The following is a 72089-nucleotide window of genomic DNA, read 5'->3' on the forward strand; positions in this document are numbered from 1 at the left end:
GGGATTTTTGGTCTTATTGTCTTTTTTAAATCTATTAATGTTTGAGGAAAAATACCATCTGATGTCGCAATGAGGGGCTTCACCTTTCAAGGTAATGTTTAACTTTAGGTGTAAATGTACGCAAACAGAATTTTTTCTGTAAGAACTCTGTAGAGTTAGTCTACTGATCTTGTCAAAGAAGTAACCACTGTGTGTTTTCATTGTTCTCTTAATTCATTTTGCTTAGCAAAGTTCTGCAGCATTTCTGAATGAAAGGAATCTGGAAAGGACTACTGAAATCCTTAGGACCAGACTCCTGACTGCTATCACATACAACTGTGTTTTCTTATGCCAGTCAGAAATGTATTAAAGTAGGCTCTAAAAATGTTTCATTTTGGCCCCTTAGATACCACCATTCCTTTGCAAAGGCTTGTAGACTGTTGCATAATTTCCAGCTTTCAGCCTTGATGTACCTTTGACTGCTTTATTTTAGGCCTGTAAAAACACCACCCTTAAGCTTCTGTGGCTCTTCTCTCTTCCTGTGGATTTACAGGGATCAGTCATAACCCTCTGACTTTTCTAGGACAGAAGTGTCAGGCTGCTTTGTCCCCTTTTGGAAAAACACTTTTTGTTTCCGCATTGATTCAAATAATCCTTCCACTCCCATCTAGTTTGGATTCATGTTTGCTGAATATGAGTAGATTAGAATGTTCTACCTGAACTCTCAGCAGTACCAGGGAAAATAATCAGTAATTACTGTTATGTTCTAATGAGTAATAAGTAGTATATCCCTATCACTAGTACAAATACTTTCACTGATAAAAGACTAAGATGGCAGCTGCTCTCCACTTATGTCACAGCACACTATTCAGTTATCCTGTCCATAAAGAATATATACAAATCCTTCCCTTCCTCTCTTTTCCCCCAATATACAAGTTTCTAGCTTAAAGCAGAAGTTCCTCCTTTCTGTTCTTAAATGAATGACCTTTCTCTTTGTACTACAAAAATTCATGCTGTTCCTAATGTTCTAGTTCTTAACATCATTTAGTTCCTTCCTGGGTGACTTTCTAATCTTTTTTGTGTTGACTATAGGCTAAATCCACAGAAAGTTCTAGTAGGATTCAATAAAATGTTTAAATTTTCTGGTTTTGTTGAGTAGCTCACCATCTCTGATGGCATTGTCATTGCTAAGTACCTCTCTGTATCACCAGAAAGTACCAGAGCAATTCTGTTCCTGCATGTGCCCCAGACTTTGATAGTGAGAACTGAGAGTGATGTTAATTTACTTTTCAGACCAAGCTTAACAGTATTTTTCTATCAACTCCTTTCTTCCTATCCTTCTTTTCCTTTCTTTTTTTACAGCACTCATACTTTCCCTCTGGAGTTTTGGCAGTTCTCCCTTAACCCTTCCAAGATGTAACGTTTTTGCTGATCTGCTCCTTTTTCTTATTCATTGTTAATGTTCTGCTTATTTTAATAGTATTTTCTGACATAGTTATTAATTCAGTTAGGCTTTGAGTTCTTCTTTTCAAGTGTTTTCATCTTGTTTAACATGGAAATTTCAAAGTGGTATTGCAGTAAAGAAGTTGCATTCTTCTTTCACATACTTAAGATCATGCTCTTCATCGGAATTTTTTCCCTGAGAACAGTTTTCTTTCCAGAAATGCTTGCTGATGGCTGAACATTTCTGTTTCTTAGGAATAATAACCAATAATCTACCTTTTTCCCTTCCCTTGTCAAATCTTTATTCTCCTCCTTTGGAAAAAAAAATCTCTGCAATTCCACTAGAAGAATCACTGGAAATAACACCATTTTCCTGAATGTTTTCCCTAAACTGTCATAATCTAGACCTGTTCCAGTATGAAACCAGCAGAATCATTGCTCTCCAGTGTACCTAAAAATGAATAGACAGTTTTTCAGGCTTCCCCAGATCCATCTCTCATATCCCTAATTTTGGCAAACGTTGCATACTTTTGTTCACTGCACACACTTTGATGACAAGATATAATGGCTTTGGTGGCTTATTCAATATTTCTTGGTAAGATGCTTCCCAGCGTTTTAGACCTGACATTTCCTGGAGTTGAGAGGAATCTCAGCATTTTTCCTTCCTGCTTTTCTTCTGTCCTCAGGTCATGGCATTCCATTTAATCATGCAGTTCTTTGTATATTATCTTCATGTCTCCTTGGACTCTATACTCCCAGACTACACTTAAACTAGTAAACTAAACGGAACTATGGCAGTTGGGCCTTACTTTTTCTCACAGCTAAATAGCACAGTCAACAGCATGTTTTTAGCCCAGTGCAACAAACACTTGCCTAAATAACACCCAGGCACAGCTTCAGACTACTCTCAAGTCAGGAGCCATTCCCAATACACATGTTGCATGTGAGCACCCTGTTTGGTGACATGAGAGAATTTAACTTGATGGACATGGACTGTGCCACAATCCTTGGACTCACACCCAGAAAGCGATCCTTGGCCCATTTCATTTTTTAGTACAAACCAACCCAATTATCCTCATTACCCTTTTCCTCAGGAACTAGTTTCATTTCTGTTCTTTGCAGACATTTTCTGTTTATGTCTCTTTCTTATTCTCCATCACAGCAAATCTGTTTGTCAAATCAGTCTTTCTGTAATAAGGGGTGTTTTAATTTCTCTTTATGAAAGTTGCTATCTACATCTCTGAGCATCTTTAGGTGTGTGGATTTTTGAGCAGCCCATTCACTCACCCAACTTCTTAGTTCCATCCCTATTTGAACACCACCTTTCCATTCACCAGACTTTTTTCCCTTTACATTCTATTTTTTAAAAAATATATAGCTTCATTCAGGTCCCTATCCAAAGATAATATATTTTCTAGCTTTCTGGACCTTCTCTCTCGTAAATATCATCATCTTCTCTCTCTGGACCCTAACTTTAAAGAAATAGGGAAAAATTCCCATCCAAAGTAGCCTATTTATGGTCTGTTTGACTGTTGACCATTTGGTGTTTCAATCTAATCCTGCTTCTGTGCTGTGGCTGAGTTACACGTCCATCAGCAGTGATTAAAGGCAGAATGCTTCCAGCACAGACTCAGCTAAGAGCTGACATGGAAATGTAAAGCCCATGTGTAATTTCATTTCAAAATAATTTTTTACCAAAGTGTAAAGTAATGGGAAAATTTTAAACACTTCCCTAACATAAACGTCAAATAACTTAAATTCAACATTAGGCTTGATACTAATCCCATGAAACTGTATAATAAAAATGCTAGCATCTGAACTTTTAAGCACAACTTCCATTTCAAAAAACTGGAGAATTTTTACATTTTCAGCTTTACCTGTTTCAAGCTTTACCATCCATTACCAAGGAACCTGATTCCCCACTCTTCATTCTTCTTTAATGTACATTCTACACTCTTACTTGGGTGCATTGGGAATTGTTTTGCTTAAGATACAGGGAAACAAATGTCTATTGATGTAAGTCTGTTGAGAGAAAATTTTATGTGAGAACATAATTGAATCCTTGAAATTTATTTTCTAGCCCTACTAGAATCATGCCTCATGAATCAGTATTCAGACTAAAAGATGGATTTTTATAGAATATAAACTAAACATACAGAAACATCTACACTCTTTTCACAGCATTGTCAGGTGATTCACAGAGAAATGCTAGAAGCTATCAGGAGTAGTTGTAGAATTACCTTCCTCTGAAGGAAACTTCCTATCTCATATGCTTAAGCATGAAAGTTTGGATCATTTCAGAACTATGTTGTTTGTGACGTAGGTGCCTGAAGGTAATCTAAATGTCTAAGTTTCCATTACAGTCAGTGGAGATCTACGTGTTTAATCAGAGGCCTCATCATGACTGTCTGATGCTATTTTGAGTTTCCTTATGTTATTGAAGTAATGGCAGCTATGACACAGTATCTATGAGAAGTACTTACCCTTTTGAAGAGGTGGCTGAAAACCAAGCAAGATAGTCTAGCATATGAAATGACTTAGGATGTCCAAGTTTTAGCAAATACATAAATTACATCCTTTCTGTATCCTTGTATTATTGTATCTGCCTGTTTCAGTCTCTTGTGTTTGTATTTAGATCACCAGCCTAGTCAAGGAAATAAGTACTCTTTTTTTTTTTTTTTTTTTTTTTTGTCTTTGTAAAACATTACTGTGATAAGGTTCCAGTCCAGCTAGAACATCCAGGACGTAAACTAAACCAAGACGTACATACACGAAGAGACTTAAAAAAGAAGTTTTCAAAGCTATATGTGGATCATGTTTAATACTTGTTTTTATTTAGTTAGTTTTGGATTTATATTCAGATTTATTGCCAACTTTCAAACTCACTGAAAGCAAGATTAAATAGACTTGGGCATCTAGTATCATTTTTTACTCAGTGGATTATCTTCTCTGACCTTCAGTTGCTAACTGAGAAGGTTGCAAAATCTCCTGAAAGATCCATCTCATCTCCAACTACCATACTTAAGTCCTTGATACCCAAAGAATTGAAACTAAAATTGGATGGCTATGTTTCAGGAACTGACTCCACACACAAGTATCTCCCATATGTCTTCTAGTACTGCAAGAAAAGGAGACTCTCAGTGCTTTTCATCTTTGTCTATATTTGTAGTTAGTTTGTTTGCCTTTATCTTATCTCTTCTTATCTCCTGTTCAAAGCAAACAACTACAGTCTCTTGGTCTCTCCCAGATAGGAATATTTCCCATGGCTCTGACCTGCCTGTTTCTGCTCCTTCTAAGTTTCCACTATATGTTCTTTGAACTGGAACCACAGGAACTGAATAATAGCTCTGTTTGCTTTTATTTGTTACTGTTGAGAAAATACTGTTGTTTGCATAACTGGAATACTGTTTTATAATATTTTGACACTATTCTGCATTCTCTTCTTTATGTTACTGCTTTGCTTTTTTGCCCACCTGTACACATTGACCACAATTCTGAATTGTTCACACCGAGGTGCACGTTCTCTACCCCCAAATCCTTACCATTACAGTGGCATACATCTCTTCTAAACTTACCATCTGAACATTGTAGGCCTGAAGTCTACACTAGACTAGGAAACAGTGCACAAGATTGCATCATGAGTGTAGGAAATGGGCAGAGGTTTATTTCAGGAAGCCACATAGTAAAACACTTTGAAGTTATACATGGTTTAAAGCAACAGAAGTGGCCATTTTAATGAGCTGAAGTTGTGTGTGATGAGAATCTGCTAGGATGCTTTTGCAGGGGAATTCTGGATAGGATAGTGCATTCCAAGCTCTTAGTGAACAGGAAGATGAAGAGAAGATTTCAGCAGCCTAACACCAAAGCAAGACAGCAAAATGCTAACTCTGAGAAGAAGAAGTAAAGGTAACATTGGAATGGTGCGAGGTACAGGTGATGTGCTGAAAGTGAGAAAATGGGAAGAAGAAATGAAAGAATAACACTGCGAAATAGAATTCTTTAAGTGAAATTATGTCAATGGAAAGTTAAACTGAGATACTGGATACAAGGGGAATGATGATGAAAGGTCAAGGAGTAGAAAGGCAAATGATGAAGCTGTCAGCAGAGAAGTAACTGCTGAGAGCATCAAATAGAAACAAGGAGGCAGCTTCAGAACTGAACCAAATCATCATATCAGATAGAGTAACATAACTCCATCATTGTCAACCAATTCATTCATGCAGGTGAAGTGGCTCATAGTGTTACTAGGGACCCTCTCCCTTCTCATTAAACTATGTTATAACTGGCATGTTGATATGTTGGGGTTTTATGCCAAAAAGTATAATACAGAAATTTTCTTTCTTACCAACTAAATTAAATATTTAGATGTTTTATTTAACTTGATTAAGCATGTTTTCAGAGAACTTTTAAAAAAATTAACTTCTGGAAGTTTTCCTTCTGTTATAAAAAACAGCTGAACTAAATAACACCTGAACAGCAGGATGTTCTTTTTTCTTTTCTGCTGCTATTGAAAGATGAACTTTAGCCTATTTTGCAATTTATACCTTCTATTAGTGTTAATTTGAGTGATCAGCATAATGAATCACTACATTGATAGCAGAGACAATTGGACAGTTATACACAAGCATAAAACAAATTATTCCATCTTCACTGAGCACTTTACACAAAGGAGTTTTAGCTTAAGTGGCAATAGTTCACAGCCCATTATTATGCAGAGAGATGCATTTTTTGAAGATGTCATGGACTGATTTTCAAACCCTCAGGCTCCAAAACAGAAGCTGTATACAGAAGGAATTCAGTGCCAAATGTGAGAATTTGACCAGGTAATTTGATGCTTAAAATTAATATCATGTTACTATGTCACTCAAGCCCCTGGGACATCATCAAATATGTAGGCAATGCCGATAAGGGTTAGCATGCTTATTTCCAACACCATTCTTTCTGACCGTATGGTGGAGTTAACAAAGATAACATGATTTTACTAATTAAAATGTACTAATACTGGAAATAAGTTTTAACCAAAACTTCAAATTTGGAAACACCTTGATTTTGGCAGAAGTTTGTACTAATCAGTGCATGGAAGTGTATATCTGTAGACAAGCGAGGAAATAACCATTCCACATCCAAGATGTTCACAGTAGAACTCCTATTTACTATGTAAAATAATAGGGACAAGTTAGTATTCTGAACAAATACACTTATCTCATGCTGATTTATATTCCATCAAGGTCATACTCCACCAAAACTGAATTTCAGTTGCAAACATATCTCTTACTAATGTGGATTTTAGGAGACACATGTCTCTTCTTATCATAAGATGACACATTTTATGAAGGAGACACGTCTCCTTCAGCAATACAATAACAAAACAAAAAAAAAGTCTCATCCTGGTTAGAAGACTGCTACTTTTTTCTTTTTAAATCCATATTGATAACTTCCACATACCCAGTGCAAGCTGTTGAACTCATTTTTCTGAGAACAATTAATTTTTTATTATGGCCACATGCATAGGTAGATTTAGGGATATACACTTCACTGACCCACCACAGACCCACAACAGAAAGTATAGATGACAAAAATAGCCTTCCCCTTTTCCTCTCTTCCTCCCTCCTTCCTCTCCTTCTCTTCCTCTTTCTTTCCTTCCTTCCTTGCTTTCTTCCTCCCTTTCTCCCTCTTTCCCTCTTTTTTCCCCCTCCTTCCCTCCCTTTTGCTTATTAATACTGTGGTTTTACCATTACCTATTAATGGCTTATCAAGTACAGAGGTGTCTTGTGTTAGAAAGTTGCATTCTTAACTGAATGAAGGGAGCGAAAGAGCACTCAGAAAGAAATAAGAGCTCATATATAAGCTTGACATGCTATAGGTATATAAAGTCCTTAAAAAGATAATACGGTAGAACTGACAGGGTGACTTCAAACAGGGGTTTCTGAAATAAAAGCAGTATATGAAGAGGATAATACTTATCACTGCAATTTTGCTGGACAGAAAAAAGTAATAAGAAATTAACAAAGAACAGGAAAGAGGATATTTACCAGTAAAATGAAAAATTCATGAGGTACAGACAAATGCTTTACTTAAAAAAATACATTTAAAATGTTTATTTGACAGCACATTTTAGATTACTTGTACCTGCAGAGAGGAAGCACATAGTATTTTCCTGCATCACAACATGGCCCCAGATAAGTAATGATATAAATATTTAGTGTAATAATGAAAAATATCTTTCTTTAAAATATGAATTTGATTCCTGTCAGTTGTACGTTAATCTAGGCTGCTATGTATTGAGTTTAGAAAGGAACCCAGAAAGAGGGTAAAAAGACCTTTCTTCTCAGAAGAATTTTCTAAAAATTAGCAATTTTGGTTATCATCAGTAGAATTGTGCTGTTTAATCAGCAAAATACTCAAGTGTATGGGTAAGCTGAAGCTATTTTAATGGTACAAAGCAAAGGCTCCTTAGGGTTAAAAGGCAGGGTTTTTTCACAAATCTTGGTGATTTGGGCTGTCCAAGAATTTAAAATCACAACCACTACAATAATGTTCCTAATTTTAAAAACATTTTTACCCTGGGAAGGAAACTGAACCCACTGCTCATTAAGCCTGTATTTACAAAGGTGACCAGAAAGTGGAAAGCCTTTGATGTCAGTACCAGTAAGATGAATGACATGTCCCCTTTCTTTGTAACTTTTCAGAGCCTCAAGCTTAACAGGTGCAGTTCATCATCCAGTAATGAAATTTATAACATGGGCCATATACAGATTAAAGTTCAGTCCCCACCTGACAGCTGTATCTACTATCACTCTTATGGCTTCATACATTTCGTTATCATTTTTGGTAATGTCATGCAAAAAGTACTGAATCATTTTATTCTTCTTCCTTGTAAAATATTGGTGCCTTAGTAAAATGGGGGTGGGGGTGGGGGGGTGTGGGGTGGGGTGGGGGTGGGATGGAAATCTTTCTCCTCCTCAGATGAGACATTAGGTAAACCTAACTATTTCCTTAACTACCATGTGCGAGCTCAGTCCACAGAGCTTTCTTGTGACCTTCAAGCAGCTAGGATCTCACACGGGGCATTTTCTGAATTATTAATTATCTAACATTAGGAGAAAGCTAGTTGTGACAGCTTCCTATGCTCTGTAAGGCAAATTAGTCTTCTTCTGGTTCTATTCCCTATTGCTAATGTAAGACAGAATTTTTTTCCCTATCTAAGGAAAACAGTGCCTTAAAAAGGCTTGGGAACGATCTAGTAAATTTCCATGTAATATTGTGTAGAAATTTGTGTTGCAAAATACCAGTCAGTTAAAACTATCACACTGGTGGATCAGCTCGGACACTGAGTGAAGGTGGCCTGTCAGACTCTTTTGACTTTGAGTTATTATTGAACAGCTCTCAAATGCAGAAAGAAAAAATAACTGCTCAGAGTGGTGGAAAAATGAGCTCCCAAAACACAGGGAAAAGATCTAAACATTACTCCTCAGTGTATTTGTGAGCAGCAGAAGCCAGCAAAAAGAAAAACGGCAAGGCAATAGTTCTATAAATAATAATTCTTACATTCAAAGCTTCCATTTAATTGAAGTGCAGAAAGCTAAGTATTTAACTGTAGTGTGCCTATTTGAGGAACATGGTATTCTTTAGAAAATTAACATGTGACAGATAAATATTTGGTAAAAAAAAAGAATTAAAAAATGAAAGAAACTGTTTCTATGTTGATGAACTTAACTTGTAAGTCTGGAAAACAAATTGAGTCTCTGAGAAGTAGCCAGATGTGGAGATGAGGAAAAGCATCATAGAAAGCACAGTGGTGGTGTGAATTAATATTGGGAAAGCAGCTGGAATTTTGCAGGCAGAGATGGCATCCTGTGTACATGAAAGCCTGTGGAGACAGCATGAGCTCTGGCAGTATGAAGATGATGGAGGGTTGAAACCATGGGAGAGATAAAGCAAAAAGGTGCACAGATTTTCAAGTTGGAGTTCTCAAAATCCACTGTTCACTGAACCACTTATGTCATGACACTCCACTGGAATATGATATTTTGGCAGGGCTGGCAGTACTGGAACATTACAACCTGGACAAAAATGATGAGAAAAATGCCACTGGTTCAATGGAAGTTACTAGAACAGCAGCATGTAATTTTGCCACAGGAAATCCCTGGACTGTCATTGTGAAAGTAAATGGTTTATTTCTTAGCCTTACCTTTTTCGCAGATGCGCTGAACATTTGTACCAGAAACAGTGTTATTAGTATTAAAAGAGACAGTAGAAGAACAATCTTCCAGAGGTGACCTTAGAAAGGAGTATTTGAATGGACAGTATGGATAAATAAGAAATTGGTAGAAATGAAATAAAAAATGAAAATAATACTGGTTTAGAAATACATCGATCACTTCACCATGTCACCTTGTTGTTGAGAGAGAATAAAGTAGATTGCAACATCTTTGTAGGAACCTTTTGGCAGAATTCAAAACTGAATTTAGAGATCCCAACCTACCATAGTTCAAAAGTACATTTCTTTGCCCAGAGACAAAACAAAATGAAGGAACTGGGAAGGTTTAATACTTTGAAAGGAGAGTGTAAATAAAAGGTTCAGTAGAATAAGTACATTTTCTTGTTAGTGCAAAAAGAAGACAGACCCTTTGCCCAGGAATATACTCAAAATAAGTAAATAAATATGTAAAAAGGAAACATTTTCCACTACCTACAAGGAGAAAAATTCTGGAGGAGATGGCTTATGCCAAATATTTTTCTACTCTTGATGCCTCAGCAGGCTTCTGGCAGCAGTTCTTAGACAAACAGAGTGTATGTTTTTGCACCTCCAACACCTCCTTTGGGAGACACAGTTTCCTCCAATTGCCATTGGGTTATAGTTAGCACCATAGGTGTTTTGCCAGAAAATACAACTATTTTTCTCTGTTGGGGGACATGCTAAGACCTAAACAGATGACACTGTGATCTGGGAAACACAGGAGAAGACTAAGACCAATGCTTCTGAGGAGCTCCCAAAGAACCAGAAATGCTGGGCCTTGACCTGAATGAGTAATTAAAAAAAAACAAACAAACAGTGAACACCATGTAGAGGGTATACTTCTTAGAAAAGAAAAGAAGAAAGAGGGAAGAAAAAGGGGAGAAAGGAAGGAAGGGAAGAAGAAAGAGAATGAGAAGGGAAAGAGGGATGGAAGGCAAGCTACCCAAGTATTCTTTGAAATACAAGCAACTTAGTACCAAACACAACTTAAACTGTCTGTATTGTTGTCTTGCAAAAGTCATTGAGTGAAAATGAGACGCAAAACTTAATAAAGAGTCTAAATCAGTTAACTGAGGAGGACTTAATCCTAAAACAACGCAACAAACACATGATAAAATTTCTGGTAGATGTGTCCACTGAAGGTGCTACCACGTCCATCTCTTAACAGTACTGTGAAAACATTTGACCTGTCTCCAGTGATAGAAAAAGGAAATCAAGCAGAATAAAATACCATGGTCTATAATATATAATATAATGTACATAATATAATAAAATATATACATAATACAATATATACATAATGGTATCTATAGTAATTATAGAATATATAATTAAAGGTTAATGTTTTTTCTGTTTTTATATCAGTATTAGCAAAGCCATTGTTGGCATTGCCAAAACAAGCATAGAAAAACCAGTTCCTCATGGAAAATACAAGGTAGAAAGGAGGAGGTTCAGTTTCCGATGAGTGATTTGATGCAGCTTCCTCTGTGCAGCTGTGGAAAAAAGCATAGTGAAGTCTGGAGACAAAATTTGATTAAATAAGTTGTTCTTTCTAGAATCGAATCTAGACTTTGAATGTCAGGAGAACTTCTGCATCTAAAACTTTGCAAAAAATAAAGTGTTAATGCACAGTATGGCTAAGAAACAAATTTGAAGCCCATCAGTTTAAAAGGGTCAGTTAAAGTTTAAGTCTTAGATGCGTTTTCTGTTTAATGGTATTCATATGACCATCCTAAATAAAATAGAATAAATGTTACAAAGATACACACATTTATACTGAAAAGAAAGGATCAGTAAATGTACCTCTACAGTACTGTGGAGACCATCAAGACATGCCATAAGTACCTTAAGTACAGGACACCATTGTGCAATTACAGAATAGGAGGTATAAAAAATGCTTCCCCCTGCTGGCTCCCAGCTATATGCTGACATTAATTTACTGTGATCAGTTTCTTTAGCTTTTCTAAATTCTACAGGTGACTGGTACCATCAAATCCATTTTCATTATACGTGATATACTAATAGGTATTATGTGCCATCGCTTATGAGTGAGACTTTAAGCAGTCTGAAAGTAAGCAATACCTGTTCTCAGTCCTTCGCCCTCATCCATGCTGCATGTGTTATGCTTGTATTTATTCCACATGTGGAATACATACGTAGCTGAAGCTAGGACTTTGTACTACCAGATACATGTCCCAACATGCACAGGAGTTGTTTCATCATTTAGTTGTTCAATTTTCTGGCTCTACAGACTTCAAATCATGGCTACATAGTAGTCCAGGTTCATGAGAAAGGCTGCTCCTGACCAGAACTACATGTAGCCTTATACATAGGACACTAATCCATAGGATCAAACAATTTCTCATGATGCCAAAGCAGGAACCTTGGTTATCTACTTCTCAAGCAAGTGCTGTAGTTCCAATGGAAATGCAGTGGTTCCAGTCATTTGGAGTACATAATGCATCCAAATACATAACTTCTTCGTATATGTGTGAGGAGGCAGTAGTCTGTTAATATTGCAGATAGACGGAAGGCCATGAATGACAGAACATCAAATGATCATGCCTTCATCATTTGGTTGGACTCCCCTGTACAAGACTCAGAGCATCCTGATCTAGTAAGGTCTGGTTTGAGTGTGTTGTTGGACTAGATAACTTTTAGACATCCCTTCCAAACCAAGTTTATTCTACAATTCTGTAATTGCTAAGGCTTCCACATCATGTCAGAGATTTTCCATATCCATAACACTCATGTACAAGTTATCTCTCCATACAAAATTAATTCAGCATATTGGAAGTATTGTCATACTTCCTACATTTCATAAGACCAGTGACTCAGGCAATACACAGTATGTCTGACAAATGCATAATGACAAAAGTGGTGGATTTTGTGAACATCCAGTCCATGCATGTGTATGTGATGCTTTCAGTTTATCAGTTGTTTTTTACATATATGAACTGCACTTACTCCATGTTCTACAAAGAATCTGTGCATGTTCTATGTTTTTCATTTTTAGGTAGTACCGACATAAGAACACGCAGACCATCCTAAACCAATGGCAAAATTTTTAGGAAAGAAAGAAGACATAATTGGCAAAATTCATTAAATGTATGACAGCTCCAGCTAGCTTATTTCATTAGCATTAATAAATGCCCTGCATTTTCCTCAATAAGCCATGAAACTTCATTTCACTAATGATTAGTTACCAGATGCTGATGTAATTTTTATCTCCTTTAGGGAATTTTCCCCTTACTAGTTTCTTCTAAGAAAAAATATCTGAAATTTCCAGAAATAGTTCCTATCTAAATATAATTTGACCATTGTTTTTTTAATAATTTTTAATATTGATATTTAAGTTTTTTGAAGGGAATGGTGAACAAACTGAAGTGTCTCTGGCAGTACCTATTACTTCAACAATGCTGCCTTACCGTGGTGAGCACCAAGGCCCAAACTGTCCCTGTTTCTTAGTAATGTGGACTAAAGGAAAAAACATTCTTAAGGGAGGAGAAACATGGAACACAGCATTCACCTCAATTGGCTTGATCCAAGGACATCTGGAAAACTTCCATGCAGGTGTTTGGATTTTAGATCAGGACCAAATCTGTGCAGATTAGAGATATGCAGCATATACCAAAGATTGGACTTGCTTCCAGTGTAGAACATCAGGGAGTAAAGTTTGATGTTTCTGTCATCCTTTCTTTTTTCAAATCTGCACCAATACCCTCTGCCTGTCTTTGTCACACAGAGTGCAAAAGCTACAAAAATGTAAGACCTATGTTACAGTCATGGGGGTTCAGAATGGTTCCATCTCCAAAGTCTTCATTTCACTTCAAGAGATGCACTCAGAGGAGAGTAGGACTTAGCCAGAGTCATTGAGAAACAAAAAATTAAATGAGGTAATACGATTTAAAACAGATTCATGTGAAAGATAAATTGTGTTCTCAGCTCAAAGCCCACAGGTCACAAAAATAGTTGAAATGGGAACTTTATGTTGTCTAAATCTGTGTGAATATTGACTTCTTCCGATGAGCTGAAAGCATGGGGATTCCTTGATGATTGAATAGATAAAAGTAGTGTGTGGCATTTTGTGGCACCTGTTGTGAAAAAAAATGCTGTCCCTGACTAGGTAATACAGCAATATAAACCTGTCACAGTAGAGTTGTGCACCCATATTACCTGCATATTTATGGGCTGAGACATAATTTCTCTAATCCCTTTTATGTTTTTGCAACATCATGTTAATACAGTCAGCCTCAGCTTGAGCCAAAATAACCACCCAAAAGCAGTGAGGAGACACAGGCAAAATAGGGAAATAGCTAAGAAATCTCGGAATGCTGGGCACTCCAGAGCCCTATTTATCTGAAGTGCTAAAGTGGACAAAATAATAGATTTTAAGTAATGTCAAAACCTCTTGAAGTTTGAATGCAGAAATGCTATGGGCAGTTATGATATTTTTGTACATTCTCTTTGGTAGAATCATAGTACAGAGTAAAATCATTGTTACGTATCACAACAGATATTGAGGCAGCTGTGGACACAAAAGTAAACAAAAACCTAGACTGATTTTTAAAAGTAAAAATAAACATGTCCTCTTGGTAGTTTTATTGTATCTGTGGTTTGTATAAGCCAAGGACAGAAATCAAAATGCAAAAATCTAAGAAATTCTTCATGGTGCCTCTGATACTGATGAATCCATGAAATAAATTTCTTCAATAAAGCTTTCTGAAATCTCATGCTCTTATTAATGGCATTAGGCAAAAATTAATGTCATCAGACAAAATCCTAATTATAAAAGAGATGTCTTCTTTATTGGAAAGTATGCCCTACCACACATCAGTGCTTGCCATTTGGTTGAACTGACGTTAGGGGTTACATGATCATAGTGCAGCCTGGGAAACCTAACCTAGCTATTAAGTTCAAGAGAGAAAGGGTATGAAGAAATAAGAGACTTTAAAGATAGCTACTGTGATGCATGGTAACATGGTAACATTTCAAGGGAAAAGAGATTACTGCTTACCTAAGCCAAAATTTGATTTTTGATTCAACAAGCTAAGAGGATATATTTTGATTTGGCAATGTCAAAACATTTCCATTTGATCGCATATATTGAAATTAAATTTACTGAACAAAATATTCTTGATAATTTCCATAATCAATTGTTTTTTACTGCAGTTATGACAGATATCAGTAAAGAAAAAATTCAGACTGCAAGAATGTCTCATGACATAAACCCAGTCTTTTTTACCAATATATATATATTCATAAAAAGATTTTTTGTTTGTTTCTATTTTAAGCAGGTTTATCTTCTTCATAGGTTTATCTTCTTCATTCAGATAAGTTTTGTCATCTTATTTTAGTATTTTTGCTATTATTAGAAAACAAAAGAAACTGAATCCAGAACTGAAGAAACAAAAGAATTACACAGAGCTTACTTTCAACATGAACAAGACCTGATTTACCAGAATATTGCATGTAAGTGTAAAATAATTTTTAGAAAGGTATATGATGAATTTTAGTACAACAAAGGAAAAATCTTAAATGTTCATTCTCCTGCCTTTAAAGGGAAGAGGTCTAAATTGTACAATACTATCATTTTCTCAAGTACTCATACCCTTAAGCTCTCAACATCTATACTGGAAGTATGTTGCAGTGATCATTTCGTCCAGCTATAATTTATGCGTTGTAATCATTCCTATGTAGGTGTGGGAAATGTATTTCAATACGTCGTTGGAGTCTGCAGCTGAGGGATTTGGCTTTTAAAAAATCTGTTAAAGAAAAAAAACAATGAACTGGAAGAGTGACATCTCCAGTATATGCTCAAGTCTTCTGCCTTCAGGGACTCCCAGCAACCAAAGCAGAGTGTATCCTGGAGTGCAGTGAGGATCTGGGACTCTCACCTTTGGACCTTTGGCAATTTGCTCTGAGCTTTCTAAACCGTTTGCCTCAGCTGCTTGCTACAGACTATATAAATGGAGGTCCAAGTCAGAAGGCTCATTCTCCCTGTGAGGCAGTAGGGAAGAGGTGAAGAGGGAAGGGACGGAAAAAGAAAGAGCAGCAAGAGGGTTCGGGGCTCACCATGGGCCCTGTGCAGCTCTTGCTGCTCTTGCTGCTGCTCAGCAATGGTGTTCTCACACGTAAGTATTGCCTTTTATGTTAGTGCTTTTTGCTGCTTTATTTATAAACCCATTAAAACAACAATAATGCAAAAATCAGCAGGACAATGGCTTAGAGAATTAGAGAAGGTACATGTAGCAAATATACCATCTCTTCCCTGCGTATGACTGGACAATCATGAGAAGATCCCAAGTCACAAATGTCACTTGATGTCTTTTGATCAGATGTAATGTATTTTGCAACTTGTAAGGAATTCACATACTTTATTTTGGCCTAATTGTTTTTCTGTAGTGCAGTCCTTTTAAACCCCCATGGAGATAGTGGAGCCTGGAGATACCATACAGACTTATCCTAGCTGTTGCTATTTTGTGGCCCGTGTGAAGGTGGAGAGCAATAAAGCAAAATGTATTTGGCTGGCAATGCTGATGTTTGAAATACAGTTTGCTGTTAAAGGGACAGAGTCATCGGCAGTAGTAGTAAAAGAAGTAGGCCAGCAAAGGTTTTTTTTCCTAAGATCAGAAAAGATGGCCTAGATCAATATGGTGCTGTGGATTGCGAGCTATCCTTGCTTCCCAAGAAGGGGCTTTTTAGAATATGATGCTGTAGTGTTACTAAAGACTTCAGGAACCCTAAGGAGGAAGGTTAGCCTGGGGCCAGTTGTGCAGGTCTGGTTTTATATGCAGATCAAATTAATCATAAATACACCTTTATTGAACTAATATTCTGTTGTTGACTGCTGTTATACAATTTTAAAGGATGGACTTGTATCTAATGGTTATTAATAATGTTGTTATTCTTACTATTGTAACAGCAATAGTAGTATTAGTGTTGCTATTGCTGCTACTGAAACTAATGCTACATCATTTCTGTAGAGTGGTCAGCCTTCGAATTCCCAGAACAAAAACTTGGAAAATATGCAGAGAATATTGTGAAAAGTGCTGGAATTCATGTGTGATATCTGAAAGAATGTCATAGAATAAAATGAATGCAGCAAATTTAGTAGATTTTGTTTTATTTTAAATAGTTACGTGGGACATACCTAAGGCAGATTGGAGCAAATGTTTTTTCTTGACTTGAATAGGCTTCCAGTCAGTGTTCCTTTCCTCCAAAGAATGAACTCTCAACACTCAGAAAAGATTTAATAGCAGAAAAATGTAGTACTAATCATCAAAGTTGTCCTTTTATAAATGTACAAAAAGCAAAATATAGCCATTCATCCATTATGCAGTATATTTTTGTGCACTCAAATAGACTAAAAATTTTAAAGTAAACTGTATTATATGGTACATTTCATCTGTCTACCTCTACATTTTGTGCCCACCATTTATAAACTATTTCACATAACATAGGGCTTTTAAAAAACTTGTTAACATAGAAGCTGATCCTTCTCAGCTTAAATCAAAATAATTCAATTCAGTGACTTAAAGATTTTATTCTGAGGTCTTAGTTCACAATCCCAAGGCAGATACTACAGCTCCCTTTAGATTTGACTCTGTACTGTCAATGTTAAGAGTAGCTTTGTTACTTACATCAGTATGCCAAACTACATCAAGAGTTGGTATGAATTGAAAAGATCTTACAAAGAAAATGTAGTATTTCCATTTATATTTCTATAGCCTTTGTTTTATAGCTTTTCCAGCTTTTGATTCTTGGTTTTATTCTTTACAGAAGAAGAAACACCTGAAAGTGGAAATCCAGGATGTTCAAGTAAATGACTTCTTGCATCTGCTTTTGTTGTCTTATGTTCCTATATTAACTGAATGCATATCTCAAAGCCTGACTTTTCCTATTCTATAAATCTCTTCCTCTGAAATAACTGAAACAAAAGTGATGGCGATGTTTTGATATCTTTATTGCCATTTATTTTAGGTATTTAATTATCTATAAGGCTTAGCTCAAAGAATTTTAAAAGTTTCCTAAGATCAAGTTTCTAAACTTTTAAAAAGCTCTCATTAAGAAACTACTTTCCATTGTTTTGTTGATTTCTTTATCGTCAGGTGCGAATTCCTTCATCTAGAAATCCCTGTTTAGATATGAAGCTTTAGCAGTGAGGTTATGTACATTACACTTTACGTGAGCTGAATCTCACTTGTCATTTACCCTTCACAGTAGCTGCTAAACCCACAGAACTGCACTTGAATATCTAACTGAATACCTGTAGAATAAATCATCAACTCTGTCAGCAAGGACAGCAATTTCTTAAAACAAGACAAGACTCAGGAAATGCTGACTTTATGCACTATCTTTATAATGAACTCTGACTGGCCTTGGCTGCTTGGTTAGATACATAATGTTCCACCATAGGGTCAAAGTACTGAATGGGTTGTTTTGTTCTGTGTCTTTAGGATTTTTTTCCCTTGTTGGATGCTTTAGCACCATCTCCAGGCAACTGGGTTTATTTCAACTGCCTGAACCAACTCAAAGACTTCTGGGCTTCATTGCCAATTTCTTGTGTATTTTTGATACAATAAATTATTTGGTATTTGCATTTCCAATCTTATCATTTCGCTATTCCTTTTCCATTTATTTCTGTTTAAAAGCAGGAAATGAAGCAATAATTAACCTTTTGCTTTAGCGTATCAGATACTAGTGTTGCGAAAACTTCTGAGAATTTACAGTTAAGCAATGTTATGATCCAGGACAGCCAAAACTGACAGGCAAGGCACAGTGTTGAATTCTTTATAGGAGTAATATTTAAAGGTTAATTAGATAATTTAATTCAGTTTTCAAATGTTTGTAAGATGCTGATTACTGCATGGTAGCTAGTATTAATTATATTGATTCTGTTTAGCAATTACATGAAATTAATCTCAGTTAAAACACTATTAAAGTTTGTAACACTTGTAAAAGTGATAATCCAAGCAGGAAATACAAGATTTATAGTACTGTTCTGTTCTCCTCTCTAAGTATGTAATTCTGTGACATAATGGGCAAGATAGCATTGCCATTGGCCTCTGACATGACAAATATTTTATAAAAGAGAAAGAGCAAGCTACATTCATGGCAGGTTAAGCCAGGCATAATATCACAAACTTGGCTGTGGGCATATGGGTTTATACCAAGAGGACTTTACCCTTTTTCTTCTATAAAAGTAGATGAGGACTCCAATATGTTCAGACAGTCACCAATAACCACAGAGGAGCAATTTAGCAAATGGCTTTTCACTCAGCATCACAACAGCATCACAGAGTGAGTTGCTCAGTCTAAACAGAGGGAAAAGTAACTTTTTGTTCAGATAGAATATGCCTAAACTGCTCTAACACAATCCCTTAAAGTGCCTAATCATCACATGTTTAGTTCAAAATTATATCTGCAATTATAATTGGAGTGAATTGGAATCGAGGACATCATTTGGCATATATTATGCATTCCAGACACCAAAAGAAGATCTTATATCCCTGTGTTTGACACAGAGACAAAATATTTTTTTCTTTATGTTTCTGTTACCACATTCATTCCTGCTTGTAGGGTTTAAAATTACAGATTAATTGCCTCTGAAAGCAACAGGGACAGATTAAACACAGGTGAGATTCATCCCTTTGAGGATGTTTTGGGGGCTTCCTTTGATAAAAAGAGAAACACCTCTGCAAATACTTCCTCCTCCCTTATTCTTGCTCATAACTGAGTGCTTTTGCCTTGTTCTGGGTGCTCTTCATTTAACTAAAGTTTATCCCCATTAAAAAGAGTCTACTCCAGTAAAATCTGCTGATCTACTAAGTGAGTTAGAGCAGATTGTGCTTCAGGAGAATCTGGGGTAGAAAAGTGCTCTGTAGATTCAGGTGAAATGATATTGAGAAATGCTGTTAGTTTTGCTGTTCTGTGTTTTTTTGTGCTTATTTGCTTTCAGTCTTAAGTCATGTGACTTAGATCGAACAGCTCCTTGCATTTGAATTATGATGGAAGAATCTGAGCTGAAACAAATAATTTTATTACCAATTTCAAAGCTACCATTTGATTGGTTTAATTTAGAAGAAATAAGGTCATTTTAAAAATAGTTCCACATCTTATGTTTTCTGCCATTTTTGTCGTTTACTTTAATGGGACATGATTTGAAGGCCGGATGGGTTTATATTGTCACATCTCATCAAATGCCAGTGGACCTCAAAACTTATGCTTCCCCCACAAGTTTTGTCTTATGCTTCAGAAAGTGTCCAGCTGACGTGAAGACATTAGTTCTTTATCTTAAAGCTATTCTGTTGAAGGAAATAGTGGGAGGGTCCTCATGCTTCCTTTGTATGTGGCATTCATGTCAGTTACACAACACTAAGCATGTGTTGTAAGGCTCTACATATGGATATCTTACCCAAGTCACAAAAGCACTTTTCTTTTTTTTTTCCTCCCAACTGCAGAAGATGCAACCAGATTTAAACACCTCAGAAAGTATGTTTACTTATATGAAGCAGAAACATCGAATGGAATCACAGGAACAGCAGATTCACGAAGTGGTTCAAAGATCACTTGCAAGGTAGGAAAAGAGGAGTAAATACAACTGATTGGGACTGTGTACCGAATAACGTGGGAGCTGACAGCTGAGAAGCATCCTTCACTGTTTTTCCAAACATATCACTCTTCTGAAAGGCACCTGTCAAGCCTCCTGAAAACTAAGCCCTCCCTGTCCCAGACAGAAAGCACTGAGGATGGTAGAAGTCCTTCATATCACGGTGCCAGTGCATTTCAATCCTAATCTGTCTGTACTTTAACGTGAAAGAGGGTGGAGACATGGTAGTTCAGTTTTCCTTAGCTCCCAAGCTGAGTCTACCAATGTTCATGAAACAATTCTAGAAGTTGAACTAAAATAGCTAATTGATGCCATGAAGACCACTTGATAGCCTGTGCATGGTAACAGTCAAGACAGGATCAGGGCTGTAGAAGTAAAAGGTCCTGTAGCCTATTACACTACCCAATATCCTTCTGTCTTACCCAAAATTTTCCCGTCATGGGGGGGGGGTGGAGGTGGTTCTGAAATGGAGTAACTGGGGAAAATATTTTTTTATTTAGCACACACTGTTCTGACAGAGTCTGAACATTGATCAGTGTAATGACTCAAGTTATCATACAGTTATTCTAGTATTATAAATTTTCAGAACCTAAGTTGCTTGTTTACCATGTATATAGTATAACCATGCAAATATCTGCTTTCATATCTTCTCCCTCAAGTTACCTTAAGCTATTTAGAGTACTTTAGAATCTCCCAACAGCTGTTAGAAGGGTGATTCTGACACTTTACAAAACCCAAGGAATACATTTTCAAAACTGTAACTGGATGATCCTGGAAAGATGATAATGAAAAAAGAATAAACACGTCATATTTGTGTTTTCAGGTCGAACTGGAGGTACCACAGCTGTGCCGCTTCATCCTGAGGACAATGCATTGCTCCCTGAGAGAGACATTTGGTGTTGACACTGAGGGAAGGGCCGTGCTGAAAAAGTCAAAGAACTCTGAGGACTTTGCAAATGCCATGTCCAAGTAAGCAATATCAATTATCACCAATACTTGTAGCTTAGCATGGAATGGGCTGCAATGTTGCAGTCCACCCTGACTATATTTTCCAGGCATAGAACACATATCATGATAACATGGTAGATTTATAAGCTATTCCCACAGCAAAACTCTCCCTGATACAATTTAGGGCTAACTTGGCACAGTTCTCAATTGCAAGTAGAGAAGGGGTTTTTCCATCCAGAATTTTCACCTGCAATGTTTTTGTCCTTTATATAATCTACATCAGGAAACTGTTGGGTAGTCCCCTAAAGGAGTATTGCAAGTTCCTTCTTGTAAGCAAATTCTCAAATGGCTGTGTGTAGCCATTTTAAGATCATTTCCCTTTGCTGACATGGTACAAAGACTGTGCAATAGAAAGGCATTTTAGACTGAAGTCCAGTTTTCCCGTCCCAATCTTTAATGACCTATGCAACTTATCTTTTCCATGCTTATCTGCTTTCGCAACTTATTGCTACTACTCCCTCCATCCAACTAGTCTCTAGTGCTTGTCAGTGCATATTTTACTCAAGCACCTTCATGCTTGTTTCAGTGCCTCAGTATTCACTCCATCTTGTTTCACAAGCCATAGATCTCAAAACAACTTGAGACAGTGTTAAAACATGTTTTTCAGAAAACTATCAAGGCTTTATTTAAAGACTGCAACTAAGTAGAGAATCCTTCCCATCATTTTGTAGCCCACTGCAGTAGTTAATAATTACCTCATTCTGAAAACTTACTAATCTCCTCTGAATTTGTGCACTTCCAACTTCCAGTCTTTGCTCTTGATATTTGCTTGTCCTTAGATGATGTAGTAGCTGATATCAGAATGTCCTTGGTTAGAATTTTCCTGCTTTAATAGTAAAACCCTTTAATAGTGACAAGAGTGTATAGTAAATAATGACAGAGCAAGATAAACGTGATGGTTTAACTATAGCCCAGCAATTTATTGATAGCATGTTCTTTGCTGGGTGGCTTTAACATGGTTTCATACTAATGCTGAGGGTTTTTTGGGCAGGCATGAACTAAAATTCAGCATTCAGGATGGAACAAAAGTCAAACTGTATCCAGAGAAGGATGAACCTCTGAATGTGCTGAATCTCAAGAGAGGAATCATCTCAGCTCTACTTGTGCCAACAGAAACAGTAGAAAACATAAAAACTATTTCAATGGTAGGTGTTTTGAAACCATTCACTTTATTTCCTTAACAAATGGAAGAAACCTCACCTAGCAGAGTTACTCCTGAGCATCATTTTCAAAAGACCTGGAAACTCAGTTGAGAAAGGGTGCCTTTCAGCTAGATCAGAAAATTTCTGACCGTATGAATAAAGACACTGATTTCTTTTTTCTTTCTAGGATACTGTATATGGAAAGTGTGACAGTGAAGTTGAATTCAAATCTAGAAAAGGAAATGTTGCAGAAGATATTTCAATTAACAGGGACCTGAAAGCCTGTGACAACTTTAGTCCCATCAGAGATTATGTCAGCCCTATTGCCATTGTAAAGGGACTAGTAAGTATACCATTAAAAAATACATAAAATATTCTTCGCTACATCACTTAAAATGAGAAACAGCCACTGCAACAACTAAATTCTGTATTTATCTTCTTAAAGCTTAAATAGGTTATCTACACCCTTGCATTATATCAGGCTGTAGTTTTGTTGGCAATCAGAGAAAAACAGATGCAGAGGAAGAGTTTAATTACCTACTTTCATGTTCTTCTCCTTATTTTTTTAAAGGAGAGCTTTTCATGGGTGGAGTTAGTACTGTTCACTACATAATAACCTATCAGATTCTATCCAAATTTTCAGTTTTATGAGTCACAAGTTTCAGCATTTAAATTTCATGTGAAACATGGCGTCTACCATAACACTGATGTGTATATGATACGATGGTTTGGCATGCTGTTCAGGCTACCTGTTAATCCACAACGATCAAATGCAGTTGCTTGCATGAATGTTGGCAGATTTCTTCCTGTTATCATGGTACCTGTCCTTTTGAGTATTTTGCTTCAATAAAAATGTTAGGATTTCATATCATGCTAAAAACACATTTTCCGATTTCTGCCACTTCTACAGCCTGTAGAAATCTTTAAAATTTGTATAGTAAGAGTGAAATAAAAGGAGCATTACAAGGGGCCTGATCTACTGTAAAAATTACAAACCAGTTCTATGAAGGAGTCTTTTGTTGTAGGCAGCAGGGGATCAGTCATGAAGTAACTACTAAACCAAACACCTCAATAAGGCCTAAGGGAAAATTTCAGGGGGATTTTTGCCTGTGAAGAGACTCAAGTAGTCTCTTCAAGTCAAGATTGATACCTGCACAATTTTTTCTTTATGTGAGAATGATTCCATTATACACCTTTGTTTCAAATATTCTGTAACGGTTAATATCACAGTAAAACTGCAGCAGCCTTTAAAACTGTTTCCTTTACTAGTCAGTAAAACAACTGCCAAACTGTTTTACAGAACATCCCGTTATCTACCCTTCTAAGGAGCACTCAGTTCTGTCATTACAATATTGATGCAAAGAAAAGGCATATAAGAGATGCTGTCTGCAGTGAAAAGCACCTGTTTCTGCCTTCCTCATACAAGTACGTTGCTCACTATTTATCATTAATCTTTATTTATAAATATTCATTTCAAATTGTGATGTATCACATTCTGCCCTGACTTCATCCCCAAATATGCATTTTGTTTTCAAGAAGGCAGGAAGCATGGCAACACTGCTCAAAGGTACCTGGATCAACTAAAGCATTGCATTTTTCTTTCTTTGCTAGAAATCGCTATGGTGTGATGACAGAGGTCAACCAGACACTGAAGCTTGAAGATACCCCAAAGATCAATAACAAAAATTTTGATGGAGGTATAGTTACAGTTCTCAATAAAACAAATACATGGACAAAATATAAATACAGGTTAAATACAGGGACAATTGTTTTTAAACATTGGATTAATTAAAAGATTAATAATGCTGCCGAAGGGACCAAAACAATTCATAATTTTAAATGAAGTTTGATCAATTTAGTCTGGAATAAGGTTGGGATATAAAATAGGCAAACCTAAAAAATGTTAAAACACTGTAATCTTTAATCTTTGTGTTTTCATTTTAATTTTGAAACTATTCTTTATAATTAAAATTTTATAATTTGCTTGGAAAGTAGTTTTATTGGAAATTAGTTTATTGAACCTTTTTAGCTAACCGTAATTTCTTATGCAACTTTTGGCTTCATATGCCAAATACAAACAGTCCATGATTACTATATATTTGGTTTTGAAACACACTTTTTTTGACAGGCAGTTGTCATTCCTAGTCATAACATGTTTCTCCTAAGATTTACTCATTATAAGTTGGAAAAGGAAACTATGCTAAAATAAAAGGTGTTAAGGAATCATCTTCATCATTTTTTTTTTAAATTATGCAAATATGTATTATTCAACTTTTGGGAGTATTACACTTAATTTCTACTACATTATTTTTAGAAACTGTTCAGCTGTTAAACTTCATATAAATTATCTACATATTTTATCATACAAAATAATCTACAGAGTTTGTATTTATACCAAATGTATGACAGAAGATAAAAAAGAACATAGCTCCTTGATAAAGACATAAACAATGCAATTGTTTTAATTGCTAGATGAATTGGAGGAGAAGGGACTTGCACTGGAAAGTACAGATGCCAAATTTCCCAGGCAGGGGGATGTTGTTCTGAAAATCCTTCAAGAACTGCAGAAACTTACAGCCTCCCAGCAGAACCAGCAGAGAGCAAGACTCTTTTACAAATTTGTTTCTGGGCTTAGAAGTTTACATAACTCCACTCTTGGCTCTCTTGTACCCAAGATGATGGAAACTTCAAGGTATGTTACAACAGTTCATTGTGCAAATACACGTCATGTCAATGTCACAAGAAGTCCATTCTAAAGCTGATGATTTGCTGCAAGTGGTTTTAACTTAGAGGTTAATTAGATGTAAAGAGTGTCTTTCAGAAAGAGGAGTATTGTCAGAATTATCTAGAGATAATTCTCTAGGAAGAGTAAAACCTGTGGATTTCACATTTTGCCATCAGAAAAGCTCAGTTGTTAATTGGAACTTGAATATTAAATATATGAGAACAGTATAACAATTCAAATAGATCTGAAAGTTCTAGTCTTCTATGAAGAACTAATACTGTTTTGATCATTCCCTAACAAATCTTCCAAACTTATTGGAGAAACTGAGCTTAAGTGGGAGTATTATACAGCCGGTACAGACTTTTTCTCCTCACCACCATCCCAAGTGTGTATGTCAGACACCATCCTGTGGATATGTTGTTATAGCCAAATATCTTTCATGCAGTTCTGCTCAAGGACAATGATTAATTCTAAACTCCCAAGTCTGACTTACAGTAAAGAACATGGTTTTGAAAGTGAAATTTTTGGAGACACGTAAGGGCATGATTCTTTGGTCTGACCCTCCCCTCCACTCTGAACCCTTATTCTTCTGTCCTAGCTGGTCTTGAGTCAATGTACACATACTTTATGTTGAGGGACTAGAGCCTCCATCTGCTTCAATGTATTGTATTAGAATACTTAAAATTGTGGGAAAGTCTGTTGTTGAGAAAAAAAGATATGTCTGTGTAATGATAGTATCGTTAATACTTTCTTGTTCATAGCTAAACATGTTGTTAGTATAATTTGTAAAACGAAGAAGCTTCTTTTTCATAAACAATTGTGTGATTTGCTTCCAGTCACACATAAATGTATGTAATTTATATTAAAACACCTTAACAAACCTATCAAATGTTTATTTCAATTGTGCAACATGCAGTGATAACTGCAAACAGGGATTTAGTTAATCAAAGTCATCTTTTTTCCTTTCAGTTCCATCACAGTTCAGGCCCTGGCTCAGTGTGGGACTCCAGAGTGCTATGGTGCAGTCCTTCAAATACTGAGAACTGGAAACGTGAATCCGCTTGTGGTAGACCTGGTCACGTATACCCTGGGACTATTGCCTTCTCCAACTTCAGAAATAATACAGGAAATTCTTAACATGGCCCAGTATCAACCAAGTAGAGCTTCTTTTTATGGCTTGAGTAATTCTGTTACTAAGTAAGTAATGACAGCATGTAATTGTACAAAATTACCTTCAGAAAACATTACAACGCTTAGAGTAAACCATAAGAGCAGTCAGTTTTTGAGGATTTTTTGTTATTCTCATGAATTCGCTCTTTGGGAATAAAACATAAATAGACATTTCTCATTTTCTCCTTTTGTTTCTAATGTGTTTCTCTATTTCTTTAGGTTCTACAATGAGAAGAGGACTGTGACAGAGGAAATAACAGATGTTGCAGACTTCATGGTATCACTACTTGGTACTGATTGTTCTGGGGAAGATGAACTCACATACCTCACACTTCGGGTATTTTTATTTCCTTCTTTCCTTATGCAGGCTATTATTTTAAATCATAGTACACGTATTACTCAACTTCTTTTGGTGGAGAAAAAATTGTTTATCCTTTTTCTGTGTTTTCATCACTGACAGGCTATTGGAAACATGGGTGCAGTAATGGAGAAAGCTAAACCCAACCTGAAATCTTTTCTGAAGACATGTATAAGAAATGAAGCTGCATCACTTTCAGTTCAGAAAGCAGCCATCCAGGCATTCAGGAAAATGACTATTACCGAAGAGGTAAATTGGATCACAAGAATTAGCTTAAACTGTCCTCAGTTCACCTTGACTGTTCACAGAAGTTATTGAATATGCACAAGCGTTGCCATTATTTCATAGCTTTGCTATCTTCCTTTTAGCTGTCTCCAGCTTTTGTAGAACTCTCTTAGTTTCCACACACATATCTGAGAAGTTCTGCAGGCTTCTGACTTGGTGGGTGTTGCTCCTTTGAGATGCAGTTGTTTGTATAGGTAGTCTCTGTTTCAATAGGAAGTTTAGATCTGTTCCTATTAGAGTGTCTTAAATGGAGTTTTACTTACTTAAAGGCAGTTTTAATGAACTAAGTACTCCAGATGTAAATGGATTTAACAAAGAAAAAATCATGTCTCTATTTTATATCTGCATTTTGATGTCATTGTTATTAATAGTACTGGTTAGATTTATTAGTGACATTAAAGCACCTTCTACAGAATTGGTGTCATTAGCACTTCAGCTTAATATAGAGAAATTTTTTCAATATCAACAAGTTTCTGCTCTAAACACATGATTGTTTCCAGAGAAGACTTACTGAGTTTGGGAGTCTGGAAACACCTGGTGTTCACATCCTCAGATTCAGTTTAATTTAAAGCATTTAATTTATTTTTATTATTATTTATTTTCAAACTAAGTTTTTAATTTTTCTTCAGCAAAAGATTTTGATTGCCGCTTTTTCCTAAATTGAATGACTTTTTTTCCAAAAATTGACAATTTGCTGCAGACCAGAACATTTCTGATTCCCAACAACCAAGTTCAGTGTTCTGAACAAAAAAGTAACCTGCAAGATATAGGATAAGAAAATCAGTTTTAATAAAAACAAAATTTATATGACATTTTCTATCAAAAGAAATTTTATCAAAACAGTTTCAATGAAGTATTTTTGGTCATCTCTAGAAATAAAGTATAGAAACAGTTAGGCAATCCAGAAAAAATTATATCCTGGAAATTATTTCACCTTATATATTCCCAAAAGAGTTTAGCAGTATCATCTACTAGTCAGCCCACCAGTGCAAACCTTTCTCTATTTATTTAGGACCGTTCAGCACTTCTGAAAGCATTCCAAGAAGGGGATGCACCTACAGACAAACGTCTAGCAGCCTATCTTATACTGATGAAAAACCCTTCCCCAAGTGATCTCACAAAGATTTTGAGAGTGCTCACAAAGGAGAAGAACGAGCAAGTGAAAAGCTTTATTGCCTCACACATTGCCAACATCCTAGACTCTGAAGAAGTAGGCATTGAAGAGTAAGTAAAACTTGATTGTATACTGGTCTCCTAGGAAGAACAAAGTTCTGACCGTAATTGCAGTACTAGTTATTTAACAGTGCATATTCTGATTGTTTATTTGTTTGCTTTCTTTGTTTGAACAAGCACATCAGCTGAGTAAATCTATGGCTTTGTCAGAGCAGTGCCAGCTTACAGTCTTTCACTTAAGTCTTTATTTTACTGTTAACACATGCAGAAAGCTAGCCGTTTACAATCCCCTCAGTTGTATGAATGTCTGCAAGTGTCACAAGAAATCCCTCAACTCAGACTAAATGAGGTTTTGGAATTTATACTATTTATACTGTTCAAATATATATTATATTTGTATTGCTATCCTCTTTCCTAGTCTAAAAAGCCAAGTTGAAGAAGCTCTGAAAGGAAACCAGATTCCAACAGCCAAAGATTTCAGAAAATTCTCACAAAACTATCAGATTTCCAAAAGAGTTTCTGTACCTGGAGTTGATCCCATCTCTGCAAAAGTAGAGGGGAATGTGGTATTTGATCCAAACAGCTACCTTCCTAAAGAGACTATGCTAAAAACCACCCTGAATGTGTATGGATTTGGCCCAACTGATATCTTTGAGGTACAATTCTCCAAAACTTCTGCGAGTATTCCACTGCTTGCTTTCTCGCTCCTGTTTTCTTGTAACAACATTCTCTGAATAATGTATTGTTTTTACAAGGTTTGGGAGAAATCTAAAGATGACTATGCTTACAAGGGGACTTTTATTTAATCTCAGTGGGCTTTAGAGCAAGCCATCCGTTTTATGATGTCACTTGCACTGACTGGATGGAGGACCCTGTTGGAGTTATTAAAGGCCTCAGCTAGGGTAAAATGAACCCATCTGTAACAAATTGACTTCATGCTAATGAATCATTACTGGCACACTGAAGTACTCATAGTAGGTTTTAAGTGAGACACAGCCTATGTTTAAGTTTTTTGTTGGGCCTCACCACAATTAGGTGTAAGACCTGGTATTCTACCTTCCCTTAAAAATCATAGACTTGTAGGATACACTTTAAATGAATTGTTTGTTCCCCAGAAAGTCTGTTTGTTGCAAAGCTCCAAAGAAGTAGGTAAAGTGTCTCAGTTATTGCATTGTCCTGTCTTTTTCAGCTTGGCTTGGACGGAAAGGGGTTTGAACCAACACTGGAACATTTGTTTGGAGAGAAGGGATTTTTCCCAGACACTGCAAGCAAGGCCTTGTACTGGGTTGATGGCAAAGTGCCAGAGCAGGTTTCCAAGGTGCTTTTTGACTATTTTGGTTACTCCCAGGATGGCAAGCAAGATCAGGTACAGCTTGAAAACATCCTCTGCACAACATGGCATTCCTATCTTTACACAATAATTACAGCATTTCCCTCTTTATTGGTTACGAGCCTTCTCCTTATCAGCTAAACTAGAAATCCTTAATGCTAGTTAACAATGTTTTTTTCTTAACTGTATGCGGGAGGGGCCTTTGTCTGGAAACAAATCTCTAAGAAGTGCATGTGCAGATTAGCCGACATGCATTAAGTAACTGTTCTAGATACATGGTCTTACAGGTTTCTCATAAATATGTTTTACTACTTTATGATTGAATTTTCAGGATGTCATGAAAGGAATAATGCTTAACCTTGAAAAATTGATAAAACAATTGGGCAACAAGGAAGCTCCTGAAGGAAGAGCATATCTGAGAATCCTGGGAGAGGAACTTGGATACCTGAAACTCAATGATTTCAAATTGCTGGGGAGCATGGTTTTAAAGAGTGTTAAAACTCTTCAGACTATTCCTGAAATGGTATGTTTCTGAGGCACCAATGTATTTTAGTAATTTGGGGTTTTTTCTACAAGATTTTTTTAAGATTTAGGTTGTCTTTATCTATTATGTAAAGAACAGGTATTTGATATCAGCATGAAAATAAAATTAGCTAAAATAAAATATCCAGGTTTAGTCTGAAGGACTGAGAAGCCCATGATGAAGCCACTTCAGTAACCAAGTCCTCCTGGAAGACGGTGAGAGGAATGAAAAAGCAAAGGTTCAGATCTTATTGTACGAATGAGCTATCTACTGGACAATACCCAAAATCTCAGTGTTGGCCATTATACTACTTCATTATATATACTATATAATGTTGGCATTTATACTACTGCATTTCTATTTATGAAAATATATAATAATATTAAGCAATAGTTCATCATGTTAAAAAGGAAAGAAGATATAGTACAGGTTAAGAATATTTGGTAAAACCCTTCTTTTGTCACAGTAAAAAAACGCTTTGCCATAGACTTTGAGGAAGTTACATGTTACATGTTGTCTAAACCAACTCACCTTTGTATGTGTCAGTCAAGGTAGATGATCTATGAGTATCAAGGCAGGTGATAAAATCTAATATTTGTTTAAAACTGAGATTTTGATAAACAGAGTTTAGTACATATTTTGAAGCAAGGAATCTGTAGAAATTAAATTCTGTACTCTATATTAATTAATTTTTGGATTATACAGCTACAGTCATCCCATGATCAACTTTAAAAGTACAAAATGTACATATTCCAAAGTGTAGATTTATTAGTGTTCATTTCCTTGTTTGATTCACAGATTGCACAAGCCATCTCAAAAGGTGTTGACAGGGATTTATTTGTCCACTACATGTTCATGGACAATGAGTTTGAGCTCCCAACTGGAGCAGGTTTGCAACTGAAGTTTGCCTTGTCTGGAATAGCAACACCCGGGGCTAAAGTAGCTGTGAAGCTTCATCAAAAAAGTGTAAGTCTCAACAGCTGTCTATATTTTGTTTCCTCCTAATAATCTACAATCTCATTTAGGGATAAAACCATAACACCAGAAAAATTTTAAATACTACAATATTCTCTTGAAATGAAAATAGCAACTTGCTTGTTAGAGGTCTCCAGTTAATTTGTGGATGACATTTACATTAAAGTAAGAGGTAATACACATAATAAATTAAGTTTGAGACATAATAAAAATTATGAATTAAAAGTATTTTAATCAGTCTTTCATAAATAGTCCTTTTAACCTCTGTTTATTTCTCTCTCCTTGCTCTTCAAATTATAATAGTACAAAAGCTCAAAAAAATTGTGAATTTTCTATTCAAATAATTAATAAAAGATTCTGATGTGACCAATTCAAAGTAAAAATTTTGATTTTCAGTTAAAAGAAATATTGAAAATTTAGTTAAATAAAACATTTTTTGATCTGAATGGAAATATTTTAAAATTATAACAATTAAATATCATGTGAAACAAAATTATCTGGTTAAAATAAAAAAAAATCCATTCTTTTATACAGTTTTAATATCTATTTCGCTCTAATTTAGTCAATATAAGGAAATTACATAAATTTCCAATAGTTTCAGTTCACCTAAAGATTGAATTTTCTACCATATGCATGATTTAAATAAAAATAAAAAATATGTCCCCAAATTTAATACTGGTTGCCTTTTAGTTACCTTTGGAATCTTTTCCAAAATTTTGCATTCTGTCCCTTCTTTCTGTAGAGGCCAAACCAAAAGCTTGAAAATAAGCTGTTTTCTGTTTAGAGAAATTCAAATCTTGGCTCTGTTTCTTCTTTGTCAAGTAGTTTGCTCTTTTTTTTTGAAAATTTTTTTTTTTTTTTTACAATGGAAATCTGGATCTTGTTGTCAGTTTTAAAAATACATGCAAGTAGCTCCATGTACAAAATCTTTCCAAAGCATGAGTATTTTTAGATTAAAGTAGATAAGGTTCCTTGGCATTATCATATTGCTGTATTTGTTAAATTACATTTACCACTTATGTGGTCCCTATGTTTATGTGACTTGGAAATCAAATTCTTTTAATAACAAAATCAATTATTTAAAACCTACCTCTAGATTATCAAGAATATTACATTTGTTTTATAAAACCAGTAAGAAGTGTACTGAGCAAATAAATACATAATTTTGTTTTTATTAAATAGATGCAAGCAGAACTCATTGCTAAACCTTCAGTGGCAATTGAGTTTGTAACACACCTGGGAATAAACATGCCTGAATTTGCTAGGAGTGGTGTGGAGATGAATTCTAATATATTCCATGAGTCTGGAATTGAAGCACATGTTAGTATGAAAGCTGGACAGTTGAAATTTAGCATTCCTGCTCCAAAGACTCCAACAAAGCTCCTCAGTATCAGGTAATGAGAACAGAATGAGAATTTTCAAGGCTCTGTTCTTCCTTTTTCTTCTTGTTTTTTATTATGACAGAATTAAGAGGCTAGGGCAGGTATGGAGAAATTTTCAGTTCAGAAAAATCCTAGACATTGTACAACTGGGATAACTTCTTTTGTAAGATAAACAAATAGCTAAGTGGTGACTGGGAGTCATGGCTTACAGATTCTTTATTTTGTCACTGTTTTCTGAAATTTTCAACAAGACTATCATTTCTACTACTTTGGTTTCTTTCATGTTAAATTATTATAATAGCAATGCCTATTTCTAGACTGAATTTAAATGAACTACTTAGATTAATTTCAGACAAGGTAAATGGCTCAACACGGAATTATAATTATCAATAATAATCCTTATAATAATAAACCATTTGATCATTTAGCCACCAAATGATATTTCATTAAGCCCCTACCTTAACAAGTGATTTTTATTCAGGAAATAACCTTGTTAATAGGACAATGTCTGAACACCTGTCCTGGGAATAAATGGCTCACTTATCTGTTCCAGCAATACGCTACATTTGGTGTCTCCAGCCAAAACTGAAGAGTTTCCACCTCTTATTGAAAACCAAGAAACCTGGACTTCTTGCAAGCCTTTCATTGCTGGTCTAAATTTCTGCACCAAATTATTGTACACCAATGCCAGTGCCATAGAGGCAGCTCCATATTATCCCTTGACTGGAGAATCCAAGTAAGTTATATCAGCTTTAACAATGTTTATTTTGTGGTTTTGTGTTTGCCCTGTAAGAGTTTAGTATGTACAGTACCCTCTCACATAAAGTTTACCTTTAAAAATCTTTAAAAACACACTAGCAGGAGCAGCTCAGAAAGAGAGCTATTGCAAACTGTATGATTTCTTCTGTTTGTGGTCATGGAAAAATAGTTATTTACAATATATTTGTTTACTCCTTTAGATTTGAAGTTGAAATAGTGTCCACAGGTGAAGTGAAAGAATACTCTGCAAGCGCAAACTATGACCTGCAGAGAGAGGGAAATGACCTGGTAGACACCTTGAAGTTTGCTGTCCAGGCAGAAGGTAAGATTCTGAAAAACAAGTATGGTTTAGCTCAGTTTTGAACTGTGTCATTTTATGGACAAAATATTTATATGAGTAAATTATAATAGAATTCTTTACAGTAGAAAATAGAACACCATTTTCACAACCAAACAGGCCAACACTTTAACTTTCATATATGCAATCCCAGTGCAAGATTTTCATGATCAGAGGCTGATTTTGTATCCCAGGAATGCTTCCCCCCAATTTAAATAAAAGTATGGCGTTGGTGAATGGAAGCAAGGAAGAGGAGAAGTTAATGGGTTCTGTATAAGCAAGAGAAAAATGCCATTTCCGACTAAAAATTTTTCAAAGAGGGAATCTGTGGGTTGACAAGTTTATGTAACACATGTAGTGACGGTATTAGTGGATCAGCTCGTGGTGTGTCTAGAAGATGAGAAAAAAAAGGATTACCCAGTTTCTCATTCAGGCTCGTCAAAGGTTGCATTAGATCTTCAGGGTGATATAATTTCCAGTTGATCCTTTTTTATTCTCATTTTAAGAAAAGTCCAAACACATTCCATAGTTACAAATAACCAAAATACCTTACATTTTCCAGGTGTAAAGCAGCATGAGGCCACACTGACCTTCAGGTACAATAGAGACAAAAAGATTTTGTCCAGTGATGTCCACATTCCAGATGTTGATGTTGACTTTGGTACAAACTTCAGAATTACTGATGAATCCATTCCTGGGAAGAAAGCATATACGTTTGACTTAGACCTTAACAACAAGAAGATTTCCGAAGTTACTCTTACTGGCCAGATAAGGTAACTCACAAAACCACTTAGACTTCTACAGATACCTTTGAATAAGATAGCTGAAGATTTTATTGAAGGTAGAAAAATATGGGAAATTTTATCCCATTTTGGAGAAATTGCTTATGAGACATATAAACTTGTCATTCAAACTCTTTAAAAACCCTTCAAGTATTTTATTTGTAATCCATCATGTATACATCAAATAAATAAATCTAATGCACCAACTGATCTTTCCTACTATATGTATATATATAACTTGTAATACAAGTTCCTTGAGCTAGTTCTTCCATGTTCGCACACACATGACTAAAGGAATGACATTGTACTGGTGTTATTGCAGGTGTGCTAATCCAAGGATATAAACAAATCAAGGTTTGTTCAGAGAGGTATTATCTTTTACTGGATGTGTTTGGCTCTAAAAACGTTATTACATCTCCCCATGAAGAAATCTAATTCCACTCAATAAGTAACAAAACCAAAAATAACTGAGAGCTTCCTGTAAAAATTCCCACGCTTCACGATGAGAATATTTCCGGGAACATCTACAGGGGAGCTAACAAAAATGTTCAGCCTGCCAGGGTTTCTAAAATTGTCTGCCTCACAAGCCCATAGTGAAATGAGCTGATCGCATTCTTTAATAAACCTCAATCTTCCATGGAATTCTGTGATCTTGATGGTGCCCCAGGGAGTCTTTGTCTTTGCTGTTCATGCAGAATTGCCTCTGATATCAGTAGGAGCTTTGGACAGATGTCAGGGACCTCAATTCCCTTTCATTTGCACTAACATAATATTAGAAGTTTTCTCAAGTCAACAAAGTTACAAAGATACAAAATAAATGTGAATAAAGGAAAATGAAACCCAGTAGCATAATATATTTTGTCAAGCATTTTGTTTCTGTGTGATTCATGGCTACAGTCTGAATCCTTAGTAGAGAATTCAGCTTGAGTAAGAAGTTCAAAATTTGGTTCAGGTACAACTTTATCAAGACAGGCTCATATTTCAATCCATTTCAGTATTTTGAAATTAATATGGAATTATCGTTGTGTGTATCTGCACAGTAACATTGTAATAATTTATCATAAATTTCCCATAATAACTAGCAGAAGCTGAAAACTTTGATTGAATTGGAACAGAGTTTACAAGTTTGATCAGTCAATTTTTTTATAACCCATATTACGCCTTTACTATGGATTTAAATGCTGGAATTGCTCCTGAAACGTAAGTGAGAAGATAGAGTAAAATGCTTTATATTTATATAAAAAGAAAAATTTATGTTTTGCTTTCACAGTTATGCTGGAATGGAAGAGGCAATGTTAAGAGGCACAATTTCTATTCCTCACCTGAAAACTGAACTTAGAACTGAAGCCCTGGTTAATTATTCACCAACCAAAGGATATCTTCAGATAAGCTCAGCTGCAACAACTCATGGAAACTCCATTTCAGAAAGAGTTCTTCTCAGATATGGTAGGGGAAAAAATATGATCCATGTTGTACAACCTATAAATTTAAACATCTTGTTACATTAGTTTATAGTATATCCTTAAATATGATAGGGATATTACTAAACTTACCCTTTTCTTTTAAATTAATGATTTTCAGATTCTGAGAAAGTTGAACTTGAGTGGAATTCAGGTGCCAGTGCTGCTGTGAAAAAAATGTCTTCTGGCTTCCCAGTTGACTTTTCAGACTACCCAAAAGCTTTAGAGAAGCATGCCAACGAACTGCTGGATCGGAAAGTGGCTCATACAGATATGACACTGCGGCATATTGTGTCACAATTTATCGTGGTATGTTTCAACCTACAGTAGATGTTACAGCTTGACCACATAGCCCTGGCGAATTCATGCCTCCCTCATGGAAGCCAGAATGATAACTACTTGTAAAAGCACTCATCAGACTGAATAAGATGTGTATTTCCAACTTTGATCAAACTAGTCACTTCATCAGATGCCTAGGGCTTAGTATATGCATAGTTGAAATAGCTCTCAGATAACTTCCTGGGAAGTCCTAAACTTATTCACTTAGAAAACCTCGTCTCCTCATTGCAGGCAACCAACACCTGGCTGCAAAAGGCATCAAAAGATGTACCCTATGCCCAGACTCTGCAAGACAAACTAAGTGGACTGCAGGAACTGAACATTCAGAAAATTAACCTGCCTGTAATTACCATTCCAGAAGAATTTTTCCTGAAAAGGTAGGGAGAGAAATTAGGATAGTCACACAGGAAATGGAAAATAAATATTTATTCATATTTTTGTGTTATTTTATTTTACATCATTTTATAAATAGCATGGAATTGCTGTAAACATTAGCATAAAATTGGAATCATAACAATTTTAAGATCATTGAGATGAAATTATGTGGAGGAAATGATGCATGTCTTTAATACAGATTTGACTTTACAGCAGTCGCTCCTGCAGTATATTAATATATCCTGAAGTATTGTGTTTTATAGTAATGAGAACTGAAAAAAACCACAGTGTTCAACAATCTTTACTCTAAGCCACAGAACTAGTGAAGCCAAGTTTCCCATCAGTTTGTGTCCTGCATTCCTACAGACCCTTTGTCTTTGGCCATAAACCTAATATCTCTACTTTTTCCTGTGCAGTCCTATTGGACAGTTCTTCTTCCCATTCCCCTACACATACTGGTTGAACTCCACCAGTATAGTACCCTGATCTCTTCCCATGTCTGACTCCATCTGTCACTTGCTCAAAGGCAACACATGCCATGGTTGTGCACATATGGACTGGATGCTTGCACTAGTTCAGGCCATCTCCTCCACTTAATAGAGAGTTTCACAGAACTTTCATCAATCTAATTGCCCCTGAGGCTTTTGCCCTTCTGTCACATTGGATAGAAATCATTCAATATGCTAAAAATTTCTAAGAAGTAGGGTTTGACAAACAAAAAGAGAGACTGGAAGGCAGTATGTCTCTTCTGTTTCTAGGAAATTAGACTGTAAGTCAGCCAGAGTGGATCTAGACTTTAAAATGCTCATGCACATGCCACAATTTGCTCTCATTACATTATGTTCCTAGCACATACTGTTCTTGCCATTCAGTGTTAATATCACATTGTTTCTCTGCCTCTGCATAAGAATACAAGGAACAGCATTGATTGGTAGTATCTTCAGAATACACCCACAGCTACTACTGTGATAAATAGAAACATGTCTGTATGGTTTTCCCATGAGCTAGGGAAATATTGATGACTGTAAATGTAAAGGACAACAGAAGTTAGTGTAAAATTGGATTACAAAACCAGATGGAAAACAGTCTTGTATTTTATCTCTTGGCACTGTTTTTCCATGTACTATCTTTCACTGTGGTAAAATGAAACTGTATGTTAATGACATATATCTTTTGTTGCTTCCATTGTGTTCCTAAGCTACATATAAGAAGGAAAAACCTGGTTTTTCTCCTGGATTCTTATCAGCAGTGCACATTATAATAATAATAATAGGAATTTCTACTGCTCTGTGATGTTGCTTTTTTAACCACTTGGTGTAAAGGAACAAATTTCAAAAATGTTTCCTTAATTTTCATTTTAGAGTAGCTCTAAGTGTAAAAAAGAAGATTTTGTAATATAAAAGACCAGTTAGGCAAACAAGAAAAGTATCTTTGCCAGCTTATTGTTCATGCACAAATTAAGGCCGTTTCCTCCTGTTTTGCCTTTTTGTTATTACACTTTTTCCCCACAAGCTTTTCAGCTGATGATCCATTTTTTCCAGTCCTAACTCCTGGTCAAATGGTTAGATTTTTATTTGTTTTTTATTCAGAACAAATAAATGCTGAATATTTGGATGAAACTTTTGACATGCTTATCATTAGAAAGATAAATTCTTTGTAATTTATTTTCTTACAACTTCTAATACTAATAGGATGTTTTGTGCATTTCTGTAAGAATACATCACTTTTTTAAGGACATAATCACCTTTTTCTGGTACTCAGCATGCCACATTGCAGAAGTGTGGCAGTGTTTTTGGAGGATATTTTTGCCTATGTATCAGCTATTTCCATTCATATTCCTTCATTTTGAGGATCATTTTCATGCCAATACATCTCTTTATTAATGTTCATAAAGCCCATTTGGATTCTCAGAGCAGAAAATCAAATACAAGATTCATAACTTTTCTATGTTTAGCCCCTTGAATGACACTCTTCACCTGTGAGCTAAAGTTAGTTAAGCTCTGAACAAATCGTGAACCTTTGTATTCTAATGCAAGGTCTTACAGAAATAATGTGTTTCTGGGCTACTTGACCTATGATTCTCCCTGATTATGGAATAAAAGGAAAAAACATTGACAGAATTCACTGATATCAAAAGTGCTTTCAATAAATTCTGATAGATAAGTGCTTAAAAAATGTTGATAATAATACACGATCATTAGATTTCTGTCTAAACCTAAAGTGAGGACATTGATATAGGCATGTAAGTAAGCTCAGTACCATGGGAGTAGTAGGAATCATAGAAATTTCTGTATATGTTTTGTGGACTTAGAGTTTCTAATAGAATAACTTTTATTTTCTAGTGAAGGCCGGATCAGATACAACCTAAATAAAAACAGTTTTCTAATTAATATCCCGTTGCCATTTGGTGGAAGATCATCCCATGACATAAGGGTGCCACAGACTGTTAAAACACCTCCTCTGGTAATGGAGTCAATGGGAATAAGTGTGCCATCTCAGGAGTACAGAATTCCAACATTTACTGTTCCAGAATCCTATCCTCTTCGTGTGCCTCTACTTGGCACTTTAGAGGTCTCTGCTAATGTGTACAGCAACTACTACAACTGGACAGCAGCGTACACTTTGGCTAATAGCACGACAGAGAAAGCATCCAGCATAAGAACTACTTATACCACAAATGCTGATTCAGTTTTTGAGCTACTTTCCTACAGTGTGAAAGGTAAGAATGTGTGCTAATACTGCAACATTGGCAAAACTATTTTAATGTCTTTATTTTCCATGTGTCAGGTACAGCACATTCATTTTCCTGCCGCTTATTTAAAGAAAGGTGTTGTATAATCTCAAATAACTTTCTCTTTGTTTTTAAAGATATTATGTGAGTCTGTATATTCAGGCACTAAAGGTTAAGTCAGTTTAATTCAATAAAGACTTTTAAGGTCCATATTTTCCTAGATATTTCCTTCTGAAGAAAAAGTCCTTCAAAACTGAAGGCATGATTCTACAGTTGAGTATCTGACAAGTGTTTTCAAAATCAGGTCTACGGGTGTATGTGTAGGTATGCCCACAGTTTATTTCTCGCTCTGTTTTTATATATATATTTAAATATATAATGACTACATAGCAGTTATTCTGGACTCAGACTGGATAGGTCTTAAGATTGGTATTTTTAAATTAGTGCCTTTAAAATTGCGGCATGAGTTCTCAAATTACAAAAGGACGAGCTAACTTTAGTCTTTTCTAAACTCCCCACCATAAATGAAGCATGATAAAGAAGATATAAAAACCCAGCAATATTAGATATGGGTTATTCTTGAAAGCATATCTTCTTAATTTAAGTTTAAATAATGACATAACTTCCTGTAGTTTCACAGATTCATATTTAGTAATGTAGAGATTTAATTTATTCATACCTTAAGACTTTAGCTCGAAATATCCAAATAACAATTTTTACAGAAATATTCAAGATTAACCAAAACATTTTTACCTTTATAAGCAAAATGGTATAATAAAAGTAATTACAATTCAAGCAGTAATATAAAAGCTTAGTGATATCAGACAAAGCCTTAACAACAAAAACATATACATCACATCATTATCTTTTGTTTCCTTTTTCCTGCTTCAGGTTCTGGAGAAGCATCATATAATAGAAATGGATTCACCTGCACATATGAAAATCACCTGAAGCACAGACTCTTAACATCAGTTTTCAAGTTGGCCAGGACAAAGAGTTATGAACTTGGTCCAGTTGCAAACTACACCATGTCACTTAGGGCATCCAGTACTCTGGGTCCTCAGCTTTCATTTTCTGGTGATATTGTTTCTGAAAAGACAAATAATGTGAATATCAATAACATCAAGATGGAAGGGCAGCTGGAAGTGGCTTCTATCTTTGCAAGAGGCATTTACACTCTGTCAAGCTCATACAATGAAAAGAGACGGGTTTTAGAAGGAAAATCAAATGTGAAGTTGGATTCTTCTTACCTTCAGGCTACCAATCAGATATCTGGCAGATATAGTGATGATTTATTTTCCATTACTTCAGTTTCTGATGTACAAGGTGGACTATTAAAGAACACAGCTTCACTGAAATATGAAAACAGCCAGTTGAAAATGACATCTGAAACAAATGGGAGGTATCGACATATTGTAGGTGTCAATAAGCTTGAATTAATTTTGTCAAAGAAGATGGCAGCGCTTCGATCTGAGTACCAAGCCACTTACAAGCAAACCCAGTATTACGCCTTGCTTGCAGGTTCTCTCAATTCTCAGGATCTTGTTTTCAACACTGATATCTCTGTGACCGATCAAAGGAATCGAGCTGCACATAAATCATCACTCAGTGTAAATCAGTATGGTCTAGCCAGCAGCGCAACCACAAATGTGCAGTTTAGCCCACTGACAATGCAGAGCGAAATGAATGCCAAACTTGATACTGCTGGAGGCTCCATGTCCCTGTCTTCTTCTGGGCGCTATGGTAAAAACAATGCAAAATTCAATCTGGGTGGAAGGGTGAGCCTAACGGAAATAACGCTGGGAAGTGAATATCAGAGTACAGTTCTGGGTATAGACAGCAAACACGTTTTAAATTTCAGAGTTAATAGAGAAGGACTGAAGTTTTCAAATAATTTGCAAGGATCATTCAAAGAGATTAAGTTGGAATACACAAACGACTTGAATATTCCTGGATTATCCTTAACATTTGCTACAAAGTTAGACAACAGCTTCAGCTTTGACAAGTTCCACAAGCATGTTTTTGACCTACAACTGCAGCCTACCTCACTTACAGCTAAACTGAGTAATAATATTAAATACACTAAAACAGAAGTTTCCAACAAAGCCGAATTGATTCTCAAGCCTCTGAAGCTGAACTTGGGTGGCAATGTCAGAGGAGCCTATGGAGCAGACGAAATAAGGCATACCTACACATTTACATATGCTGATCTAGCTGCAAACTTTAAAACAGATACAGTAGCAAATGTTCAAGGTGCAGCACTGAGTCACAGAGTAGATCTGAATGTGGCAGGACTTGCTTCCTCAGTTACTATGAACACAAACTGTGATTCCAAATCTCTCCGTTTCAGCAATGCTGTGCGTTCCACTGTGGCCCCCTTTGCTGTCACTGCTGACATACATACCAGTGGTAACGGGAAGCTGATTGCTATGGGTGAACATACAGGAGACCTTTACAGCAAATTCCTATTTAAAGCAGAACCTCTTGCTTTCACATTCTCCCATGATTACAGAGGATCTACCAGTCATAGCTTGAAGTCTAGAGGAAGGTACACTACCCTACTTGATAACAAAGTTCATATGCTTTTTACTCCATCAGAGCAGTCAAGTGCCTGGAAAATGAAAAGTCAGCTAAACAATAATGTATATTCACAAGATCTCAGTGCTTACAATGATGAAGAAAAGACCGGTGTTGAACTTAGTGGAAGAGCTTTAGCAGATCTCTCTGTAATGGATACATCAGTCGTGCTACCATTCACATCTGAAGAAGTTAATTTTATTGATGTATTGGGCCTCAGAGACAGTGTGTCAGAGCCCCAGGAATTCAGCATCTCTGGCTTTGTGAAGTATGACAAAAATGAAGATATGCATGTTATTAACCTACCATTCTTGGAACATTTGCCAGTTTACTTTGAACAAGTCAGAGGCACCATACTGTCCACACTACAGGCCATACAAACTTATCTGAAGAACATTAACATAGAACAACATATGAGAAAATACAAGGCAACTTTGGATAAACTCTCACAGCACATCAATGATTACATGGACAAATTAGATATGAAGGGCAGAGTTAGCAGCATGAAAAATAATTTGGTTGCTTTTACAAAGGAATACAAAATAACATCTGATGATATCCAAATTATGCTGGGAAAAGCCGTGGACAGTCTTCAAGGAATACTGTCTCAGCTGCACGACTATCTGATACAAATTGAGCAATACATCAAAGATCATTCTGAGCAGTTTGACATTAAAGCCCTTATTGCACAGTTTCTTGACCAAGTAGTTGAAACAATGACAGCTCTAGATAGCAAATATAACATAAGAATGACTGTAGTTGACATTATTCAAAAATTGCAATTTTTTTTTCACCAGTATTATCCTAGCAAAATTGGAAGCAGCACTTTGGCTTGGATTAAAAATGTAGATGATGAGTATAGGATTACAGCTAGGATAGAGGAAAACCTAGAACAATTCAAGATTCAGATTCAGAATATTGATGTCAGACACATTGCAGAAAACTTGAAACAGCAGATTAAAATGTTTGATGCTAAAGAAGTTTTAGAAAAATTGAAGCATTCATTACCAATTGAAAAAATTAATGAAGTTCTTGAACAAATCAAAGACTTTATTCTAAATTGGATGGACGAATATGAAGTGTCTGAGAAGATTAATGCTTTCCAAGGTCATATGCACAAACTGATTATAAAATATGAAATTGATAAGCAGGTATATTTTTTAATGGACAGAATGATAGAACTGCTTAACCAGTACAGAATAAAAGAAACTGTCCAGAAACTGACCATCTACTTGAAAAATATTGATATAAAGTCATGCTTTGATAAAGTTGTTGCTTTTATTGATGATGCTGTCAAGAAAGTGCAAACCTTTGATTATGAGATGATGATAAAGGAAGTCAACAAGTTCCTTGACATGATTATTAAAAAGCTCAAGTCTTTTGACTATAACCAGTTTGTTGATGACACAAATAACAAAATCCGAGAAGTGACCCAGAAAATAAATGAAGAACTCAGAAATCTAGAACTTCCACAGAAAGCAGAAGCACTGAAACAGTATATGAAAGATTTTAGAGCTGTCATTTCCAAATACATGGAACAACTGAAGGACACCAAGCTTGCTGCAATAATTAACTGGTTCAAGGAGCTTATAAACTCAACAACATTTGCTAATCTGAAAGCTAAGTTAAATGAACACCTGGAAGACCTGCGAGAGAGGATTTCTGAAATGGATATTTCCCAGGAATTCCAGTGGTATCTTCAGAAGATAAGCCAATTCTACAATTCTGTTGTCCTATACATTTCTGAGCAGTGGAACAAAGTTTTCAAGAAAATCATTGCTTTGGCTGAAGAGTATGATCTAAAAAAATGGGTTGAAAATTTAAATCAGGTTGTTGAAACAGGATTTAAAGTCCCTGAAATCAGAACTGTTATAGTCACTATACCTGCCTTTGAGGTTAGTCTCCGAAGTCTTCGGGAAGCAACATTTCAAACACCAGAGTTCATTGTTCCACTGACTGATCTGCATATTCCCTCCTATGAGATAAATATTAATAGACTAAAGGACATGAAAATCCCAATGAAATTTACTACCCCAGAATTTACAGTTCTAAATACCTTTAAAGTTCCTTCCTATACAATTGACTTGAATGAGATTAAACTTCAAATTGTGGGAACAATAGACAAGATCATGTCTGGTGAATTTCAGCTGCCAGCCATTGATTTGTATTTTAAAGATCTGAAGATGAGAGATATACCTTTTTCCGACATTTCTTTCCCAGAAATCCAAATGCCTCAGTTTCAAATACCAGAATTATTGGTTCCAAAGCTAAATCTAAATGAGTTCCAGATTCCTAGCATGAAGATACCAGAGTTCCAGCTTCCACGAATCCCACATACTGTGACTGTCCCTACATTTGGGAAATTGTCTGGTGCTTTCAAATTCACCTCTCCATTCTTTATACTGTCTACGCAAGCTGAGGTTCATAATACTACAACATCTGAAAACAGTCCAGAATTTGTGACCTCCCTTTCAGCTCAAACAACATCCAAATTAGACTTCCTAGTTTTTAGTGTTATTGCAGATTCACGTCTCTCAGCCCCTGAGATGAAACAGCTGAACCTTAAAAATTCCATGAAGGTAAACCACAGGTTCCTTAAAGTTGACCACACCCATGAAGTGGTATTTTTAGGGACTTCGGTAGAAGGTGAAGCTGAAACTAGAGCAAACTTATATACAACAAAAAATTCAATAGAACTACAGAATAATTTAATGGTCAAGCTGCAAAGAAAAATTTGGATGCAGAGTGGAACAGCATATTCCCACAGACTGAATATTCCACAAACCGGTTTCTCTAGCCAGGCTGATCTGGTCAATAATATGACAACAGAGGTAGAAGCAGGACACATATCATTTACTTCCACTGGCAAAGGAAACTGGAAATGGGCTTCTCCTAATTTCTCTGATGAAGGCACTCAGGATTCACATGCTACTTTCAGGGTTGAGGGCCCCATTATTACATTTTCTGCCAACAACAGAATAAATGATAAGTACCTGAAAGTCAACCAAGCCATGAGATATGAATGTGGTCTCCTAAATTATGCAAAACTTCAGATTCAGTCTGAAATTGAGTCACACCGTGTTGGACGTAGTGTTCTGAATGTAAAAGGCACAGGACAGCTTGGAGGAATGAAAGTAGAATTAACAGGCTCTCACAATGCTCGGCTCAATGGACGGATTACTGGAACTGTAAATAATGAGGTTTCCTTCTTGGCACAGCTTTTTGAGATTCGTCTATTAACAAACAATGATGGAAATGTGAAAATCAGCTTCCCCATGAAATTGACTGGCAAAATTGACTTCCTGAATAACTATGGTTTTGCACTCAGTTCCTCTGTTCAGCAGGTCAGCTGGCAAGCTACTGGCAGGTTCAATCAGTACAGATATTCCCATAATATGTCTGCTGGCAACAATCACGACAGAATTGAAGCTCATGTTGCAATGGATGGAGATGCCAACCTGGACTTCCTAAATATTCCTCTAACCATTCCTCAGCTTCAGGTTCCCTACACTGGAATCAAAACTCCTCAGCTCAAAGATTATTCACTGTGGGAACAGGTAGGTCTGAAGGATTTATTGAAGACAACAAGACAATCCTTTGATTTAAATTTGAATGCTCAGTATGAGAAAAACAAAGACATACATGTAATCCCACTTCCTTTAGCAACAGTGCATGAAGCACTTAATAAATACATCACTTTCTTCAACAAGCATTTTGAGAGAGGAAGAAACACCGCTTTAGATTTTCTCACAAAGTCATATAATGAAGCCAAAACAAAATTTGACAAATACAAAATACAGACATCACTGAACAAACTACCACGGACCTTCAAGATTCCAGGATACACCATTCCAATTTTGAATATTGAGGTTTCTCCTTTTACTGCTGAGATGCCAGCCTTTGGTTACATGCTACCAAAAGAAATAAGCACAACGGGATTCACAGTCCCATTTGTTGGCTTTTCAGTGCCATCTTACACACTAGTCTTGCCTTCTCTGGAGCTTCCAGTCCTTCATGTCCCACAGGACCTACGTACTCTAAAGCTTCCTAAATTCAGAATCAACAACCCATCAAACCACATCTTAATTCCTGCCATGGGAAACATTACTTATGACTTCTCATTTAAATCCAGTGTGATCACTTTAACTGCAAATGCTGGGCTGTTCAATCAGTCAGATATTGCTGGGCAACTCAGCATCTCTTCCTCTTCTGTCATTGATGCACTGCAATTTAAGCTGGATGGTTCAACAAGTTTGACAAGAAAAAGGGGGTTGAAGCTAGCCACAGCATTGTCCCTGAGTAATAACAAATATCTAGGAGGAAATCATGACAGCACTATTAGTCTCACAAAAAGGAACATGGAAGCTTCAGTGGTAACAAATGCAGAAATCAGAACACCAGTTTTAAAAATGAATTTCAGCCAAGAACTTTCTGGAAACACTAAGTCTAAGCCCACTCTTTCCTCAGGGCTAAAATTGACGTATGATTTTAATACTCCTAAATATGGCACCAGTGCTAAGGGAGGAATTGCTCACAAACTTGTGTTAGAGAGCCTTACGTCTTACATATCAGTGGAAACTTCTACAAATGGGGATATTGATGGAGTATTTTACACTGGAAATGCATTTTCTGGAAGTCTAGACCATGAGGCAAACACCTATCTGAATGCTAATGGAGCCCGGTCATCTCTCAAGCTTGAAGCCCACTCCAAAGTAGATGGATTCTGGAACAGTGAAATGAAAGAAATACTTGCAGTTGAAGCATCTGCCCGTCGTGTTTATGCAGTGTGGGAGCACAATGGGAAGAACTATGCACAATATACACCTCTTTTGACAACAACAGGGGCTCAGAGATGCAAAGCAACCTTAGAGCTGGCTCCTTGGATTATATCAGCAGATCTTCAGATTCAAGCCACTCAGCCAAATCCCTTCCTGGACACAGCCTCAGTTAATCAAGTTGTCATAGTGAAAATCAGTACTGCAAGCCAGAAAGTTGGCTGGAAGGGTGAAGGACAAATTCAGTCGTTATCTCTCAGTCATGATATGCAGTTATCAAATGAAAAATCAAAGGCAAAGTTTGATATTTCTGGATCTTTAGAAGGATACATGGACTTCCTCAAAAACATGAAGTGTCCCATTGCTGAGAAAAGCTTATGGGATATCTTGAAGTTGGACATCACTACCAGTGCTGACAGAAAACAGTACTTAAATGGTTCAGCATCCCTTGTCTATACAAAGAGTGATGATGGCTACTTTTTCCCCATACCTATGAATAAGCTGACTGATGGCTTCACTTTCAGAATTCCTGAGTTACACCTAAAGACTCCAAGCCCTATTCTCAGCACTCCAGAGTTCAGAGTTCCTTTCACCACTCTCCAGGTCCCAGCATATACCATTGACTTGCATAACATAAAAATTCCACAGACACTAAACACAATGCCATTTGATGTCAATCTACCCACACTGCCAAAACTAAGATTCCCCAAAGTGAATGTGGGAGCCAATTATATTACATTAGAAGAATATAAAATACCATATTTCGAGGTGACAATACCTGAATACCAAATAACTGTGTCTCAATTCACACTTCCAAAGACTATTTCTCTTGGCAGTTTCCATGTAGATCTGGATGAAGTAGCTAATAAGATTGCAGATTTTGATCTACCTACAATTACAATTCCTGAACAGAAAATTGAGATCCCCTCTCTCAAAATATCCTTGCCTGCTGGAATTTACATCCCATCATTTGGTGCCTTGACTGGATCTTTCAAAGTTGCTTCCCCTTTGTACAATGTCACCTGGAGAACAGACTTAACAAACAAAAAAGACTCTTTTGAACAGTCCATTGACTCTACCTGCAGCTCAACATTGCAGTTCCTGGAATATGACTTGAATGGTAAGACATTAAAATTCTATATGCCACAATTTAGGGGAAATACTGTGTAACTGGGGTTTTTTCAGATTTTTTTTCCGCCAGTATTTTACATATGAACATGTTGCCATCTATTTAGCATTGACAATAGATTATACTTCTTTTATCATCAGAAGTATTTTTTCATAAATTGTTATCAAAGTCTCAGTCAGTCACCCTGAAGGCTCATGACTAGACATGTATAACTACTGTCATACTGTGGAAAAAAATGGAAAAGATCTCTTTTCTGTGTAGCAGCTGCTTGCTTTAAATTGTGGACAACATAAAATTCCCCCATTACTTCAGATAGTACATGTTAAGGAGAAGGCAGGCTGACTTTTTATCTATTTCAATTCAGACAAAGAAATGCCTATCTTTTTCCTTAGGAAGTAAGCATATTTGATTGAAAAAAATATTTCAACTCTGAAAACTCTAGAGTCCCATATAGCATAGAGTTCTAGGCTTTATCATGATACTAAATATACTAAATACTAAATAATATACTAAATACATAATACTAAATAATAAAAATATACATGAGAATAAAATTCTAAACTCTCAACAAATTAGAATCCCCATTTATGATCTGCATGAATGCATTATGTTATATCCATGTTGCTATAAATATAGAAAAAAACCTGAATTTTAAAATATTCTGGTTGAACAAATAATTTCATGGGGTTTTTTATTTGGGGCGCTATGGGCATTCAGTTTCTTGATGCATAAGTTTCCATACTACTGAAACGCCCATGAACTGTCTGTCTAACATACAACTGGATGTCTTAACGTACAACTGGATATGTATTTTGTATTGTTTGCTGGTAAATTCTGGAAATACACACAACTGAAATCTCTTTCACAGTCGTTTCAAACTACAAATACGAAGAAGGCATGTTTGTTATGAAGACAACTGGCAGCTTTTCACATCGTGACATGAGCGCAAACTACAAGGAAGATCTTACTATTTCAGGAATTAGGTAAAGATTTGCTTTAATAATATAATTTATAATAGACAAAATTGCCAATGATGATTGTTGCTTTGAACTCTAATATGCCAGAGTGCTTTGCTGTAATTAATGAGAATGTATGTAGCTACCCTGTCATTGTCAGCTGTGCCTTTTACCCTCTCAAGATATCCGGAAAGCTGTTTCTTCTCAGCATTTCTAGAATATCTTTTCTCAGCTGACCCATTTCAGAAACGTGCTGAGATACAAACACAGTATTTTATAATCAGAGCAGTTCTGGATCTGACCATCAACCTTGTTTTGGTTTTTTTGCATTGGATCCCTCTGTCACCACAAGCCATTAAAGAGTATTTTTTATTCAAAAGTACCGGTACTAGGGATTACAGAGCTGGCCTTCTAGCTGCCTGTTTTGATCTGTGAGTGTTGTGTTGGTATATCCAAAGGACAGTGTCTGTGAAGGCAAGTACAAATGTAGATAAAAAATACTGCCCATAATTGTGTTGATGGAAAAAATTTCAGTCAGCTTGCAGAAGTCTGTAGAAAGCTGACAGTGGTACAGCTGCAGGTTATGTTTTACTGCCCCATTTTAATGAAAATTCTCAACATAGCTCAATATAGTTTTATCTAAAACATTAAAATTTGAGTGATGTGAAGTTTTGAATGTGTTAGGCTAAATCCTAAGAAATGTGGATAGTAAACCCCTACATTTTCTTATGATTACAAAGGCATTATTTACATACATACATACATATATATATATATATATATAAAAATAACAGGTGGTATTGGATTTAGACATACTCTATTGGCTTGTGCTTTGTACATTCCTTCATAGCTATGTATTCACTGTTGTTGTAGTGACATGGCCAACACTGCATCACTAGACATCATCAGCCCAGCTTTTACAGACATTCATTTGCGTTATGAAGAGACTGACAGTGGCTCATCTGGCTCAGTATCTTCACCTTCTGCTGGGACCTTGGGCTATCTCATTGAATTGGACACTGATGTTCCCATGGCGAAAGTTTACTACCGAACTCGGGTAAGTCTGATATGAGCAATTAAAAGGAAAAAGGTTGAGTGTGGTCAAAGGAAAAGTTCCCTTTTAAAGTTTGTGTGTATATATTTTGAGACATAAATTAACCACCCTTTGTCCAAAGAAAAAATAAATTCTCAGTAATTAAAGTTTTTGTTTCCTACACTGGACTTCCTAATACTAAAGAAGCATCTGCATGGATAGGCTGTTTCAGCTCCTCCACACAGTTAATTTTGCCTTCTCCTATGATCAAGAAAACACACCCACTGAAAGTGAAAAAAGTATAAAGCCATTTTTTCATAAGACACCCATCAGGTTTAATGTATACCCATCAGGCTACTTATAGTTACTACAGAAGTGGCCATTGTAGGAATCAGGCCACTGAAAGAGGTCAGACCATCTGTAGATTGTCTTTTTAATCCATTATATCATAATACTTTATAAGAATTAAAAACTTTATTATATTTGCTAACCAAACATGCTATTATTATTGGCATACTACAACAATTTCAAAGTTAAAATGTTATCTTCCAAAATTATATTAATTTAGGAATCACAAGCAACTCATAATTCACTATCTACTACTGAAAAGTGGAAAATTTATTTATGTAAATAGATTCTCATTCAAGGATCTTTACTCTGAGGAACTCTCTAAGTTGTCTCATTGATTTAAATTATTACAAAATGAAATCATTTAATCTTTTCATATGAAGAAAATGCTTTTTGAATTCACTTTAAATGATTCCAAGAATGAGCAGAAGGCTTATTTTCCCAAGTAGTTCACATGTCTTATGAGACATGGCAGGCATTTAATACGAAGGAAAGAAAAATATTATTTGCAGTCAAATTTAAAAAAAAAGACCACACTAAGTTATGTTCTGGTCTTGCTAATTTGAAGAGGCACAAAATAGATTGGTATAGTACAATTCCTTCCAAAACAACCTCTCAGGATGAGAACAAGCACAAGGTAGACAAAAAATATTAGTGTATTTGTCCTAATATATAATAAAATTAAAGATGCAAAATGAGAATGTTGAAATACACTCATAAACAATATAGAATTTGTTTTATATACAAGTTACCTTTTTCTTATCCTGTTCTATATTTTCAGTCTGCTCCTCAGAAGGACATTGACATATTAAAAATTGAAACATCCTTCAAGAAACCTGACATGATTCAAATTAAATTCAACTGGAAGGAGGATGCTGCCAAAGACTTGCTGTTGGGTCTAAAAGAAAAAGTACCTAAAATGACCAATGCAATCTATAGGTATGTTAATCAGTATCATAAGGAGCATATGGGACTGGAAATGAGTGCTGCCACCTTAAAGATGAAAAATATCATGCAGACTAATGCTGACAAAGCATACACGTTTGCTGTAAACCAAATAGATCAAATAGATGCTCAGTTTCGCACAGCTGCCAATGAGGCCTCTGGCAAATATCAGGTGATGAAAGTCAAAGCTAAACAGCTATATCAAAAAGCAGCAGATCAAGCTGAGCAGTTTGACTATCAAAGAATAAAATCAAAGCTTTTGGATGCTACAATTGACATAATAGAAGAGTATCACAAGAGGATAAAACACCAAATTGACTCAGCCATTGAATTCCTGAAGACCACAAAATTCCAGGTCCCTGGGCTGTCTGAAAAGTACACTGGTGAAGAAATATACCTCATGACTACAGAGAAGGCAGCAAAAATTACTGATTTATACCTTTCTAAACTTCAGGAGTACTTTGATGCCTTGATTGCAGCTATCAATGAACTGGAAGTCAGAGTTCCTGCTTCTGAAACAATTCTTAGAGGTCGTAATGTACTTGATCAAATTAAAGAAATGTTGAAACATTTGCAGGAAAAAATCAGGCAGACATTTGCTACTCTCCAGGAAGCTGACTTTGCAGGAAGGCTTAAGCAACTGAAACAAGTAGTGCAACAAGTTTTTCAGAAGGTAGAAGAAATGGTTAGAAACTTGCAATCCAAAAATTTCGAAGACCTCAAAGTCCAAACACAACAGCTGTACAAAGATGCAATAGCTTCAGACTATGCACAGAAACTGAGATCCTTGGCAGAAGATATTAAAAAATTCATTACTCAGTTTAAAGATTTTAGCCAGAAGACATTCAAGGACCTTTCAGAAAAGCTACGGCAGCTGCTCCTCTATGTAAAGGCACTGAGGGAGGAATATTTTGATCCAACTGCACTTGGATGGTCAGTGAAATACTATGAGGTGGAAGACAAGCTACTAGGATGGCTGAAGAATCTAATAGACACACTAGTGGACTGGCACAACAAGTATGTTGGAGATCTTGCTGACTCACTTACACACCTGACAGACCAAGTAAATGAACTGGTGGAAAACTACAGCCAGGAATATTATGACCTTATAACTGATATTGAAGGAAAAGGAAAACAGAAGATCATGGAGCTCTCTGCTGCTGCTCAGGAAAAAATCCAGTATTGGTCTGCAGCAGCTAAGAAGAAAATCAATGAACATAACAAGCAAGTCAAAGAAAAACTCCAGGAGATCTATGGGCAGCTTAGTCATTCCCAAGAAAAGTTAATCAGCGAGGCCAAAAAGTTAATTGATCTAACTATAGAAAAATACTCTGCATTCCTGCAATATATCTCAGAACTTCTTTATCGGTTTGAGCAAGTAACAGCTGAAAGCATAAAACCATATATAGCTGTTCGTCAAGGAGAGCTTAGAATAGATGTGCCCAAACCATCTGACTGGCAGTCCATTTACCAAAGGCCCCAAAAAACAGAGATGCCCTCAGAAAAAAAGTGGAACTGACACGTACACTGATTCAGCAAGGCATTGAGCAAGGCTCCAGGAAATCGGAAGAAATGCAAAGATTCATTGATGAACAACTTGCCACTGAACAACTGAGTCTTCAGCAGGTTATAGAAAATATACAGCAGCACATGAAGACCTAAATGGACATGCAGAAGAGAAGAAATAAGTTTGCACCACAGTGTATTTAAAAATAGCAGCAATCAACATGCTGGAGCTCCAGGAAGATACTGTTTGAATTTGTAAATGAAAACTGAATAATCTACACTAGGTTATTTTAATAAGCTTAATAAGCCAATAAATGAGTTCTTTATTACATTTTTGTGTCATTCATTACAGCTACTTTTACTTGGACCTTAGGGCTTAATCCAACAATTGTCAAGGTCAATGGGAAGTCTTTGCTTTGATTTCACTGTATGTTGGATCAAGCCAATAAAGTGCAATACATACTGTAAATAGTCACAAAAGCTATGGAATACACAGAATAAACAGGTTTTAATATAAAGGTCACATTCATAAGCCAGTTGAAGAACGACTTGGAAAACACATCTATTTCCCAGCATAGAAATACCTTCATAGATAAGTTTGGGAGAAAAAGAAGAGGAAAAGAGCTTGTACAAAAACATGAAGAAAAAAATTAATGAATTCTGGAAATAACATCAAAGAGTGAAAAAGAACATAGAAATATAAACATATGTAGAAATCTGACTCCTGGAAAACTGCAGATAATAATATCAACGTTCTGTTAAGAAAAATAAATTTATGCATGTATCAGTTTTCAGAAGACTGTCAAGAATTTTAGATGGGTTTTCTTTCTACTGGCTAATTTATGATTCAGAAATACAGGGTTTTCTTACCTGTTTCCCCATGATATTTCTGGTTTCACATCAAATTGTCTAACTGCTACTTATCATGAGTAAACTGTCGAAGTTTCACTGACATCACTGTATATGATGGGAGTCAAAACATTTTCCCCTCAGTTTCCTAGGCCTTGTTTAAATGAATTCTCGATTTATAGATGAATTTAAATAATGTTGAAGAATTCACTCACAAGATAGAACTACTTTTGAGTGGAAAATATGTGGACCTGTTATGGTTTATTTTCAGCTGTTGGTATACCATATGGATAGTCCTTGGGAAAGGCATGCTCAGGCTGAAATAATGTTGCCTCTTTGAGAATAAACTCTTTAACAAACAACACTAGACATTTTGTGTACATGTCTGTTTTGATACAATCAGTTCATTCCGTCATATGGTTGTTGCTTGTTCACTAATGGAAAAAACGAGTCTGCTTTTATCCCTTGGTATGACCGGTTACGTACATACATGAAGCAATGGAGCACTGGCTTACAAACGGCCAAATAAGTTTTGTAGCAGTAGATACATATTTACAGCACAGAGCAGCACCACACAAAGATGCTAGCTCAGGTCCTGGCAACAGGAGAGCCTGGTGCCTGTGTTGAGTTTATGCAGCAATAACATTCCCACCTCCACAGCTGGTCCACACCAATCTAGCCAGATCTCAGAGTGAGCTGGGCTAAAGAACTTTGATATTGCTGTTGCCTGATAATGTTATTATCCAAGTGAGTCTGCCAGTAATTATTTTTATCAGATGAGCTACCTTAAGCCCAAAATCAGAATCTGACAAGCACGGTAGTATACATACACCTATCTAGCTGTCAGCCGAGTGGGCATGTCTTAGAAAGTAAGGTAAATCCATTTTCTCTTTAGAGCTTTCAGCTATCGCAAATATAGCAATAATTCTCAGATAACAAGTTGGAGTAGTTCTCTGTGAACTGTAAAACAAGGCATTTTCATTCTGAATAGAACTAAACTACGTATGTCACCCTGGTTGGGAGAACCAAAGATATAAAAATCCCTGTTTGTACATCCTACTGAGCATCCCAGTAAACAAAGGCGTTGGCTGCAGAGCCCTTTTACCTTCATTCACAAGGAAACTGAAGCCTATGGTTCATCTGATCTTTATTTGATGTTACATTGCACAACTCATTTCCCTGAATTTCACAAATGTTTAAGCACAACCAGATTTCTCAGACACTGTCTGATTCTTGTTTCCCTTCATCATGACAAACAGCCCTGTGAAACAAAGGACAATAGAAGAAATTATAAAAGTTATGGGAGAAGAGAGATTTAAAGTTCTGGTTTTGTTTGTTTTCCCCCTCATGGCTATTTATTTCTATCCATCTTCCATAGTTCTTGGGAGGGTTATAAATTCTAAAAAAGGATTTACGTATAAGGAATGGGTTAACTGAATAATAAATATGCCAAATAGCATAAATACTGGCAAGACTGCAAGAGTGAAGCTTCCCAAGAGCAAACAATAGTTTGCACACTAAACTGGTTAGAGGTTAGAGGAGATTTCCAAGTCTCATAGCAGCATTGCCGCCAATTGGATTAAAGCTCTCAATCCTGTAATCGATGTGACAGCCATCTTGCAGTCATCCCACAGTTGGTTTTGGGAGGGCCTGGAAGCAGAACATTGCTTTCAAAAATGAGGTCTTGCTGGAACTTAGCTGCTGTTAAATCCCCACACCAGAGAGGTCATCTCAAGCACCCTTCTGAAACTCTGGCAATGTTTTGACACAGGAAAGGGCTGTATATGTTTGCATGTCTGCCTAGCTACATCCCACAAGCATGTACAACCAGGTGTAACTTTAATTTCCATGACTTTTCCTGATGTTTGTTTGCTGGGGTTTTTTTCTTTCAGGTTCTAGCAAATTTTAGCCTTATTTTCCATGTGATATGTCACAGAAATGTAGACGAAACCACAATTATTCAGATTATTTTGCAAGTCACTTATGAAATGTTTGCAATATAATAATTTGAAATATTATTAGTTCCATTTTGGTCTCTTTTTCAGTCTAGTTTATATAATAAGAAATACTATATTTCATTAAACTAAATTTTGTGGGAGATAACAGGGAATCAGCAACTATCTGGGGCTCAGTGGTGCTGTTTCTTTTCTTTTTTCTTTTCCTATAGTCTTCATCATCTGAGTTCTCATAAATGCCAGAGGGGCTTTTCTTTATAATTTACAGCAAGTATCAGACATAGAGCAGAACTGGTTGTAAAAGTTTAATTAAGTGAAACATTTTAACAAGAAATTCAGAGAACAATATGCCCTGCTCTAACTAAGTGATTGTAGAAATAACATTGACAAGAAACGTGTGTGTTCCTAAATGAAAAACTTTTGCAGACACAGGACAGCAAAACCGTTCCAGAATTCTAGATTATGCAACTAACTAGAGCTGATCTTTTTATTAAGTGATTTCAAAATGCATGTATAATTTGCTGCCTATACAGAGATTCTACACATGCATCCACATCCACACACACCATACAGTACGTCATCCACCTCTGGCTCTAAATTATGCTATTGATACTTTTAGAGCAACTGTCATTATGGCCTACTGATACCTTACAAAGTTTATTTAGAAACATTTAGTTGTTCTCTAAGTGACACCAAATTTTGTACTACTCTTCTGCTGGCAGATTTATTGCTCATGTGGGAAACGAGGATTTCTTAAAGGCCATACGGACGTACAGAATTGCTTCTATTCCATTTCTACACAGCCAGATCCTGGCCCAAATGTAATTGATGGCAAAATGTCTATTGGCCTCAGCAGGAGTAGGCTTTGGCCAGTTAGGTGCATAACTTGAGAAGTACTTTGGGATCCAGTAGGACAAAGGCTATATTATTATCTATAAAAATCTACACAAAAATATCATTGAAAAACCACGCGGACAGGAAAATTAATCACTAATAAATTCAAGACAGGCCAGAATGAAGGTTGCCTGTGCAACACTAACCAGAGCCTCTTTATATACTTTTCTACCCAGTTTTACCTAGTATCACAGAGAAAGTCTGCCAGGGACAATTGTCCTGGGTTCTGGTCCCATGCCTTAAACATGGAAATAACCATATATCTCTCATCACCCTTTCCCTCATTTAATTAACCATCCAAGGGATTAAGGGAAACTGGGAACATGTAGAACAAAAGCATTATGTTGGAGGTTTGCAAGACACGAGTGGGCAAAGTCTGGAGCAACCCAGTCTGAGCTGAAGGTTGCCCCTCCTTTGAGCAGGAGGTTGTACTAGAGATCTCCTTTCTTCCAACCTGAGTTACTGTGTGGTTCTCTGTGACTAACTGATATGGCTTTAGGTTACCATACTTAACATCATACTTACCTTTTGGTAAATACTTTATGAGCAATTTGCTTCATCATCATTCTAATATATCATTGTACAAAGACAAAGTTTTATGCTATCGCTGTGTGTAAATGCATTATTATTCTGATTGAAACCATGAGGTGTAGGGCCCAATACCAAACTCAGATACAACCACTAGTCTGAATACTTTCTGTCACTAACCTACTACTGTTCTGGCAGCATCAAACACGACACATGCACACCAGTATATTTCCGATAAAAACTTTATAACAACCATTGAAGAGTACAATTAAAAGACTACCAGTTTTGAATGCTTTTGAACTGGTATGATGGTGACATATTTCAACAGCATGAAATTGAAATAATGTGGTCAAGGCAAACTACATCACTTCCATCCATCTTTTACCCCCGTTTCAAGCAACCTGATAACCAGTCATGGCTGAACAAAAGGGAAGTAGGTGTCAGGGCAAGTTTGCCAGGAGGCTTGAACTTCTATCTTTAGATTGATAGTAAGATATTATCACAGCTCTCCCAACCACGTTTCTGTTCCAACTGTCTTCTCTCCAGGAAATAGCTTCATCCTTAACAATACATAAAACATACAAAACCCCCCGCAAACTGCATTGTTCCCAGGGTATTACATGCCAGTTATCGGATGATATTCTTTTGTGAAATAACATGAGTTCCTTTGACCCTCAGTGCCTGTGATAATTTGTATCCATCTGGACCATCTTCTGCAAAAATCTTCCTTAATTTCTCTTTAGTATTTCTAGGTTCCAGGCCTACCAGAATTTCTGAGTCCAGGGGATTTCAAACCTGCTTTAACCTGTTGTGTTGGAAACCTTTTCTTTCACCTACTTTTGCACAAGAAGCAACACCTCACTGCTTCTCTTACTGATGAGGATGTCTCTGCAGTGGGGATGGACCAAGGCCTACCCTTGCCTTTACCTTCCTTAAAGTATTTTTCTCTGTGAGCTTGCTGTGTGTTTGGATATGTAATTATGTTCACAACCATCCAGTCAGTCCTATATGCTGCATAGGTGCCTATGTGAGCATAAGTTTGCAAAATCAAGTGGGTAGTATAGGTAACAATGTAGGATAGATTCTTCATGGCTAATGCTGTCATTCCCCACAACCTTATCTTGTACTCTTTATCTGGTCCATACTCACTTCGCAAGCATCCTAAATTCCCCTGAAGCATTCCAGTTATTGAAATCTCCTCAGCCAGCTCTGCATCTATTCTGTGTTATTCATGACAACTTGGGCAGAAGTACCCCTCTGCTTTACCAAACAACAGATGTTTTCCCAGCGCGTGAGAACTGATGACAAAAGCATGATTCTTACCATTCATATTCTAAAACGTGATTTTGGTAGCTGTTAGAATAAACAGCAACATTAGATCTCCTCAGAATGGCTGAGGAAGCATCATCTGTTAGTCTGGGCATTGGCAGAGTGATAAGATCAAGCACATTGAGCGGCAGTATCACCACCAGCTTACAGAAGTAAAAAAGGTTATACCAGATGCTTACACCACGCTTCTGTTGTGAGGAATTTGCCAGGTGTTTGCTGTAAGCAGAGACCCACCACAAGTTATAACCTCATCTTGATTTCCCAGCAAATGATTTCAAAAGGACATGTTAGAAACAATATTGAATTTATGGATAAATCTACACTGCCTTTGGGACTGAAGGAACAAGTTCTGGTCTCTGAACAAGTGATATGAACTAGCTCAAACATTATATAGCCTGTAGGAAACAGGACTTGGAACAACTCTCTATTCAGTGTCCAAGTTTCCTCAAAGAGGCAGCCAAAAGCCATATACAGCATAGATGTCTGGGGGACGTGAGACTTGAAGACCTGAAGAAGCAAGGAGTGAACCAAATGGACAGCAGAGAGAGCGTACAGAATCAAAATGCTCACTACACTTACCCTACAAATGGCATGGTTAGATACTTAAAGGAAGTCACTGGGGTGAACAAAGAGCATCTTAATCAAGGAGATGCATGAGGAAAAGTAACAGACCTGCAGCTCTCTGAGTGCTGCCTGCCACTTCTATAATTACGTTGTGGAAGTTATACTGAAAGAGGCTGGGGACTCCTGGGTTTCCGGGCAAACTGGTTATTCTTACAGAGGTAATACTCTGCTCTGCTCTTTGGCTTTGGCTAAGGATGGAAAGCAAATAGCTTCCATAACATACTTTTCTTTCCCCACACATTTCCCCTGCTAGCACTGCCTCTGCCACAGTTCAGATGTATTCCAATATTGTTGCCGAGCAGAGGAAAAAAGTGAAGGTACACCTACTCGTTATTTTGCAGTAGTACATTTTCTGATAGTTACTATGATTACAGGACATTGTTTCTGAAAAGCTTGATAGTGTTTTCATTCAGAACTGGTTTCTGTAGAAAATGTTTTATGGATGCCCTGAAAACACTGGTAATTATAGCTCTATCAGTAGGTTTCATGTATTAAAGGCTTTTGAGTTGGAACCCCCCAAAATCACTCCACCTACTAATATACTGTTTTGTCACTAGTCTCTTAAACATCCCCACACAGTACCCACCACTGACTCTGAAATGCCATTTGCTTCTTTCCCTTCTAAAGCCTGTAATATTCTTAAGTTTTAAATCAGGGTCTAACCTGAGAGGCAGTTAAGATCCCAAGCCAGTAGCAAGATGCTTCTAGACTCCTATGCTAAGGCAATTGGATCAAGCTTCTGCATTTAGCCAGAAAACTCCCATTTCCCAGGTACATGCTCGCTCCCTCACACTTCACACTCCCCTTGAGTCTGCATCACATTATGCTGCAAAAATGGAAGAAAACTGGAGAGATGGTATCACTGTCTCTGAAGTTCAGCATAGGTGTTCATTTATTTCAAGATTACTACCTTTGAATAGTCTCAGAGAGACAATAATTAAAAAAAGGTCTCACAAACACCTAATACCTTTGTGTTGTTTGACATGACAGACAGACATTTCACATTGTTAGCAGGCTGTCTCTCCATAGTGTTCTTTCCTGGTTGTTACTATATTTGTTTCTTTAATAAGCCTTTGGTTTTCTCTATGGCAATGACTGGCTTACAACAACTTACAATACAGAAAGTTATGCAAAAGCATTTCATTTTAAAGTTGCTGAACAGAAAACCAGCCAAATCTAAAGGAACACACATCCCTCACACATAGCCCATATACATAAAGTTATGAAGTCAAATGCATTACAGCAGTACAAACCCCACCTCATCTCTCTCTCAGACACATCTGTCTATATGTGCACGCATGCATGCAAACACGCACACACACACGTACAATGTACCTTACTGTCAAGTTAAAAGCCTAAAGTTAATCCTTAATCCTTAGGTCATCCCCTTCATTTCAGCACATCGAACCCGCCAAGTCTTCCCAGCATGCCTGTCAGCAGTTAGCTGACATAACTCTTCCCACTCAGGTCCCATTAATTCAGCAGCTTCACCAATGGTGTTCCGCCAACTTTGTCATCTAAAGCTTCAATTTTTGTTTAAACACAAAATCAGAAAGTTATTTTTTTAAAATGTTGCAGTGAGGCTGTTGGACTTAATTTTGTTCTCCTTTTAGCTGAAATGTGCTGATGAATTTGATGTACAATTTTGGAAGTTATATGATCTTATTCAACATTGGCCAGTTCCTCCTTCAAAAGAATGGAACTGAAATTTCCCAGTCCTTTTAGAAACACACTTTTGTTTTTAAAAAGTTTGTTGGTATTTTGCTAGCAAAGTAATGACATGGTGAGTTCTTTGTGACCATTTGTATGTCTGTGTCACATGGACTTCTGTGTCTTCTGTCTTAAGGTTTACACTGAAAGTCACTATCTTTCTGGGTTTTGCAAATCTTCTTAATATATATCCCATGTCTGATTACCCTTACAACATATTACCCATTACAGAGACAGGATCTAGTTTTAATAGCTCATGCTCTGGATTGGGGTTCAGTTCCCAGGCCAGTTTTGGATCCACTGCATAATCCAGTCACCTCATTTTCTCATGTATCAGTTTCCTAGCAGTGAAATGGGAATTACACTTCCCTACTTTTGAATGGAGTTGTCAAAAGGAATTCATGATCTGGAGATTAACTCTAATGGTGCTGAAGACCATGAAGCAGATAGACACACTGTAATGGCAACAAGAAATCAAGATACATGTATTGACTTCTCTCTCCCATCATCATGTTTATTGTTTTAGAAACTTGGAGTTGATTTCATGTGCTAAATCACTCAGAAACACTCTAGTCCACCCCAAAACCATCATACATACCAGGCATCAAACATATAACACTCTCATACAGATAAATGATCCGAGGAATGGACCCAACGGCTGCTAGCAGTTAATTTATATCGTGGTTTTGCCATAAACTTTTAACTTTGGAAATAATCTGCCACCCGTTTCAATTTTTGGCTGCCACATAATGCACCTTTGTGAAGTCACTTTTCTGTCTAATAGAGATGTTTCTTTTCACGGGTGAACGTTTGTTTAAAAATAACAAATAGTTATCTCATTTACTGTTCACAAAAAGCATGCCACTTAACCATATGTAACCAAGCCCCATTTCATCTGGTTTAATGTTTAGCAAGGCATGCAAACTGGTCGATATTACAGGGAGAAGATGATTTATTTAATAAAATTACATTACTTCTTTTTTCCATTAAAAAAAAACAATAATTGCAACAAAGAAGTGTTTAAAGTAGAAAAGCATAGCCTGCAAAGATTGATACCGAAAAGTCAGCACATATTGGAAAGTCTGATGCTAAGCTCAGCTGCTTCCTCACCCCGTCTCCACTTCTGCTTTGTATCTGGTGTGCAGCCAGTCTCTCCTTCTGAAGTCAAGTACTCCCATAGTGATTAGTGATATCCACCATAATGTAGTTAGCAGATAGCCCATTTGTTCCGCTGTGGAGAAGGCTGCAACAGAACTTTTTTAAGCACACTTTTCTCCATTGGGGAGGATAAAGTTTAGGATATATGTAGATAGTTAATGTAAATGTGTACTTTTTATCTACCTGTCTGTATTCTCCTTGTGGACAAGGAATTGAACAGGAGTCAGCAGTATGGTCTTCTGCCCAAGAAGGCCAACTGCATACTGGGCAATTGTAGCTAGCAGATCAGGGAAGAGATCCTTCTGCTCTACCTGGCATTTGTGAGACCACATCTGGATTACTGTGTCTGCTTTGGGGATCCCCAGTGAAAGAGAGCCATGGACATACCAGAGCAAGTTCAGCCATGGCCAGCAACCTAGTCAGGGGTCTGGAGCACACAGTGTGTGAACAAGAGGAAAATAGATGAGGTTTTCAGTCTTAAGAGGAAAAGGCTGTCTTCCATGACCTTTGCATTATTGTAGAGAAGACAGAATCAAGCTCTTCTCAGAGAAAAAAGACAAAGAGCAATAGCTAAAACCATACTAAGGGGAAAAAATGTCACCCTGTGAGTGATCAAACACCAGCACTGATCCCAGAGAGGTTGTGGAATCTCCTTCCTTGGAGATGTTCAGAACTCAGAAGAGCACAGTCCCAAGCAACTTTATCTGACTTCAAAGTTCAATATAACTTCAGAGTTAGCCCTACTTTGTGTGAGTTGATGGATCAAATCTCCAGAGACACCTTCCACTCTGAATTACTCGATTTCATGGTAAGACCTAAACCCTGTAAGCACCCAAAAAAGGTGAAATCCTGTGGGTTCACACCTATTTGATGGCAGAGATCCCTCAAAGAAAAGCTTGGTCATGAATGCCCCAGTGACAGGAAAATGTTCCAGTGGAACTCACAATCAACAATCCAACATAAATGTGTGTTAAACCTGGCTTCAGCACTTCTTGTGCTCCCAAAACTATTTAGTGTAATGTAAGTGGAGGAAGTTCATATTTCCCACTCACATTGGAAGTCACAGAAAATTGCTCTAGATGACATTTTATGGTCATAGACTCCCTGCTTTGCTGCTGTTGTTTATCTTTAACACATGTAGAAACAGTTCTGGGGAAAACACAGGCCAATAAATATGATCTTTTGTTTTGATGTAATGCATTCCTCTTACTCATTAGATGCCTTTTTGAGATTAATCTAAGAATGTTGCTCTTGCAGTCAACCAGATAAGGCTTCTCTTTTCTTTTGGAGAAGGGAGGGGTGGGATGTCTACAATTCTTTTGTCTAGAGCAACACTAATACTTCATGCAATTGGGCCTTTGTTCTTAAAATAAACACATAAACTTGGCTTAAAGTAAGAAGTAGTAGAATTTGTTTGTTATTAGAACACACTTATGACTAGCAGAACTATCAACAGCAGCTGTCCTTTTGTACTGTGTGAGATGACCACACTTTCCCCACATATTTTTGAGGACAAGAATGGCATGTGCTATGACGCTAAGGATGTCAGAAATGTTGAGGATGCCTTTCAAATTACATTTACTGCTCTGTGTTTCTCCAACTGTTCAAGAAGCACTATAAGAAAGCAAGGAGATTCTGAACAAGGCAAGCAGCCTACGCCAAATTGATTTTATCTCTGAGCTTGTCTTCTAAAATACTTGTAATATTTCAATAACCTTCTAATAGCAGGTTGTGAAGCATAGTTAGGGACAGTGCCCTCTGAGGAAAAAAAGCACACAAAACAGACCCTTCATGCATACACGCACATCTTTCTAGGAGTTCTGTAGTACTACAATATATACACCAACTGCAACATCCACACCAGAGTTTGGGAACCTTTTTCAGAGGCCTGTAATTGCCTCAATCCCCTGTATTCAAAGTTGTTTATGGCCTTTTCATGTCCCTTCAGATATTGCCCTAGAAATGTCTGGTAGAAAGCCATGGGGGATTTCTCTGTATTCTACCGTTTGTTTAACCCACTGATCTGGCTGCTGAAAGGCACAGTGTGTGACTGTCAGACTATGCCCCTGTTTGCTAAATACTTTCACAAAGTCAGAATCACAGAATAGTTGAGGTTGGAAGGGCCCTCTGGAGGTCATTTTGTCCAACGCCCCTGCTCAGGTAGGACCACTGAGAGCCAGTGGCCCAGCACCATCCCCATATGGCTTTCAAACATCTCCAAGGAGGGATGCTCCACAACTTCCCTGGGCAACCTGTGCCAGTACTCAAGTCATCCCCACAACACAAAAGTGATGCTCAGAGGGAACCACGTGTGTTTCAGTCATGCCCATTGCCACTGGTACTGTCAGCTAAAGAGGATGCAACACTTGCAGTGAACCAAGGAGACAGAAGCTAACTCATGTATTTGATTCCAGTGCCCAACAGAAGTGTATAGCATAAGACAGTCCCTGGCAAAATCTCTGATTCAGGGAGAGAAAGATGTGAATCTGTTCACACTGAATCATCCTCAGTGCTATCAGTAACTCATGGGTGCAGGGTCTGGCGGAGGATGTGTCTTTAGTTCCAAAGGTATGAAATATTACCTTCAGTCAACTTCACAAGCATTTTTCTTCCAGAATTTAACCTTCAAACCCACAACTCTCAATAGCAAGCAACAGCACAAGTCCTTAAAATCAGGCAGTGGGTAGGACCTTCTGCTTTAAATTCTCTTTTAACCTATGCTGAGCTGCTGTTCTTTAAATTGCTGCTACAGCTGCTTAGTTTCCCTCCCCAGCATTATCAGTTGATTATTGGTATTATTTCATTGTTTCTTCTTGCCTGAGTGGTAGAAAATAATAGCCGTGTCACAGTGATGCACCAGCTTTAGTGATGTCCTGGCCATGTCAGAGCAGACAGACACCAGCTCCTGGCACCACCCTGGTGATGCAGCAGCCACGTCAAATCAGGCAGAACATTAGTGGCGGCCATGTCAGTGGAGGGTTGGTGACACAGCCAGGTCTGGTGGATATAAAAAGGGCTGAGCCAGTTCAGGCTGGCAGACAAATTGGCAGGCTGGCTGGGTGGGCAAGGGCAGAAAGGGTAGGGCAGGGCAGAGCCAGATGGCTGTTTCACCTTTGTTGCTTTTCCTATGCATTGCAGCTGGACACACAAAGAAGGATGCAACCAGACCACAGTACACTCCTGTCCTCTCAATCTGGAGAGCTGTCAAAGCTTTACAGGACAGATAAGCACCCACCTGTACCCCACCACAGCCTTGCAGGGAGCTGGAAGCTCTCCAGAACTATGGACAGAGGGAGCTTGCCACCCTTTTACCCTGGGTAGCCAAGGGCTGGCTGGGCCCCATATGATCTCCAAGCACCCTCCCTGATGATGAAATAGCCTCATCAGAGCAGGCAGGACACTGGGGATGGCCCATGTCAAAGTGGGATGAGTGGTATGGGTGGCCCAGGAGGGGTGTCTTCTGGCTATCAGGGAGATGTGGGACAGACAGCCTTGGCATAAGGCTGGAAGACAACAAGGTGAGGGGTCTCCATGGAGATGGAGGATGGCTGTTCCAGTTGCTGGTTCTCCTGTCTTTGACAGCCGCAGCCCTGGCTCTGTAAATGAGGAGACAACAACTTCTGCCACTTATCCAGAGTGCTGCATCTTTTTAGAAGGAAAATGATCTAAGATATGAGGAAACACACATAGTCCCAGTCAGTACCACATCATAGTCCTACCAGCAGCTGTAGGATCCTCACAGCCATGGACAAGGGACTATTACACTACCTACTATCTCTGTACCCCACCATAGTCCTATAGGCAGCTGGAAGCTCTATTCACAATACATCTACCTGGCAAAACTGATCAGATATTAAATTGTTTATAAAGCTAATTTGTCTCTAAAAGCAAGTGTGATTGCAGTTGGGGAAAATATCATTGCTATATATACCTTAGGGTGCAAAACTCTTGTACAATATCAGTCACAAAAGCACAGATACAGGAAAAACAGCACAGCCCATGGAAGCCAAATAGTAGCTTTAAGGAAGGAGTATTATGCAAAAGGTCACTCATGATTAAGGGCATCCTGTGCTGAAGAGTGAGACAGTGATGGCTCCAGCGAGACCTTTGGCCTTAACTAAGGCTTTCTAAATACACGGATACAAGAGGAGGAGGATGAATCTTCTTAAAATGTTTTTTCCCCCATATCCGGTACATGCACAGATCTCACATCGTGGCTTGACCTTCACTGGTCCAAAACACTTGAAGTACATTACTTTTGGCAGCTTTACAGTGAGGTCAGCAACCTCCAGCAAGAGCCAGCAACAAAGAGCTCAGGTGCAATAACATCTTAAATCACCACAGCTGCTTGTTTGGCATATCAAGTCACAGGTCCAAGTGGACAAGTATAAAAACCTACAGGTTACATCTATATTAGTAAACTAAACAGCATCAGGGCCATCAAGCCATCTGGAACAATCTGATCACATCCATAATACTAAACTCTCTTAACCTCTAGAACAGGACAGCCGCCTGCATGTTCCCTATTGGCAATGGTCCCTGGCCCATACTAATTCACAAACCATACCTAAGAATTGTTTGGGAGATTATTATTTGATCTGGGCCAAAACCACACTAAGGACTGTTCTAACAATTGTATAGCATGGAGAAGTTCCAGTAGCTGTGCCCATGCCTTGACACTGTTTAATTTACCAGAATACATGTACCCATAGTTTTCCACGTGTCACTAATCCATCTGCTGTCCCTATGTATTTTTGGTCTCTGAATTTAGATATTTAAAACATATGCAGCCTGACAGTACCTCTTTACTCTACACACTCATAATTGATGTGTTGGCATGCTGCACCCAAACTTTCCTCCATAAATATACATTTTTGATGACTGCAAATCTGCAAGTAGAGACTGACATCTCTACTTGGAATAAAAACTCCCATGTTTGGTCAAGCCAAGCATACTTTCAGAACTGGAGCAGTCTGGAATGCACATCTGGAATGTGCGATAGCGTTAAGGGATCCTGAATATCAGAACAGCAACAAGTTGGGCTTCTGAAGCACAGCAGTTACTGTGCTTGGTGCAAAGGCTTTGATGTTCTCTGGTTGACAGGCCTCTACAGTCGCTGCTGTGATGTGAAGTGTCTTGGTGCTTTTTAATGTGTTGAGTTCTGTTAGAATTCTGCAAGGTCTCAGGTTCTGGTCCTACAAACATATGCCAAAAATAGACTTCTTTTACACCTCTCCTGGAAATGTGAGGTCTTTTCTGCACCCATCCTAAATGCAAAATCATTCTTAGAAACCTCTGAAAATGTACACCGGAGCAGGCTGCATATGCACAAACCTACTCAAACACCAGTGGGACACTTCGGTCTCCTACCATAGCTGTTTAAAAGCACACAAGCTTGTAAAGACTGCAGTGCCTCCTGTAACTGCAGCTTTTGCCCAGGCTAAACAAGGCAACAGGTCTGCACACCCTCTGCATCCCCAGCATGTTTCTCATGCTCCTGGCCTCAGCCTGGAGAGCAGGGAGAGTTTGCCTTACAGGCCAGGGAGGGTCCCAAGCACAGATAATGAGATTATCAAAATTCCTCCTTCCCGTCTCAACACTGGAAGTACTGAAGGAGGGTATACTATCAGGATTAAGCCTTTTCAGGACTCAAGGGGTGCGTGTGTGTGCATGTGTGTCTTGGTGGCCCTGAAAGTCATATATGACCATGAAAAAAGATTATTCACCCTCAGACCCTTAAAGTTTTCCAGATGATCAAAATAACATAGAAGTATTTTGCCCAAAGATTTTTGTGTTTACTAACAAAACCACCACTGGGTTTGAAGCTTCTTTTCACTGCCTCTACCTTTCCTGTGAAGAACACAAGGGGTTATAACTTAGGGGCAGTAAATGCAGAAACCCAAGAATCTGCAAAACAAGCCCAAAACATAACTTTTCCCCTTTAAGTTATTGGCTTCTTCTTTGCTTTAACCTGCTTTCCTTCCAAATACAACATGTTTTTTTGGAACATTAACATCCAACGTGCTTTGTTATCATTTAGTTAGCTCATTCTTATTAAAGATCCCTAAGCAGATCTCAGTTCTTTATATATGAAAAAAAATCATCATCTATAGAAAAGCTGTGAGTCACAGATCGTTCCCCATCTCCCTGCAAGAAAGTGTCAGGAGCAGGAAGATTCTACCATTTTAAAAGTTTTTCCCAGTTCATTTGACAGTGATTATTTTTAATATGGCACCAATAAATCCATTCAGATTTGGAGCAATGTTCACATGAATAGACAAGAAAAATTTCAAAAATAACTTTTCTCCTGTAGATGTTCCAATAAACAGGGTCATGTTATGCTCAATAGTAATTATGAGATGACCCTATAAATTATTGTCCAGTGATTCATGTTATTCTATAGACTTTGGGTCATACACATCATTTCAAGCTGAAAGTGCTGCAAGGGATATATTAGGCTCTGGAGGAAACAGAGAAAGAATATAGTGTACACTTCATATTGGTATCATGGGAGACCTGGCTATGAGAAAGCACTTTCCAGCAAAATATACTGAAATTGCTGCAATGAACCTGAGCTGAAGTAGTAACTGGAGTGCATGTTTCCCTACTCACTTGAGAGAGGGAGGTTCTCAGCTTGTCAGCAGAAGCAATGACTAGACTTAAATGCCCATAAGTTCCTTGTCTGCTCAGTGCTAGAGAGAAGATTAAGTGTAATAACATTAACGTGGTTTTGCCTCACAACATGATTTATGATGGTGTGACACTGTACAATAAGAATCAATGTACTCCATTCTCTCATGAAATTTTCTTCAGTTTACCTGAAAACACTTTCTGTAGGAGGCAAATAGAACTTAATTTTAGAGGTGGGAAATAGGCATGAGCAACTAAAAGTTAATTATGTGTCCCACGACCATTTAGAAGCCCAGAAACCCAACTGGGACTATGTGGGTCAAGGCACACACTATGTCCTTTTGATTTCCTGAGACATTTTTGCTATACCAAAACTGTATCTCTTAGAGAAACCAGTGCATACCCATCAGCTCCTGAGGAAACCGGACAACCTCTGTCTGCTCAGTTGACTCTTAAAAAAACAAGTGTACCTCTCAATCAAAGCTGGCAGAAAAAGAAAGGAAACCCTTCACTAAAATGGAAAATCTAGTTTGCCTGTCTTCATTTGTTTGATTGTGGAGTTTGCTGATCCTATGATCTGCCTTTGCTTTTCATTAATAGTAAAGAGAAATGTGTTGTTCCAAGAAAATACGTTTCTGTTACCAAAGATGAACAGGTATCTCCACAGCTGACTCTCCACAAACACTGAGCACAACCAACCCTCCCTTGGCCTCCCAAACTCACAACACTGAAAACGAGCCTTTTTTCCATGTCAGTCCCATCTGGCTGGTCCCATCTGAGGGCTGTCCAGACACTGCTGGGAGGAACTGGCTGCAAATCAGGTCAACGGCTCTGGCAGGATCCTTTCACCCCAGCTGGTATCTTCTTGGCTATCTCACACATTATATCACATCATCAATGTGCTGGTGTCCAATATATGGCAGGGAAAGAGCTGCAACAGCATCTTCTTCTCAGTGTCTTCCCAGACACTGCCAGAGGCTTATACAGCAGGAAGGTGCATGTGCTTTATAGTTCATATGTATGAAGGATTATACATCTCATTTAGGTTGGTTTAAGGGCACGAACTCAGATCAGCTTTACTGCACAGATGTCCACATTGCTCACCGTGTGATGATGGAGGAATGGAAACATAATCTCCAAGTACTTTCAGAGGAGTCAGCCAGCCACCACAACAAGATGCTTGGGCACCAGTGACCTGCAACATAAAAGCACTTCTGCAGTGTCTGGAGGGCTGTACTTTTCCTTCTAGTTCCTTCAACAGCATTTTCTAGCAACCCATCTATCATGCTATCTGAGATTTCTTTCCTGTGCTCATCTCCACTTATTATGCAGCAAGCAATGAACTGATGACTCTTGCCTGCCTACTGGCAGAGCCCTCAGCAGTCTGCAGGATGCATCGTGGTTAGTGGTTGCCTTCCAGAAACAAGCTGCTATGCTACTGTAATATTATTGCTTATATCCCAGTGTTACAGTTTCTGGAACACAAGGTGAGGAGAAACATGAAGTAATAACTTAATCAGAAAGAATGTGATTTGCTGCAATTCAGCAGCTGGGAGAAGTCTCACCATTGCCAGCCCTTGTTATTCAACTTACCAGATGTCCGCTGGAGATACAACACAGCGGAGAGGAAGCAGCCTGGGAGGTTCCTGGAGTGGTGGAAGATGGCAGCTCCCTGACCCAGCTGGTGAGGGAGCCAGCTAGGGAAGGTGCCCGCTGAGCCTGCTGTTTGCCAGCAGGGACGGGCGGGTGGGTGATGTGGTGGCTGGAGGCCGTCCTGGGCACAGCCGTCACAAAATCAAAAAGGTTTTGAGGCTCAGAGCAGTGAGGAGGGGGCTCAGCAGAACGGCTGCCTTGGGCTTCCAGGGGGCTGACGCTGGCCTGTTCAGGGGCCTGGCTGACAGAGCCCCTGGGGAGGCAGCCCTGGAGGGCCCAGGGCTCCAGGCAGGCCGGGCATTCCTCAGGAAGGAATTCTGAACGGCATGGGAGCAGCCCGTCACCATGGGCCAGCAGCAGGGGAGGAGGCCGGCCTGGCTGAGCAGGGAGCTTGGGCTGGAACTCGGGGAAAAGGAGAGTTTCCACCGCTGGAAGAAGGGGCAGGCAGCTCTGGGGGGCCACAAGCATGTCCTAAGGTTGTGCAGGGAGAAAATTTGAAGGGCCAAGGGCCAACTAGAACTTACTCTAGCTATCACCATCAAAGACAATAAAAATTGTTCTTATAAATATATTAGCAACGAATGGAGGGCTATATCCTTTACTGAATGTGGGGAGGAACAATAGTGACAAAGGCTGAGGAGCTTAATGACTTCTTTGCCTCCGTCTTTAATAGTAAGACCTGTCATCCTTGGGGTAGCCAGCCCCTGGAGCTGGAAGACAGGGACGATGAGCAGAATGAAGCCCCCATAATACAAGTGGGGTGGCCAGTGTTCCTCAGGGCTCAGTGTTGGTGCCAGTTGTGTTTAATGTCTTTCTCAATGATCTGAATGTGGGCATTGAGTGCACCCTCACTAAGTTTGCAGATGACATCAAGCTGGGGCGGGGGGGGAGTGGAGAGCAGTCTTGATCTGCTTGAGGGTAGGAAGGCTCTGCAGTGGGACCTGGAAAGGCTGGACCCATGGGCCAAGGCCAGCTGTATGACATTCAACAGGGCTCAGTACCAGATCCTGCAGTTGGGTCACAACAACCCAACACAACACTACAGGCTGGGGGAAGAGTGGCTGGAAAGCTGCCTGGTGGGAAAGGACCTGGGGGTGCTGATTGATCGCCAGCTGAGCCTGAGCCAGCAGTGTGCCCAGGTGGCCAAGAGGGCCAACAGCTTCCTGGCTTGTGTCCAAAATTGTGGTCAGCAGGACAAGGGCAGTGATCTTCCCCCTCTACTCAGCACTGGTGAGGCCACACCTCGAATCCTGTGTTCAGGTTTGGGCCCCTCACTGCAAGAAAGACATTTTGGTGCTGGAGTGTGTCTAGAGAAGGGCAGCAAAGCTGGGGAAGGGTCTAGAGCACAAGTTTTATGAGGAGTGGCTGAGGGAACTGGGGTTGTTCAGCCTGGAGAGGACAAGGCTCAGGAGAGACCTTATTGCTCTCTACAACTACCTGAAAGGAGGCTGTAGGTAGGTGGGGGTCAGTCTCTCCTCCCAAGTAATAAGCAACAGGACTAGGGGAAATGGCCTCAAGCTGCACCACAGGAGGTTTAGATTTGTTACTAGGAAAAATTTCTTGAACAAGAAGAGTTTCTTCACCTTCTTCCAAAGGTCTTTTCCAACCTATATGATTCTATGGTACATAACTTCCAGAGAGATTTACTTTTTGCTCTTCAGAAGGTCAAGAAGTTTAGGGCACATGTGAGAGCTGCTGCAAAAAACAGGCAAAGGGTTATATAGTGCATCTTTCAGTGGGTGGTCTCACCAAATATTTTCGCACGGACCTTCAAGTTGGCCCAAAAATGGTTCCAAAATAAGGTCAAGCAAATGCATTGGAAACTACTGCTGACATCATTCAAGGAGTAAACAGCATCCAAACATTAAGACTGTGAAGTAAAATGTACCATATGTTACTGCTGTAACTGCACCAAGCTTTACCTCTGCAGCTTTATTAGTCCAAAAGACCCAGGCAACACGTGAAATGCTTTGACCGAAATGCACAGGTCAGTCAGACGATGGCACTACAGACCCAGGTCCACTGGCTGCCTTCTGCCCTCATTAAAACGGCTGCTCGGCGGTTCATTATTCTGTTTTCATTCTCCATCCCGGCTTTCCCCTGGTTACCTGGTTGGAAACTGTACCCCCTGATAATTCATACACTCGCACAGACAGCCCATGGCAAACGTTGCTAAGAGAGGGACTGCCACCTGTTAAGAATCCATGGTTTGGGGATGCAGTGAAGTGTGCTCCTTTCCCACACTAGTATTTTAAAAGGTTATAGATCATGTGTGCATAATAGGCAGAACATTAGGTCACTTGTCTCACTTACAACAATAATCCATTTTGATATGGGTCAGGTTGACACAATGGGTCCACCCA

General features: G+C 37.7%; 1 protein-coding gene across 1 annotated transcript; it reads left to right on the forward strand.

Annotated features, from left to right (window-relative positions):
- Positions 1 to 15657: 15657 nt before the first annotated feature.
- Positions 15658 to 53614, forward strand: APOB (apolipoprotein B). Its single transcript, XM_037392435.1, is given in 30 exon segments — positions 15658 to 15795; positions 17444 to 17482; positions 20125 to 20240; positions 21097 to 21242; positions 22273 to 22426; positions 22611 to 22766; positions 23724 to 23848; positions 24035 to 24120; positions 24896 to 25115; positions 26118 to 26345; positions 26538 to 26655; positions 26779 to 26925; positions 27974 to 28185; positions 28553 to 28790; positions 29324 to 29500; positions 29796 to 29987; positions 30786 to 30953; positions 32145 to 32356; positions 32898 to 33080; positions 33304 to 33425; positions 34003 to 34213; positions 35493 to 35668; positions 35804 to 35991; positions 36253 to 36398; positions 38739 to 39115; positions 40019 to 47599; positions 48477 to 48591; positions 49438 to 49621; positions 50727 to 52374; positions 52377 to 53614. Coding segments are annotated over 30 exon segments (13899 nt in total). The 5' UTR covers positions 15658 to 15737; the 3' UTR covers positions 52553 to 53614.
- The last annotated feature ends 18475 nt before the right edge of the window (positions 53615 to 72089 follow it).

The sequence above is a fragment of the Falco rusticolus genome, chromosome 6, assembly GCF_015220075.1.
Source record: "Falco rusticolus isolate bFalRus1 chromosome 6, bFalRus1.pri, whole genome shotgun sequence".
Taxonomy (NCBI): Eukaryota; Metazoa; Chordata; class Aves; order Falconiformes; family Falconidae; genus Falco; species Falco rusticolus.